General features: G+C 41.0%; 1 protein-coding gene and 2 pseudogenes across 2 annotated transcripts; 1 reads left to right on the top strand and 2 right to left on the bottom strand.

Annotated features, from left to right (window-relative positions):
* Positions 1 to 17,080: 17,080 nt before the first annotated feature.
* Positions 17,081 to 28,826, bottom strand: LOC124777634 (polyadenylate-binding protein 4-like). 2 transcript variants are annotated; one of them, XM_047253109.1, is made up of 10 exons: positions 28,315 to 28,826; positions 28,038 to 28,231; positions 27,073 to 27,351; positions 26,875 to 26,991; positions 20,324 to 20,518; positions 20,028 to 20,243; positions 18,926 to 19,172; positions 18,575 to 18,735; positions 18,162 to 18,374; positions 17,081 to 18,052 (listed from the first exon to the last, which is right to left on the bottom strand). In XM_047253109.1, the coding sequence occupies exons 1-10, from the start codon at positions 28,505 to 28,507 to the stop codon at positions 17,981 to 17,983; spliced, it is 1,887 nt and encodes a 628-aa protein (XP_047109065.1). In that variant the 5' UTR covers positions 28,508 to 28,826; the 3' UTR covers positions 17,081 to 17,980. The 2 variants fall into 2 exon arrangements, with proteins under 2 accessions (XP_047109065.1, XP_047109064.1); XM_047253108.1 differs by having other exon boundaries at positions 18,926 to 19,175; positions 28,315 to 28,825.
* A 3,963-nt stretch (positions 28,827 to 32,789) lies between these two features.
* Positions 32,790 to 32,961, top strand: LOC124778129 (annotated as a pseudogene).
* A 24,240-nt stretch (positions 32,962 to 57,201) lies between these two features.
* LOC124778771 lies at positions 57,202 to 57,319 on the bottom strand (annotated as a pseudogene).
* Positions 57,320 to 60,948: the final 3,629 nt, after the last annotated feature.

The raw sequence follows: 60,948 nt of genomic DNA, 5'->3' as shown, positions 1-60,948 counted from the left end.
TTGAAAATCATGAGCTCCCACTCCCCACTGCTGTCACACTCAGGCACCCTATTGCTGATGCGCAGATCTCTATTATCATTGATTCTAGTGACTCCCCTGTTAGTGCTGTGCTTCGGCAACATATAAGCAATATCTCACCACCTCTTTGAATCTTCTTTGAGAAATTGTTCTCCTGCCGGCTTAAATAGTCTGCTTTTGACAAGGAGTTACATGCTATTTGGGAGGCAGTGAAATAAAAATGGAACGAATGGCAAAATCATAACATGCCTTGCATCACACAAAAACCACCTGGTTTTGACCTACCACGCAAAACATGGTCCACTCTAAATAGGATTAGAACTCGTCATGGCAGATGTGCTTACTCCCTGTATAAACGGGGTAAAATACTATCCCCTCAGAGTGGCTGTGGAGAAAGTCAGACCATCAGCCACATTGTTGAAGAGTGTTCCAGAAGAGCCTATAATGGAAGCCCCGACGACTTCCTGCTCGCAACCCCAGAGTCAATAGATTATATTAATAGACTTGATGTTTGTATGTAATCCTTAAACTTTGTTATATTAGTAATGTTTGTTTGCAATTACTAATGTTTGTGATATTAGTGACTTGTCTGTTTCTTTCTTATGTGTCTGTATTGCCATACAATAAATAATAAATAAATAACTTCTGAGAAGACATTGAAGGCCATGAGGTTACCATTTTTACAGACCACGACTCCCTCACAGATGCCTTATGTAACACTGCTGCTGACTTTCCTCCTAATTGTTTTTGACATAAGGACCTCACTTTTCAGTACACTACAGATGTCCATAACATTAAAGGTACTGACATTATATTTGCAGACCACATGTCAAGAATTAACTGCATAGCATTGACACTTGATTTGGATGAGTTGGCTCACTTACAGTAACACAACCACAATGTACATAACTTGTTACAAGACTCATCTGCGTCCCTTATCATTGAATCCAGACTCCCGTCTGGACCAGCTATTCCAATGTTGTGCAACACGGCTACCAGCTCGCCACATCTCACAGTTCTTTTTGCCCCATGATACACAGTTTTCAGTGCCATTCACGACCTTGTCCAGCAGGTATCAAAGTCACCAGACATCTGCTTATGGAGCATTTTGTTTGGCTGAACATCGGAAAGTGACTGCGCACCTGGGCGTGCACATGCATTCTCTACCAATATAGCAAGGCTGGTCAACAAGTGGTACCTCGTCTTGGACACTTCAGCATCCCAAAAGAACAGTTTTGCCAGGTACATCTCGACCCGATTGGTCCCCTCTCTCCTTCAGAAAATTTCAAATAGATTCTTTCTATGATCAAGTAGACTAGTACGTGAGTGGAGGCAGTTCTCCTCATGACAATCAGCTGATTCTAGCCCATGCTTCCATTCACACCTGGCTAGCCTGCTTCAGCTGCCCATCATCTATCACTACAGATCAGGGTCAGCAATTTGAATTGGTCCTTTTTGATAAGCTCTGTAGTCTATGTGGCATTGCCAAGTTCCGTACCACCGCCTACCACCCACAAAGTAATGGACTCGTGGAGTGCTGGTATCACACCCTGAAAACGGTGCTCATGTGTCACACCAGTGACTGAGCATTGCTGTAGGTGCTCTTGGGCATACGTACCACCTTCAAAGAGGATCTTCAGCCATCTTTAGCTGAGGTACTATGTGGTAAACCTTTCATCCTCCCCACAGAGTATGTCAAGGACTCCAATCCTTGTTTCCCTTCATTCTACCTACATTAGTCAAGTGTGTACACACACACACACACACACATATATCATGTGTTCACGTGCCTCCTTCCCACACCCACACAACTCCATGCATTTTCATTCACAACGACCTCGCCATCTGCGATTATGTCATGCTTCATAATGACTTGGTTTGAGCGGCTTCACAGCCCCCTTATTCAGGCCCTCACAAGGTACACCTTTGTTATTCTCCTCAATGGTAAGCCATAAACTGTATCCTTATACAGTCTAAAACCGGCCTTGACAACTGAAGACATCACAATGCACCACCCTCCACCCAGTGAAGTGTAGCGACTCATCGTTCGATCAAAGCCTACCAGTTCCTGGATTCCCTTCTGACACCCTCCCTCCCAGTGCTATGGTGATTTCCCCAGTGCTGTGCTTGGAACAAGTGATTCTCGTGTGCTCATTCTGACAACTCATCACTCATGAGCACTATCAAGTTTCACAAGGAAGTCTCGTCATTCACCCCCACACATCTTTCAATCCAGTTCTGCAATGATACTCTCTTTCTTCTCCATACCCCACCCTACCCCTTTGACAGCCCCCACGTTATCATTCTGAAACATTACCCCTTACATACTTCTGCAGACAAGGCCAACATTACCGCTTCCAATGACTCAACCACCGGCTTCTCTCCCATCCCCCACCCCCACCCCTCACATTCCTTTATCCCGTGCAGGTCATCCCCTCCACACCCCTTTTTGGGCACCATGACTTTGTGCTTTCCTCACCTCCTCCTCTCTTGCAGAGCAATGGTCCAGCCTCACCTACCCTTCATGGCAGCTACAACAAGGCTGGTTACACTGCCTCTCAGCACATCAGAAGTTCCTCCACCCTACAACCTCCCTCATGCCATGCTCCACACTACTGTGGGCAGGCGGAGTGGGGGGTGAATTCTCTGTGGCGGCAGTTATCTCAGCATCAATAGGACAAACTTCTTTGATTTGTTTTGGGGAGTGTTTCGTATGTCGTCTTTATGTTTCTCTGTGAGCATTGTGTAAAGACTGTTAATAAAGTATATTTAAGTGAAAAAGTGTTTCTAGGACTTTCTACTATGATGTAGGAGTGGAATATCCACAGATATAATGTCATCACTGGCACAAATGTGAACATTATCTCAGACTCATGCATGTTGTCTTTCATCTTTGTCTTTGTTATGGTCTTTAGTGCTTGTAACCATGATGATTATTCATACAGCAAGTGTCTGTGCTTCAGTACAATAAATTCACATTTACTACCACTCACCATGTCGTATGTTAATATAGCAGAAGTAATAACAAGTCCTCCAACGGCCTTGCCAAAGTGGAAATACTGGTTATTGTCAGATCAATAAAGTTATGTGCTGTCAGGTTTCGCTAGCACTGGGATGGGTGACTATCAGGGTCTGCCAAGCACTGCTGGCAAGTGGGCTACGCTCAGCCCTTGTAAGGTCACTTGAGGAGCTACTTGACTGACAAGTAGTGGCTCCAATCATTAAAACTGACAACAGCTGCGAGAGTGGTGTGCTGACGACATGCATCCTCTGTATCTGCATCCAGTGATGCCTATTGGCTGAGGATGACATGGCAGTTGATTGGTACCATTGTGGCTACTGAGCCCTGTCCAGATGGAGTTTTTAGTTTTAATAACATATGCTCACAGTGGTGTACCCAAGTTGAATGGTTTCTATGATGCTGCATCCCATTTTCGAATGTGCATTACAGAACAATGGATGGGCCAGTGGACATGCACAGTACAAATGTAGTGGTGAAACAAGGTAAGCTTTCACCTCTGCTGCTGCTTGTGCCTTCAGCAACCACCAGTCATCTTATCTTTTCCGGAAAATGGAAATGCCATGTGGCAAGGGCCTCCCGTCGGGTAGACCATTTGCCTGGTGCAAGTCTTTCGAGTTGACGCCACTTCAGCGACTTGTGTGTCGATGGGGATGAAATGATGATAAGGACAACACAACACCCAGTCCCTGAGTGGGGAAAATCTCCGACCCAGCCGGGAATCGAACCCGGGCCGTTAGGTATGACATTCTGTCGCACTGACCATTCAGCTACCAGGGGCGGACATCTTTTCTGATAATGAATAACAATCAGCACTTAATAAGTTGCTCACTTGGATCAGTAACATAAAGCTCCCTGCATTCTGGCCCATCAAACCACTTCTGTGGCTCACACAGCAATCTTTTGGCAGTATGATATTAGTGATGATTTGGACAAGGTTACAGTGATAGTCTCACAGATGGATTTACTTCTGACTGAGCAAATTGACGAAGCACTACAAGATCAATAGTACATCATACTGAAAGAGGCATTGTTTGCCACTATGTTCTGCCACCAGTACCCTGCTTGCACAAAATTAAAGTGTACAAAACACCCCCTCAAAAAGTTTGCAATTGTTTCATGCCTTGGCTAGCATCAGACTATTGTCTGAACAGCCATTATGTATTTTGTGGCTATACGGATTGTTGACCAATGTCACAGCAATTATTTCTGCTTTTTCTGAACTGCCTCTGACTGAGTTAGCATGTAAATCAGATGCCATTACAGTTACATTAAGTAAGTCAAGTGTGTGTGCATCAGTTAAGGAGGTTTTGGTGGGAGGCCTGTGCATGCACATGTCCACACATGCTGAAGTCACCAGCCCTGGGACATGTATAGTCTCACCAAAGCAGCAGCTGGCAAATGCAGAGATCTCTGTTAGTCAACTCACAGCAAAGTTAGTGAGAGAATCAAGTGGAGCAGCAACGTCAAGAGAAGAGGCATGTTTTTAAAATCTGCCCAAGTAAAAGTGATACACTCAGCTGGTGCTGATAGCATAGGAGGTAAGCAACATAGCAAGACAGTGTACAAGGCCACGCAAGTACCCAAACTTTGATGACGAGTGCTAGAGGCCACACATGCTTGTCGGAAGAATCAGAAGTGCCACATAAATTGCACGAATGCTATGGTCTCATGTGTCAACCATTCATTTTGCCTTTCATACAAGATGTACAATCACATGAACAATTTCTCATCAACACCAGATCTTTTGGGGAAATAGTGAAGCTAGTCAGAAATCATTTAGATTGCAGAAAAAGATTATTAGATTAATGGAAGGGTTAGATCAAAAATCATCATGCAAGCCACTACTTAGGAAAAATAAAATACTGCCACTTCCATGTACTTATCTACTTCAAAATGTAATTATTATAAAAGAAAAACTAAACAGTGGCAGTCCGAGCATCAGAGAAGCAATACTATCTCCAAAATTAACTGTAGAGAAATGACTGATATGGAATCCAACTATGAGGGCAGTCAAATTAAAACCAAATACCTGCCACAATGGGACTATGGAATGGTTCCATTCAAAAGTAAACACCACATGCATTTAGACATTTATCCCACTGGAAATGAGATGATCAATTCCTGTATCATATAATTCAGACAGCCGCTGACAGAATCACAACTGCACCCACTCTTGCATTTCCTCATCTGACCGAAATTGACACCCAGCAGCATGTGAAAATCACACAGTGAAAGATCTGGGCTGTGCAGAGGACGTTGCAGTGTTTCCCAACAAAATCTGTGAAGCAGTTTGGAAACGGGCATTATCATGCAATAGGATGATTCTGTCCAACAGCATTCCATCAGCCCAACAGCAAATGGAAAAGCCAACTGTGGAAGCATCCCATACATCACCCACCAAGGAAATCCAAAGTAGTTCACACAATTTCCAGTGATACCATACTGACCTCCTTCAACTGCAGGGGCCCTCTGCTTATGGAGCCCCTCGAGTGTGAAACCACAATCGAAGTGCAGTGCTATGAAGACACTTTGCAGAAACTGTGGTGCACCATAAAGTCAAAAGTCCCAGGAATGCTGTCAGATGGAATCATCCTGTTGCAGGATAAAGCCTGCCCTCACACTGCCAATCGAATAATGTTTCAGCAATTTGTTTGGAAAAACAGAAACATCCTCCATACAGCCCATGTCTTTCACCATGTGATTTTCAAATTTTTGGTGACCTGAAGAAAGACACATGTGGACATTGGTTTCATTCAGATGAGAAAGTGCAAGAGTGGGTGTGGTTGTGGATCCATAAGCAGCTGACTGCACTCTATGAAACAGAACTGATAGTCTCATCTCCCTGTGGGTTAAATGTCTTAGCATGTGTGATGATTGCTTTTGAATGAAACCATTCCATGGTTTTGTTGTGATGGGTGTTTGGTTTTCATTTGACTGCCCCTTATATGTACATATCTTTTACAGACATAGTATCAAATCACCATAAACTGCTTTCATTCTATGATGAATCTCCTTTGGGGTGACACCTTCTGTTGTCAAGAATTCAATGACTGCATGTTGCTTAAATCACATTGACCAACTGTCTGCGCAGGATTCCATACTTTACACTGTAACAACACAACTGTTCAATGCTAAGGCTTGCCACCAACTGGAGCTGTAGAGAACAGTCTACGGAACAAGCCAGTACCTGCCGCATACCAATGCTGCCAGCTGTTGAAGAGTTATGAAGGTGGAGGCATTACTTTTCAGTCAACCCTTGTATATATGGAAGAGGTGCTGAAAAATGTCAGAGAAGACTAACAAACTGATACACCAAGATATGGCCAAAAAATAGATACATGAAAAACATAAATATATGAAGAATATAAATATATGAAGAAATATATAAATATATGCAGAAATATATAGATATATATATGAAGAGATTGTGAAAAGACCAGAAATATAAGGTGATGGGACCTGGATAAGTTGAAAGAAGCACATGTTGCTGAGAGTTTGAGAGGGAGCATTAGGCAGTGATTGACTCAAACAGGAAAAAGGAATGCAGTAGAAGTCGAATGGGTAGCTTTGTGAGATGAAGTAGTGAACACAGCAGGGGATGAAATACATAAAAAGACAAGGCTTGATAGAAATCCTTGGATATCATAAAAGATAATGAATTTCATTGATGTAAGGTGAATATATAAAGGTACATCACATGAATTAGGACAAACAGAACACAAATGTCAAAAAATGAGATGACAGAAAGTACAAAATGGCTCAGCAGGAATGGCTAGAGAACAAACATAAGTCTATAAAAGCATATATAATTAGGGGAGAGATAGATACCACCTACAGGAAAATTAATGAGACATCTGGAGAAAAGAAAAGCAGCTGTATGAATATCAAGGGTCTGGATGGAACACCAGCACTAAGCAAGGAAGTGAAAAGTGAAATATGGAGCTGTATTTAGAAGAGCTATACAATGGAAATGTATTTGAAGGCAGTATTGTAGAAAGAGGACATAGACGAAGATGAGGTATGAGATACGATACTGAGAGATAAATTTGACAGAGCATTGAAAGATCTTAGTTGAAACGAAGCTCCATCTTGAAGGGATAAATTTGATCATGTTGCCATTAAATGTTTTTCTAATAAAAGGTCAAACCTTCCACTAATCTGCACTACTGCACTAATCTGCCATATTAGAATCTAGAGTAGATGACAATCCCACAGAACCACTGATAGCCTTGGGAGAGTCAGCCACAACAAAACTTTAACACCTCTTATGCATGACGTGTGAGACAAACGACGTTTGCCAATTAGTGGCGACAACAGTAAGTAGCGGTCAAAATTAACAGATCGCACATGTTAGGCAATTAGCCTGGACCTCGGTCAACATAACCTCATTCAAACATTAGTTTATTTTTGACTGCATCATTAAGTTATTCTCGATTGAAAATGTCAGTTTACGAGTTTAATTCTCGTCATTTGCAGGAGGTGTTACTGTTTTGTTTCAATATGAAGAAAACAGCAGCTAGAGTCTCATTAAATGCTCTCAAGAGCGTATGGTAAGGACTCTATTAGTGAAAGAACATGTCATGAGTGGTTTCAATGCTTCAAGAATGGTGATTGTTACATCGTAGACCGGCATAGTGGTGGAAGAGAGAATGTTTTCAAAGATGCAGAACTGGAGACATTGCTAAGTGAAGACTCATGTTAAACTTACGAAGAACTGGCACAGTTAGTGGTAGTGACACGGCAAGCCATTTCAAAATGTCTCAAGGCTATGGGCAGGATTCAAAAACAAGGAACTTGGGTCCATGTGAGCTGAAACCAAGAGACGTTGAATGGCGTTTGTGTGTTTGTGAACAGTTGCTTCAGAGGCAAAAACTGAAGGGATTTCTGCATCGCATTGTGACCGGGGAAGAAAATTGGGTACATTATAACTCTAAATGCAAAATATCATAGGGATATCCCGGCCATGCTTCCACGTCAACGGCCAAACCAAATATTCATGGCTCCAAGATCATGCTCTGCATTTGGTGGAACTAGCTCGTTGTCATGTACTATGAGGTGTTAAAACCAAGTGAAACAATCACAGGTGCTCGTTATCGAACACAATTAATGCATTTGAGCAGAGCATTAAAAGACAAACGGCCACATAACAGCGAGAAGCACGATAAAGCGATCTTGCAGCACGACAACGCCCGACCCCACGTTGCAAAAGAGGTCAAAATGTACTTGGAAATGTTAAGATGGGAAGTCCTACCCCACCCACTGTATTCTCCAGACATTGCTGCCTCTGACTATCACCTGTTTAGATCACTGGTGCATGGCCTGGCTGACCAACATTTCCGATTTCATGAAGAAGTCACAAATTGGATCGATTTGTGGATCACTTCAAAAGATGAACAATTTTTTTGATGCGGATTTGTACACTGCCTGAAAGATGGGAGAAAGTAGTGGCCAGCGATGGAAAATACTTTGAATGATACATGTGTAACCATTTTGTTTCATTAAAGTCTCAAATGTCGGGGAAAAAACAGCAGAAGCGAAGTTGTACACCTTGTACTTATTAGAATTCCAAAGAAAGCTGGTGAGGACACGTGTGAAAATTACTGAACTGTCAGTTTAATAAGCCAGAGTTGCAAAATACTAACACAAATTCTTTACAGGATAACGGAAAACTGGTAGAAGCAAACCTCGGAGAAGATGAGTGTGAACCTGGAGAAATGTGCAAACACGTGAGGCAGTGCTGACCCTAAGACTTATTTTAGAAGAAAGTCAAACCTAATTTTATAGATTCTGTAAATTTGAAGAAAGTTTTTGGCAATATCGACTGAAATACTTTCTTTGAAATTCTGAAGGCAGCATAGTTAAAATATAGGGAGCAAAAGATTATATAGAACTTGTATAGAAACCAGATGGCAGTTATAGGAGTTGAGGGGCATGAAAGGGAATCAGTGGTTGAGAATAGAGTGAAAGAGGCTTGTAGCCTATCCCTGATGTTATTCAATCAGTACGCTGAACAAGCAGTAAAGTAAACCAAAGAAAAATTTAGAAAAGGAATTAAAGTTCTATGACACAAAATAAAAATTTTGAGGCCTGCCGATGACATGGCAATTCTGTCAGACAACAAAGGACTTGGAACAGTAGTTGAACAGAATGGACAATGTCTCGACAGGAGGATACGAGATGAACATCAACAAAAGCAAAACAAGGGTAATGGAATATACTCGAATTAAATCAGATGATGCTGAGGGAATTACATTATTAAATGAGACTAAAAGTAGTAGATGAGTTTAGTTATTTGGGAGGTAAAGTAATGGATGATGGCCCAAGTAAAGAGGATATGAAATGTAGACTGGAAACAGCAAGAAAAGCATTTATGAAGAAGCGAAATTTGTTACCATTGGATATAGACTCAAATGTTAGGAAGTCTTTTCTGAAGGTATATGTGTGAAGTGTAGTCTTGTATGAAAGTGAAATGTGGATGATAAACAGTTCAAACAAGAAGTGAATAGAAGCTTTTGAAATATGGTGCTACAGAAGAATAATGAAGGTTAGACGGATAGATCATGTAACCAATGAGGTGGTACTGAATTGAATTGGAGAGAAAGGAAATTTGTGCCATAACTTGATTAAAAAGCCAAACTGTGCAGTTTGAATGTCCTAACATAAACCACTCAGAAATTATAACGATTTTGTTTCACACAGTTCACCCTGAACACACACACACACACACACACACACACACACACACACACACACACAAATAATGTGTTTTATTCACCAAGCAGTGGCAGAACATGCACATAAAAGGAGGTTACTAAAAGACTGATTGTTGGGGACTGCACTGGACGAGATTTGAAAACTTGAGAGCTTAAAGGTGGAAGACAAGGTAATATGCACGACATAGATTACTGCTAAAACATCATGTATGATTAAAATTTTGTATTACAGTATACTGTCAGAAACTGATTGTTTTCACTATTACAAAATGTGTTTTATATGTCAGGGCACACCACGTAGATCTCAAACAAATGCTACTGACTTGCAGAACTACAATACCTGAAATAGCACAGCACTCTTTACTCAGTGATGAAAAGAACAAACATCCAAAGGAATGTGAATTATATTGGTACAAAACTTTACAACAGACTGCCAGTCATCATGAGAAGGTAGATGAAAAGAAGAGAAGAAGATGAAAACAAATTCAAAGCAGAATTCAAAATAATTCTACTTGACAATGTTTATACTTGGTAAATGACTATGTAGGACAATAAACATTTTCTGTTAATGTTTATATTAAGGCAAAACTAAAAATACCTTCTATCTCCCCTAAACTTTGCATACCAGATAGAGAGCTGTTGTGTGATGTAAAATTTGTACTTAATTATTTTACTGTATATAAGGACCTGCTGCCTAGGGAGGACAAAGTAAAGCCCTATGAAAAACAGACTATGTAATTACACTGAGGTGACAAAAGTCATGGGATAGTGATATGCACATATACAGATGGCAGTAGTATCATGTACCCAAGTATAAAAGGGCAGTTGATTGACAGAACTGTCATTTGTACTCAGGTGACTCATTTGAAAAGTTTTCCGAACTGATTATGACCACATCATAGGAATTAACAGGCTTTGAATGCGGAATGGTAATTGCAGCTAGATGCATGGGACATACAATTTCGGAAACTGTTAGGGAATTCAACATTCCGAGATGCACAATGTCATGAGTGTGCCGAAAATACAAAATTTCAGGCATTATTTCTCACCACAGACAACGCACTGGCCCACTGTCTTCACTTAACCAAGAGCAGCAGCATTTGCGCAGAGTTGTCAGTGCTAACAGACAAGCAACACTGCATGAAATAACCACCGAAATCAATGTGCTATGTACAACAAAGGTATCTGTTAGGACAGTGCAGCGAAATTTGGCGTTAATGGGCTATGGCAGCAGACGACGGACATGAGTGTCTTTGTTAACAGCACACAGCCTACATCACGTCTCCTGGGCTCACGACCATACCAGTTAGACTCTAGACGACTGGAAAACTGTGGCCTGGTCAGATGAGTCCCAATTTCAGTTGGTAAGAGTTGAGGGTAGGGTTCAAGTGTGGCGCAGACCCCACAAAGCCATGGGCCAAGTTGTCACCAAGGCACTGTGCAAACTTGTGGTGGCTCCATAATGGTGTGGTCTGTGTTTACATGGAATGGACTCGGTCCTCTGGTCCATCTGAACCAATCATTGACTTGAAATGGTTATGTTCAGCTACTTGGAGACCATTTGCAGCGACATTCCCAAACAATGATGCACCACGTCACAGCCACAGTTGGGCTGAAGAACATTCTGTATAATCAAGAGGTCAGTTCATGCACACAATCCTGCACTGGCAGCACTTTCACAAATATGGATGGCTATATAGGCAACAGTGCTCAATACCATGTCAAGTTGCTGCACGATGTCAGGAAGTATCCCATGACTTCTGTCACCTCAGTGTATACCACCATAAGCATACGTGTATCTAAATTGTAGTACTATGTACTGTATGTGAGCTAATATTATTTTGTATTTACTTTTTTATTTAAATTGCATGTTCCATTTCCTTGAAATGATTTCACAGTTAACATGTACCTTGGGACAACATCCATACAATATTTATTGACTATGTACAGACATAGTAGCTGAGTGGTCGGCGCGACGGTATGTCATACCTAACGGCCCAGGTTCAATTCCCGGTTGGGTCGAGGATTTTTTCCGCTCAGGGACTGGGTGTTGTGTTGTACTTACCATCATCATTTCATCGCCATCGACAGGAGCCCAAGCCACACGACATTTCCATTACAGATAAATAAAATAAAGAAATTTCAGTGTATCTTTATATACTGTAGTACCCATTATAATGACACTTTCTATCCCAGAGTTTACAAGCGCATTCAACTCCTGAGTGAGAAAAGGCAGAATACAAGGTGACAAGAAACTTATTTATGAAATGTGTCACACATTCTAGTGCATTTAAAATCATGCTCAGTTCCATACCATATGTTGCCAACACTGTAAGCTTTCTGGTACTCCATCAACATTAACTTGCTGTCAGGGATAATACTTGCTCCATCACTGACTCATTACTTTTAAACCAGGTCTGTTCAAAAATTCTGGAACTTTGTCCACAAAATTTTTCTATCCCTTCCTTTTGCTTACTGTGCACAGTCTCCTTGGAAAAACGTTCCTCCAAAATTGATACACTGCTCCCAATGCCGTTTCAGCTTCCAGAAGCAGTCTTGGTAAGCCTCTTGCCGGATTGCGCTTAGTGTCTGCAAATTTTCTTTTTAGCTCATCTTGTTGCAACAAATCTCTGTCCTTTCAGTGGAGTTTTCGACTTTGGAAATAAAAAAAACCATCCACAGGGGCCAGGTCTGGATACTATGGAGGGTGAGGCAGCACAGGATTTCATTTTTTGCACAAGTCTTGCATCAGCAGGGATGAAAGCGGTGTGTTATAACAATGCAAGAGCAATGAATTGTCTGGCCACATTTCAGGCCGTTTCCCTCTCACATGCATCATAATACATACTGACAGTAGCAGTTTTTCCCTGTGCCATACATTCATGACGAGACGATCCTTCAAAGAAACCATCAGCACAGCTTTGACATTTGATCTGACCTGACATTCTTTTTCTGGCCTTGGAGAACCTTTTCCGACCCATTGTGACGATTGGACCTTGTCTCAGCATCATAACCATAGACCCACGTCTCATCAGCTGTCACGATTCTCATAAGGAACGTTTCGTTCTCATTTGCGTGATCCAAAAGCTCTTCACAGACTACGAGATGAAGGTCTTTCTGGTACCGACTCGTGAGTCATGGGGCCAACTTGGCGGCAACACAATGCATTCCAAGATGCCTTGTCATGATTTCATGACATGATCCAAATGAAATGTTTTATTCTTCTGCAATCTCTTTGACTGTCAGCATTCAAACCGGCACGCGCAGTTTTGTTGACATTCCTGACGTGATGTCAGTAGCCAGTGAAGTTGTCCTAAATGAGGGTCATCCTTAACTTCTCATCTGGCCATTTTTAAACTGTGTGAACCATTCGTAACACCGATTAGGACTTAAGCACTCATCACCATAGGCTTCCTTCATTATTTGTGTGCCCTGTAAGGATTTTCAAGAGTTTCATGCAAAATTTTATGCAGATGAATTGCTCCCCTAACTCTACCATCTCGAAATTGGCATACTGTGCAACACAAAATTTTACTCATTACTGAACATTAAGAGATATACAACAATGAAACCTCCAGTAGTTACATATGAAAGACAGGCATGTGCAGGGATGTCAACCGCATTTCACTCCAGTGAAATGGCGCAAAATTACGAACGTTCCAGAATTTTTTGAACTGACCTCCTACTGCCTAGCCCACCTGCATGGGGAATTGTTTGTCACAGATAACTGATGACAACACTGTATGTGGTCTACTCAGAACCAACAATCAAAATATGGATGAGTGGAAATGACTGTGTCCTGTATAGTTCTTTCACTGTAGTAAGCTGCTCTACCACCAAATGAAGATCTGTATCTCCATCACCATTACTAATTACAAAGATGGTATTGTAAACACTCATCACCAACCTAATGCCCTTTGGTGTCCACAGAAAATATGTTCAACAATTTGCTGTAATCAATTCAGGTAGTAATGAACAGAGGATAAAACCCCAGAAGGTATGCCTTGTTAGCACCACAGTACACCTTCGAACAGCTCCCTCGACTTGATAAACCAACCAAGTTGAACATGTAACATCAGTTAATATTACACGAATTATTTTCTCACACAAAGATTAGACATCACACACAGCACAATACTGCAGAGTGGAAATTCATTCTGGCAAGATTTAGCAGTTTTGGAAGTCCCACTTATGATACTTCTGAAACACTGTAGCTCCAAATATTGCTGAGTTATCACAATATTGCTTTCCATGCCTAATTTTGTTGGAAGAATAATGCAATTACTTTTCTTCAAAGCTTGGTGGTTTAGCAAGATATGTATTTGGTTTGGTCCAGTCCCTGCCGATACAAGTAAGTTTTTGAACTGCCTGACTAATCACATTCCAATAAGCAGTAAAATTTTGATTTGCTGCATTAAGGCCATCTTACAGTCGTAAGCCTGGCCCCATTACCCCAATGACATTCCTTACTACAAGGAAAATGTCTCTGTGGCATGACCGCATCAACAAACATAATCAGCCCACTGTCTTTCAGCCACTATTGTTTTTCCATTGCAGATCTATTGCATGAATTAATTACTAACCAGATGTGTCACAACTCACAGAATATCTGTGATATCAGCAAAGTAACAGCCAATGCTCTTATGTTGCACTACAGTTTTGTTTTTTAACTTTACTTGTAACGAAGGTGTTTGTTAGTAATTACACAATTTCAATGTCATTCTGTATCAATCATAAAGTAAATGTAAATGTAATTTTTTTTATGAACAGTGAGACGAATAAATGTAGCTGTAATGTATCCCATACCTTCAACCAATGTGATGTTATAAAATTATGAACATTCAAAAGCGAAGGCTCAATTTTGATGATCCAGAATTTTTGTGTTTTCTAACAGAAGATGAGTGTGCGAATATTACTGATGGTGATTACTGTTGTTAACAAAAGTCCAACAGTCCTGTTGCAGAGGTTAATATAGTCACTGTGGAATTGTAAATCAGTGGTATCCACTCGAAAGGAATTGTACCAAGAAAAATAAGTTTTAATTCCTCACATTCACACATCAAGATTACAATTTTAGAACCGATTAGTTTGTGAATGATATCAACTGACATGCTGGATATTTGTTCGAGGTAAGTGTGCAAGTCAGACTGTGCTATAGAAGAATTGGAATGACTCAAATCTTGAAGAAATTAATAGATGTTAAATACTTACTTGTTAAAGTCAGCTGAAGACTCTAGAAGCCAACATCTTACCACCATCTCAAGGTCTTATTAGGAATTACAAAACGCAACAAATGTTACCTGAAGATTTCTGAATCTCATGGAAGGTCCAAAGCTTTGAAGAGAGTGAACAAGGAATTCACACTAACCTGCAACAAATGAGTGTTGCCCACATGCACTCACTACTCTGTACTACCCCCATAATTTCTTACTAATCTGTATACTATTCAATCATTTCATTTTCTTTTGTTTATAGTTCCCTTATAAATAGTTTCAGCAATTCTTGCTAAGAAATAATTAAGCTGGGATAGCCAGAGTTCTCAATGTGCACTAAGTTCACCTGCAGCTCCAGAAATACCATATTCCCTTTTGAAATATTGACCTAAAAGGACCATTTAATAAATATCAATGGAATTAAGTATTTTTGATAGGGCTGAAGTATGCCATATTGTGTACGTAGTCACATCAAGCTTCCTTGATAATCGACGTCTCACTTGTCACTACATTGTTGCCATACTCGTTGCTGACTACCACTCAGTTATAGGCAACATGCAAACTTCAGGTCACTTCACAAATGCTGCTAATGTGTCGTACAGAGCAATGTTTGAAGTGGCCACCATGACGTACGATGCATATGGGAGATGCTCTGTCGACGGCCAATTTTAAGTGAGCAGTCACTTAACTACATCGGACGATGGGTTTTATAGCCCAAAATTTAAACTCTTGTCTTAACACACCCATGACTTTGTAACATGCAATGTACCCGAGGAAACAGCAATCAGCAGTAGAACTAAAATCACAATCACTATGTTCACACCATTTAAGGGTAACCTCAATGAGCAAACTCGAAGACAGAAAAATTTCCTAATAAGTTTGTTTACATAGCCACATTCTGCAGAAAAAGTGCAGTTTTAGCAGTAAAAGCAAATTGGTTACATGAAACTATTCTCAACATGTCCAAGGCATGCTGTGTTACCAACTGCCGTCAGTCTTGGTTGCAAATTATAGGTGACAAGCAGATTCCAAATGAAAAAAGGATAGAAACAAAAATAAGAAATCAATATGATGAAAATTACATGGCAAAGTATCAGAAACAAAGTTACATTCAAACCAATTACTTGAATAAAAATGAGTTTTGATTAAATTTAGAAAATAAATGTCACTCTTTAACGAGACTCTAACCTTTGACCTTTTACAAGTCAGGTTTACATGCTAGCTACTACACTATACCATTACACTGCCAAAATCAGTTGTATTTACAGCTGCTACCCCAGTCACAATGATTGTCAGCCTTCCAAAATTCAGGTTGACACAATGTCAGGAGTGTCCAATTTAAGCTGATCTCTGATTACTTAACTGTATAAATGATGCTGAATCACTTCCTTTGCAGAAGTGATAAAGTGGTGTTTGGATAGGGCTGTGTATGAAATGAATTTGTGTTTGTGTGTGTGTGTGTGTGTGTGTGTGTGTGTGTGTGTGTGTGTGTGTGTGTGTGTGTGTGTGTGTGTGTGAGATAAAAGGGCCAGATCCATGTTTCAGGATAAAAATATTGAAAGAAAGGAAAAAAAGAAAGGTGGACAAAGCATTCTAAGTGAACTAACTGTTGTAGCAGTTTGGCAATGGCAAATGGTTCATGTGCGACATTGAGCATTGAGCACTCTGGAGGAAACCAGGTACAGCACATAAAATGTCTATTATCAAGTAATTTCAATCTAACTAAGTACAACATTTCACTGTGTTATTTTTGTCTCCAAACAGGAGATTTTGAAACAGAATTAACTTTACATATCGTAATTCACATGGTACCCACATTGCAGCACAAACTTCTGTGGTGCATACCTCACTAAACTGTGCAGATGAAGTAGCGTGGCACAGAAGGGTTTTCTGTACAGAAAAGGAACATCTCATCGAACTGATGTCAGATGTGTTTTGTTACTTGTTCTTCCTACACTATCACTTTGAAACGTCTCTTAAAATTACACAAAAGCAAGAACAATCTGATTTACAGTAGTTTTCACAACAGATTTAAATATGGACAGTGAGCAGGTAGATACCTTTAAGAGGAAATTGCTGCTGAATAGGAGCTGGTGGAAAGAAAAATCCAAATGTATTATTTATCCATTAACCCATTGTTTTTCAAATTACATAATCATTACATAAGAATTTTAAACATAATTTCAAACCCCAAGCACGAAATATATACATTCACTTAAAACTACGTACTTTCAAATGAAAACTTCCTAAATATCAGTACCTTCAAAAACTCTCCCACCCTCCCGTCTCACTGAACTCTCATCAATATTTGTAATTTAATGTTGATTTTCCTCTTTTTATGCTGATTTTTTAATGTAACTTGATTACAGATGTTATTTCCTTGTGGGCACTTTGATGTAAAGGAAGAAAATATTACAAGTTACCGTTTCAGGTATTACAATTTTTTTGCTGTTTAAAATTATTGACAAACAAGAAAGACTAACATTTGAGACATTTTAAATGAATACAAGCAAGAAGGGAAATGAAAAATACGCCCACATCTATTACAGAGGGTATATTGAAATAGTTTTAAAACTAACTCAATGTTCTTTGAATTTAAAAGCCAATCAGAACATTCATAAAACAAAATATTTGCAAATCAACGATGTACAACAAATACAATAAAGAAACTTCAATTATCAGCAACACTTAAAAGAAGATCATTTTAATAAGAAAGTGGGCTTACTCACTAGAACTCATTCATGAAGTTTTACTTTTAAAATATATTCTTAAATTTCTTTTCCTGTTTAAAGTCCTGTCTATTAGGTAACAGAAGACAAGCAACAAATTAAGGATATTATTTTAAAATTCCTACACGTTTTAATTCTCTCTTTCTGAAATTAGTGCTGGAAGCTACCAGAGAAGATCTGAATAAGGAGTATATAGTAGCCCCAAAATTTCTTCAAATTTTAAGCCACTTCAGGTTCCAAGTTAACCGGAAATGATCCAGTTGTGGCTATTATCATATTAAACCTTTATTCCTTCTTTCCTTGAGATGCAGCTTGTTTTGCCTGGTGGGCTTGAAGAACAGCAACAGCTTCTTCAACCTGTAAGCAGTGAGCCTCGATTTAGTGTTTCCTTAGGCATGTAACACAACATTTAAAATTTTGATTGTATCTCAATGGAAGAAACAAAAAAGGAAAACCAAGGGATTACCTTAGCTTTGAGAGACTCATGGTGTTCCAACATATGCAGAAGCTCTGAATTATCTATCTCGAGTAACATTCCAGTAATTTTCCCAGCTAATTCTGGATACATATGCTGAATTAAGGGGAACAGACGTTCTCCCAACATCTGTTTCTGGTCACGATGGGAAGCTTCAGCCAACATTGAGGCAGTCAGTGGTTCTTGGCCTTGAATGTGCACAGCCTGAAAGGGTGAACATTTTTTATAACACCACTCTTGGTATACATACTTTAAACCAAGGACCATTTTCCAGTTAAACACTCAAACAGAACTCCGTTGTCATAAAAGGAACAAAATTACTTCAAATACAACAGAACAAAGCCACAAAGAAAAATTAAACATCTTTATATGTATTCTAGATGCTATTTGCATCTCACACTTACCTGCTGTACAGGCGGTTGCTGTGCCACGGGCATTGGTTGTGGTGGGTTACGCATATTAGCTGTGTACTTGTATGTAGCAGGACGTCCCTGAGCAGAAACTGACACAGTTGGAGCACCCATTGGACGGCCCTGGATGCTACCCGCTCCAACGGACTGTTGACCTGCAACAAAAACAACATTAACAGAACAAAATTACCGGGATGGAAACCAGGTAATACCACCAAGACATTTCTTATATGAGCATTCTTCTGCATTTATAATCTGTCATTATCTGAACTACTGTACTTAATAAAGTATGAGACTGGAAATCTAATAATCTTCATTGCAATCCCACCCACAAAGACCACTAACCTGTAATTGGCCTTGCAGACAGTTGGTTTCGAATTGAAGTTGGCTGCGCTGCAGGTCTTGGAGCAGCACGGAAAGGCAAATTTCCAAATGTGGAAGCAGTGCCCTGAGCATTAGGACGCACTTGGGGTTGCGCAGTCCAGCGTGGTGTTGCTCTTATTGGTGTCATCTGTGCTGGAGTGTAATAACGTTGCGGCTGGGCGGCAAGTGTTGGAACGAAGTATCCACCGCCTGCATTTGGCTGGAAGATCTGCTGAAATAGTTTTAGGGACAATGAATAACAACCAAGTAATGGCCAATAAAGAAGTTAATCACAGAGTAGCTACAAAACATGGCATTTAAGACCCTACAATCTGCTCTCAAATTCACTGCCAAGACTTCTATGGAACCACAAACATTACCACATGGCCATTAACTACTATAAACAACCCAGAGTTAAAATGTATTTGTTGTTTCCACTTTGGAATTATTTCACATGCCACTGCAGTGGGCTACACAGGTTAAACCAGGAAAATCAATTGGGTATTAGACAAACGGGGAATATTAGGGCAAAACTACAGATAAATTTAACACTAAAATGCCAGCAACAAATAAGAACTGATGCCCTGCACGACTGTAGAACTGCACTTCACTATAATATCATAAGGGACTGAGTATTATCTTAAATAATTTTACCATCCATTTGGTAATTTAAGTCCTGTGACATTAGGAAGTTAGCAAACTAAGAAATATCATGAAAATTGGTATCAAGATTGCGAACATTAGTATTACTAGCACCTGGAATTGCATGAGCATTTAATGGAAATCGCTTACATTTTGGATGTTTTTTTAATGTTAGTGGCCAATATTCAGTCAGTCATTTGTCAATTTCAGAATTCTTACAAGTTTGTGTGTAGTCAGTAAGTCACTGCCTAGCTTTCTATGGACAAAGAAGGTAGAGTGATATCTGGCTTCGTGCCACCAGTCCTTGCAGAAACAATCATGTATGGCACATCCAGACAAGGTTCACTCTTGCTGTACACCAGTATGCATACTACAAAGTCTGAGCCTGTTTTGCTATTCTTCCACTGAAGTAAATTCTGTAACATCATAAATATCTACTGACCTGTCCCATTTGCTGCATTCTCATGTTGGCCATTCTCTGCATATATTGAGACGCCAAATGAGCTTTGCGGTCTTCCTTTCTTTGCGCTAGCGCAACATACAGAGGTTTAGTACCAACAATCCTACCATTCATCTCTGTTACAGCCTTAGTTGCTTCCTCAGGTGAAGAAAAGCAAACAAATCCAAATCCTTTACTACGTCCATCTTCCAGCATGACCTGAAAAAGGAAATGTCACACATTGCTAGTCTGCAACAATTTAAAATGTATGCACACCTATTTTCAGACAAAGATCTTACCTTAGCACTAGTAATAGTTCCAAAAGGTGCAAACTCTTTACGCAGTCGTTCGTCATCTATTGTGTCGTCAAGATTTTTCACATACAAATTCACACCTTGGTAGCGATTGAGACGTTCAATCTTGAGCTGCTCAAATTTTCGTTTCAGCTCTTGCTGCCTTTCAGCTTTCTTCTGTGCACGGCCCACGTACAGAATCTACATCAAGTGGAAAGTGAAGACGAACATTATTCATTCCATGTAAAATATATGAAATTTCTCTCTTCAGCACTGACTTCACAATCTCACTTCTATTTCTAATCAGCCTTTTCACCTAAAGCATTAACAATGAGTGTATGCAAACTGTGCTCAGCACAACATTTCAAGCGATAACTGCTTGACTTTAGTTTCGTACAAAAAATTTGAGTCATTTGTCGCAAAAAAGTTAACAACATAACGTGTTTGTTTCAAGTATTTTTAAGCTTCATGATGCAAGTCTGCAGAAGGGGAAAACATGCAAACAGGCGAGTGCCCCTGCATTTAACATAGACAATTGTTCCCAACAGCCTCTAAACGAAAGTACTACCAAGCTCTTGTGTAACTGACCTCTGTATAAAGACCTAAGATATCACTGAATATGTAGTCGGGTAGAGGTTGGTAATATGGGGTTTACATACATGTAATTGTGGCGTGCAAAAATGTAGTCAGCAAAGTATAAAATACGAGTGGTACAGTAACTTCTTTAATGGATCAATCTCAACAGACTTTTTAATCTCTTTCTGCTGGCTGCAGACTTTTGTTGGCAAGCATTTTCCACTTTTAGAACACTTAACTCTCCACACAATGTAAGTTTGGATTCAGGATGTCTGGATTTACCATGTCTATAATGTACCAATGTTTGTTGATATCCTTCATATTACTGGTTTGTACAAGAAGTGCATTAGACTGCTTTCTCTACACAATTACCATGTCCGATTCCAATGCACAAAACACCATTACACATCTCCGTGTTACAATTCTATGCCAGTAGGTCTCCAAAGAGAATATGGCAACATACACTTTCAACCTTCACTTGGGATGTTAAAATCTTTGCACCATACCAGAGCAGAAAGCACCCATAGTACAGTAGTCTACATAGAGCTGCAACAACGAGGTATCACCACAGTGACATACAAAATCACATTACACAATCACTTTTTAAAGCCAAATTCATGAACACACTACAGCGAAACAGATCGTTTAAACACACATCCAATTTTTGGTTAATGTAGCTTAACTGTTATTTGAATATGGCAAACAATTCTGAAGTTTATCAGACAATAACACTAAGCACTCAGCTGATACTTTAATCTAACAAGACAATTTCTAGATTATATTTCAGACACTACATAGCCTTTTACAAACTGCCTTATGACGCATTCCGAGTACCCCAATACCCCCATTTGTTAAGTTCTGCTATTTAACATTATTTCAATTTTTGACAAATACTGCATTCAACAGCATTGGCTCAATTTCCTCAACCTCATACCTCTTGCCAGTTTTCAGCAGTCGCAAACTTTTGAATAGCAAACAGTACAAACTGTGGATTAATTGGAAGCCATTCTTCAGTTGGAAGAATGTAGTCTTATGACAGACAATTTCAAACTGATACTGAAACATCTTCAAACATAGTAATTTAGCAATTAAAATTTTGCCAATTTTCTGTCAGTCTATCCATCAGTATTGGAATCAATTTTCAACTTTCTTGTTAAAGTGTGGTGCATGTGGCAAGTAAAGTGTGAACAGAACCTCTCATCAAATCCAATGACGTGTGCAAGAACAGATTTCGTAAATTTTCCACTTCAAAAAGTGGAGAAAGCAAAGGGGTCCCAAATAAAAAAAGAACCATGCACAAAGCATTTTTTTATGTTAGATCAAGCTGCTTCTGGCCATTACATGTTTTCTACATCTTTTCTGGTTCGTTTATATGCAAGATTTAAACAGCTGTACTTACACCCAATAAAAACTAGGTATCAACATTTTTCTCTCTCTAAACAGTTCTCTAACCACTGTCTTGTAAAACAGTTATACTGTATAATTTCAATAACTTCACTGTTCACCCCAGTGGGGAGGGAGGAGGGGTGACATTATGCCATTGCCCACGTAACACCAATAACTAGCCAGTTTCTTTTTCTATGCCTCCAATGAGGGGCAGTTACAGTGCAACCTGTTGCCATACTGTCAATAAACGTTAAGTTGTGTAGCATCAGTTGCTTACATGCTCCTCAGCTCTTGGAAAGTAGTGCTTCCAAGAGTGAGGTGTCATCAGCTGTTGTGAACTAGTGTTTCTTTGTATTAATGTCTTAGCAGAAGTCCACCATGCCCTGAAAGCAAATTTGCCGTTTAAAAGGTTGCTCACACATTTGTCAAATCCAAAGGTATTGAGGATTTGAAAGAATTCTGATTTGCAGACAACACCATGAAAAGGTATGTGGTGGTGGTGGTGGTGGTGGTGTGTTGGGGCTTATGGGCGCTCAATATCGAGGTCATCAGCGCCCTGACACACATTAAAAGGAACGAATGTGGACAGACCTAAGAAAACTAAAGCACACACTCAAAGAAAGCAGGAAAAGAAGGAAAATGCTACATAAGAAAGTAAAACCTAACGAAAGGGGAAACATAGCAACAAGAATGTCACAGGAAATAGTTATTGGCTGACCACATACATAAAATATGGGCGAGCTTGTCACAGAGTGAGCAAATTAAAATCCTCTCCCTAAAATGCTCCATGCACAAGTACTTTGGTGCAACAGGGCAATTTTTAATTCAACACATTTACAAAAGTGACAAAACAACTGTTGCACTGAATGTACATAGATTTCATACTAAAAATCTGAAAGGAGAAGGGCTGAAGGAGAGAACCATGAAGTATCACAAGGTCATTATCTCTTGGAAACCCAGGGCAAGAAAAGAAGTTACAACAGGTAATCAAGGTGGATATGTTCCAGTACGATGCAATATCCAGGTATGTGTCCAATTATTACAATACAAGGAATTTTTGCTAAGTAAACTTCAAGTTGCCAAGCAGCTGAGTTAGTGGGAAAACATCTCTCCAAAAAAGTTATGTTTCTGGAACAATTTTTTTCATCAAAGAATTTTACCCCTAGTAACAGTAGTCTTTATACAGGGTGAGTCACTATTGCCAACTAGGATAATTCCGAAAGTATGATAGGAGCTGAAAAGTTTGAGAGAAAAGTTGCATGGCACAACAGGGGCCATAATATGACTTGTTGCTAGGTGAGGTTGCTTCAGAGATACGATGGTCAACTTTTTTTTTTAAATGGTATGCTACAGTTTGGTACCAAGTTTCTGAAAGCGGCTATCGACACAAATCCAATTATGTGTAACAGTAATTTTTTTTAAGGTCAACAGTGGTCACCAAGGCGGCGTGAATGTCCATTTACAGAAGGTGTTCGAAGTGATGACTGTTGGTATCAATGCAGTGCTGCAATCTATCATGGATTGAGAATGTTGTGAGGTGCACCTCATTTTAAATGCGTTGCTTGATTGGACACAGGATAACTTGTCATTTTTAGAAATGGCTGGACAAACTGCGCAGTCGAATGAACACCCAATGGAATATAATGAAACTATCGATACCATTAGTTTGCGACACGTTCAAAATTGTGGGCATAAACCAATTGTCAAATCCAATGCTTATAAAATGCATCCGGTAACAAGAATTTTAATTATTACGTTTACATTACATTTGATTCACTGAGAAACTCTCAGCTGTCAGCTTCCAGACAGACATGGGCTACAGTAAGATGGGTGTGTGTCAACATTCATCCCAAAAACTGTACAAGCAAAGTAAATGTTCATCGAAGTTCTTTTGCTGTACACACACACACACACACACACACACACACACACACACACACACACACACACACACACTCTCTCTCTTAACATCCTACCACAAGGCAAAACAGATTTAGTATCAGTATATCAAGCCCACTGATCGGAAGCACAAATAGGCAAATGCGGCAGAATAATCAACTCCCCCCCCCCCCCCACACACTTTTCTCCTGGCTTCAGTCCAGAAAGCAATGGTAACAAATGAAGAAATGAATACTCCAGTTTTACAGAATGATAAATTTTCTTGTTTCATAATTTTCCCACAAATTAAATAGTAATTGGACAATGAGAAATACAATACTTCTGTGTTAGACAATCAACCATTTTTATACAAGGTCTGGTCTCAAAACTCAGCCATACGAAGAAGGTTGTTGAGGAAACATGAAGGACTGCTGTAAGAACAGACTGGAGACATGGTCATATTTGCCAACTCCAGAAACAGTACAGAAGAAGGCTGCTCTGATTCCTCCCTCAGTTTCACGGCCACACAGCCGAGTGTTTACATAGATTTAACTGATAAGTGCCCAGTACAAGTATTTGTGTTCTTGCAGTAATAATTTACTGACAACCAATTAACAACACCCCCCCTCCTCCTCCTCCTCCTCCTCCCCCCCCCCCCCCCCCTCACAGCACAGAACCACAAAAATACCTGTGATCATATCCGAGTTCTTATGTGGTTGTAACTTTGGTGACTAGCAAGTTGAAGTTATTTGAAACATACTGCAAATAACATTGTGCCCTCCTTCCAGAAGTGTGCATATGGAAAAGATACAACTTATGGAAGCTCACACAAAACCCAGTTTTCACCGAGTGGAGGTACATGTACATACATTTAACACACTTATGATTAAATTACATTTGATCAAAACTTTGCCACTTCCAGTGCATTTTCTGTTGCTTGTTGGATCTTAGTAATCTTACTGAAAATCTTACATGCACAGAGTCAACAAATCAGCATTCACAAACAGAATATCACATCCCAAAAACAATACGATCAATGTCTTAATTCTTTACACATGAAAATTAACAGACAGCAAATTATTCAGTACTGAACAGCAGCTCGTCTGGATAGATAAACACCGCTAAACAAAAATTCTGAAGAATCATTTAAAACTTCATTTCACACATGCTCTGGAAAAACATACCGTGTTACTGGCCATTCTTTTCGGATTTACAAAATGTCTGCATAGTATTAACTTCGCTAGTTTTTTCCAACTGCAGTCTACCACAATTCATGTTAATCTTTGTTAAATTATGAATTTTTAATACTCAATTATCCTCTTGCAAATTTAGTCTTTGACAAGATCAGCAATTCAAACTAGTTGATAGAAGATGCAGAAACTTTGATCCCTGATAGAAGAGTAGGGCTGTCAGCACATTTTCCAGTTTTACACCATATTTAAATATTTGCGAAGATGTTAAGCTCATTTTGCATGCCTTTTGTGGTGTCACTTTGGCTTCATTATATTACGACACGTTATGAAACAGAGCCTAAGATCATCACTGCTGACCGAAATAAGTATTCTCGGGACCAAAATTTTTGTGATCATTAAAGAAATAAGAAATTTATTCTACAACATGAACTTCAGGAGGCTACCACATTCTTTACACGTACAACATGAAGCAACACACAATGCAAAGCTCACACAGAAACACTGAGAGGAAGTAGGTTACATTTTTACGTTTGAGGTTTCCCTGAAAACTAGATGAAATCATTGTAATGAAATCCTTCAAGTTAACAATGGCTGGGAAGCATTTTAGCAATCTGCATCTACAGTCAATAGGCATGGTAACAAAGCGGAAAGAGTTCTGAAGGACATTGACACCTTAAAAGTAGTTTCAGTCCTGTTTGTGTGGCTGCAAACCACACAGAACAGCTATACGATGACATGAGTATTCCTTACATTACTTAAATCTGAACAGTGCTGTATTTAGAAACACTGCACCAACAAAATGTCTTTGGAATCCTTTAAACATTTTGTACTGTGTACGACATTTACACAAGCTTTTGGTATACTCAATGTTACGCTGGTTACTTGATCAAAGTAAAGACATTGACTATTATACCAGTACAGACTTTCCAGATGTATTAGCTTACACCTAAAACTGTTGAAAACGAGCATTTGGGGCAACATATACCCTCACAACAGTAGCAAGCAAAACAGCTTCTTTTCACAAAGTCAAAAGTGTACTGAAATGCACGTGAAGTATAATTCTAATTTATTTTTTTTTCCACACAAGGGGTCCAATATCTTAACTTTAGCCAATAAAAATAATGAAACTCAAAAATGCTAGGATAGGACATGGAATCTCTTTACTTCAAATCAAACTGAACAAATTACATTACAACATTTCAGTAAAAAGCTATAGGCATGCACCCCAACATTTCTACCCAGATAATCTTAACATATGTCCCACAACATTTAGGGATAGATGCCACACACACATGGTCTTCACAGACCAGTAACAAGCCCCCATCCCATCATCACCTTTCACAATACAATAAAGTGGCAAAACCTAAGCAAACATGGGCTTGAAGCAACCTGTATGTTGGCTGTTAAGTGTTTCGTTAATGTGTTAAAAAGTTCTTTTGAACTATCATGATGGCCACAATGCTGCCACACAATCATATTCTTAACTACGAATACCGAGTTCCTCATGACATCTAAAAATCTTACCTTCCCATCCGGTAGCTCTTTGCCATTAAGTTCTTCCACTGCTCTTTCGGCATCTTCCGGGTCTTCAAACGCAACAAAACCAAATCCACGCGACTTCCCATCTTCCCTTGTCATTACCTTTAAAAGATAAGGCGTGTTGTGTAACTATTCGAGGACTACAGAATTACAAATTTACAGAGGGAATACACATATGCTTACCTTGTGGCTGGTGATTTTTCCATACTTCTGGAACATCTCTTTCAGCATATCATCAGTGAAGTCTTCACCAAAGTTCTTTATATAAACATTTGTGAAAAGTTTTGCCTTTTCTCCAAGTTCCTTCTCACGCTCCTTTCGTGGTACGAACTTTCCAACAAATACTTTCTTGGCATTAAGTAACATACCATTTACTTTCTCAATTGATTTAGTAGCAGCTTCTTCAGTTTCAAAATGCACAAAGCCATATCCCTTTGATACACCATTTTCATCTTGAGCAACCTGTAACACAATGCAGCAGATTTAAAGTATTGGCATATGGCTACCAACCCATGTAGGCTAATGTTAATGCCATTGCAGCAAGTAATTAGACACCCATACTGAATGAAGTATTGTAAACCTACGATTGACACATTGTATAACTGACAGCTACTGCAACGCTTTCCATTACCCTTAAGTATAATTCCTCAGATCTAAGCAGGTTTTACCAATTTGATTCATGTCTACTGCATACTCCCAAGTAACATCTGAATTCGTGTTATACATTGAACAAAATACGTAAGAGCATTTCAAATTAATATTTTTGAGGTAGGTACTCCAAATAATTACCCTTGTAACTGTAGAGATACTGTGCCCTGAAGCATGAGACACACAGTCTACAAAATACAGAAATCTCGCTCAAGCTACTTTGGCCTGTCTCGAGTCATTAAGAAAGGTTTCTAGCGAAGTACCAGCGACCTTATGACAAAATGAACGCAATACTTCACACTTTAATTTTAAGTCTATATGGCGTCTTAAGACTAATACCAAGGAGAGTTCGTGTAATCAGATGAACAAACTTGCAGGCGCCCACAATGAACCACTGAAAATCATTTATACAAAGGCTTAATTAATACAACTAACACTAAAGTGATAGAGAGTTATTTTGGGTTTCTTCATTTTAAACTGATTCACCACGTGTTACTCACCTTACAGCTTAATATATTTCCAAACGCGGAAAACGTGTCATACATAGCTTTGTTATCAATGCTTTTGTCTAAATTCTTAATGAAAACATTGCCAACGCCAGACTTTCGAAGAGAGGGATCTCGCTGAGACCACATGATACGAATTGGACGCCCTTTAATTATATCAAAATTCATAGTGTCCAAAGCTCTCTCCGCTGCAACAGTTTAAACAGAAATTAGTGAAGTCGTAAGTGTTGCAGAAGTCAGGGTACGCTTTTAGAAAACAGCTTGCACTTACCATCAGCAGGTTGCTGGAAGTTGACATAAGCGTATCCCAGCGAACGACGGGTTATCATGTCCCTGCAGACACGAATAGACAGCACAGGTCCAGCAGTTGAAAACTTTTCAAACAGTACAGCTTCTGTAACATCTTGATGCAGGTCGCCCACATACAGCGAAGCCATAGGATAGTTTGGCCCTCCTGGATTCATCTTCGTAGCACTGTTTCTCTAGATCCGCAGTAGCAAATTCGGATGCAGACTGATCACAGAAGTCTTCTGTCGATGCGGTTGCACAAACGTCTTCAATACTCCTCAATATGCCCACGTTGTATGATCACAGAACCACGCGTTTCGGTTAAATTATTATAATTTTCTCGATTTTTTCTATTTTTTTGTGTTTTTTGACTTTTAAATTTTTTTTGGCTTTTTATAAATTATATCACGAAATTAAGGTGGGTTGTGTAACCTATATTGCAGGCGACACAACCTCACATTAACGAACCCTACTCCTGAAAGAGGCAGAAGCAGTGAAAGTAGGTCGGCTAACGCTTTTATACGCACGGCATTTGTATCCTTCCGCAATGGCTGAGACAGAAAAGTAGTACGTACTGAAACATCAAACTAAACCACCCTTGTAGAATACCTTTTGATTTGTTGCAGTTTATCTGAAGAAAATTGAAAAATATATATAGTTTGGGATATTTGGTAGTGCAACACCGAACATTTTAAGTAACTGTTAGGTCCCCATTTTCCGCCGTTAACAATCGACTGGCACGTTGTCGTTGGTGTACCACGTGATTCATGGCGTCACGTAGTTGCGTTTAGTCGTCCTGAAAGCAACGAGAAAGAACGGACTACTGCAGTATTTGACATTTTTATGTTAATAATAAAATTTATTTAATAACTGCTGCATCTACTTTTAATCATTGTATCCCGCTATTACACGAAATCAATTTAGGGCGTCTACAGCAATACCATGCTGCAGTGCCTGGACGGGAAGTATTGCAATGAAACCGCTCCAAACGAATTACTGAATTATTCAAAAATGTGTGAAATCTTATGGGACTTAACCTGAATTATTCAAATTGTTTTTATACACATTTCAAACAGGTGAATTTATATTTACCATATTATTATGTACGTATTTAATGACTAGACGAGCATCACAGGTAAAATGTTTCATACGAATTTCGATCGTGGTATTTTTTATCTTTTCGAAATGTATCAAAGATTATATAAAGTACTATTTAACGAAAGAAATGTGTGTTAGTGGTAAAAGTTAGTCTGATTGGCATGAAAGAAGTTCCTATTTCTTGTACGGAATTTTCAAAACCTAACGAAAAGTTTTAATTTATTTTTATTATGTATCAAAATAATTTTGCAACATTATTTCTTACACTTATCTTCTGCATAGAAATACCTGGGACACAAAGAGAAAATAACTACATAATTGTAGATAAAGCAGTGGAAAAGTAAACTGATATTTGTACCTACAGTGTGCTAACCTTCTGAAGCGCATGGCGGAGAGTGAGTCCCTCTGTACCAGCTACTAGTGTCTTCTCCCGCTCTCTTCACGCATAGATCGCAGGAAAAATGATTGCGTGAATGTCTTGTGGGAGCGATACACAGAGGGATGTCCATACATCCATCACTAAACGCTGGTCCTAGAAACTTTCTAAATAGATTTTCACGGGATAGCTCACGCTTATCTTCAGGCGTCCGTCAATTCAGTTCTTCCAGCATTTTCGCGACGCTCTCCTATGGGTCGAACAAACCTGTGACCATTCGTGGTGCCCTTCTTTGCATCTGCTCAGTAGCTCCTGTTAGCCTTGCATGGTACAGATCCCACAAACTTGAACAATATTCTAGGATGTTTCACACGAGTGTTTTGTATGTAGTCTACCAATGAACCGTAGCCTGCCATTTGCTTTAACTACAACTTATACTATGTGATCGTTCCATTTCATATCCTTGCGAATTGCTACACCCACGTATTTTTATGCATTGATCTGCTCCAACTGTGATTCACTGATATTATAGTCACAGGAAACTACGTTTTTTTTCGTTTTGTAAAGTGCACAGTAATATATCTCTGAAGTTTCCAGTATTTGCGCCACTTTGCAATCTTATCAAGATGTGAGTGATAATTATGCAGTTTCCTTTAGACAGTACATCATTAGCGGTAAGTCTGAAGTTACTATTAATAAATAACGTAAAGAGAAAGGGGCCCAACACACTTTCCTGAAGTGTCACGTAAATGGCGTCTCTTTTTTCTTCTTTTTTTTTTTTTTTTTTTTTTTGTCTTTGCTATCATATCACAGAGAAAAGTAGCTACATGACAGCTTTGAACCTCTGACCTTTAAACATTTGCCATTATGATTTTGGTTTCACGCGGTTAGCGAATTTAGGCAAATATGGAGAGTTTATGTACCAGACCAACCATTTCATTCTTCATTTTCTATTCAAAGCCACGATGTCGTTATAACTAAACTTTCGCTATTTGAGGCAGTGTAGACGGAAAACTATTTAACGTATAGGTACCCAACCAGGAATGAAGTTCAGACTGTGCGCTGTAGAATTTGCGTTGTGGCTAGTTTTAGTGCCATGACTTGCCGTTAGACGCCGTTGCCGGTACGGCGAAGTAAGGCTGGAACAATCATCATTCATCAGTGCGCATTATAGTTGCAGATGGCAACATGGATCTGGACAAGGTGAGCAGGGCTGTACTAAGCTCTAGTATCGAAACAAAAACAACAGTGCTGCTCTTCGCGAGTGTTGAAGCATTAAAGGATACGGAAGGTTCTCTTTCCGCATCGTTGTTGAAGTACATGATTCAGAAGTTCGAATTATTTGGGAATTGCTCTTGGGAGAGGCCGACGACCAACTGCGCCCTCAATTCACTGTTTCCACGGCTGAGAATGCTGGACACAATAGGCAAACTTGCACCCCAAGAACCTAGGCCATGCAGCGTGAACGATAACCGCTACTGTGATCTGTTTCACCAACATGTGATCCCTGCTCTACAGCAGGGAGGTGCTTTGGACTCAACTGTTTTGTTACTAAAATGGTTCAAATGGCTCTGAGCACTATGGGACTTAACTTCGAAGGTCATCAGTCCCCTAGAACTTAGAACTACTTAAACCTAACTAACCTAAGGACATCATACACATCCATGCCCGATGCAGGATTCGAACCTGCGACCGTAGCGGTTGCGCAGTTCCAGACTGAAGCGCCTAGAACCGCTCGGCCACTTCGGCCGGCGTTTTGTTACACGATGTACCTCTCTACCTCACACTGATCGTAAGGTGACTCGGTTACTCCGTAACAGGTTTCGAAAAAATCGAATCATTCGTCGATTGTTCCAAACTGCAATCCCACCAGTATCACTAGATTTGAACCCTTTTGATTTCTGGCTGTGGAGTTACCTGAAGGACAGCGCTTATCAACGAGACACTAACGCACGTTGGATGTTGAAAATGAGCGTAGCGAGAGAGGAAGCCAACATACCACCAGCGATGTTTCGGAGATTAGTACAGCAATATTTAGTGCGGTTCCAGGCTGTCGTGAATGCAGATGGTTGCCACTATGAGCAATGTCTGTAACCTGGAACGTCAACACGGTATGCAGTTAAGAAATGTTACCTTCTTATGTGGAAATTCAAATCTGTTTCTTTCAGTAGTTTTTCCTTTATTTCCCTTCCGCATGTGCTTTACAAATGTTTCCAAAAAGTTTCATTTTCTATGATCACTCGTTTTTCATGGAGGTCCTTTCAACTAGCGAAAGATCAATTATAATCACTCTGTACATAGATAAAAAATCAGATCCGACACAGAAAGAGAAAGATAGCACGTATAAATCTTTCAGATATACCAAGTGATCAAAAAGTCAGTATAAATTTGAAAATTGAATAAATCACGGAATAATGTAGTTAGAGAGGTACAAATTGACACACATGCTTGGAATGACAGGAGGTTTTATTAGAACCAAAAAAAAGAACGTTCAAAAAATGTCCGACAGATGGCGCTTCATCTGATCAGAATAGCAATAATTAGCTTAACAAAGTAAGACAAAGCAAAGATGATGTTTTTTACAGGAAATGCTCAACATGTCCACCATCATTTCTCAACAATAGCTGTAGTCGAGGAATAATGTTGTGAACAGCACTGTAAAGCATGTCCGGAGTTATGGTGAGGCATTGGCGTCGGATGTTGTCTTTCAGCATCCCTAGAGATGTCGGTCGATCACGATACACTTGCGATTTCGGGTAACCCCAAAGCCAATAATCGCACGGACTGAGGTCTGGGGACATGGGAGGCCAAGCATGACGAAAGTGGCGAGTGCTCTCGTGAATTGTCGTTCCTTCCGGCACTTGCTTTTGCGATGTTTTCGACGGTCGCCTGTTGCCATATCGGCCCGTACCACCGTGTGTCACTCCCACATGTGGAGCGCACACGCTGCAAGCATTTAGGCCCTGACACTGCGGTTTTTCCTTATCGCTTCTCGGCCTTTTGGCTAAGATCAAAGTGTAGTATCTGTTATATAATTAAAAAAAAAAAAGTGGCGGCTGAGCACACGATCATCACCAAATGACGCGCGCAAGAGATCTTTCACGCGTCTAGCATTATGGGTTTTTTTTTTGTTCTAGTAAAACCCCATGTTACCCCAAGCATGTGTGGTTCCTGAAGAGGGGCAGCAGCCTTTTCAGTAGTTGCAAGGGCAACAGTCTGGACGATTGACTGATCTGGCCTTGTAACAATAACCAAAACGGCCTTGCTGTGCTGGTACTGCGAACGGCTGAAAGCAAGGGGAAACTACAGCCGTAATTTTTCCCGAGGGCATGCAGCTTTACTGTATGATTAAATGATGATGGCGTCCTCTTGGGTAAAATGTTCCCGAGGTAAAATAGTCCCCCATTCGGATCTCCGGGCGGGGACTACTCAAGAGGATGTCGTTATCAGGAGAAAGAAAACTGGCGTTCTACGGATCGGAGCGTGGAATGTCAGATCCCTTAATCGGGCAGGTAGGTTAGAAAATTTAAAAAGGGAAATGGATTGGGTGAAGTTAGATATAGTGGGAATTAGTGAAGTTCGGTGGCAGGAGGAACAAGACTTCTGGTCAGGTGACTACAGGGTTATAAACACAAAATACAATAGGGGTAATGCAGGAGTAGGTTTAATAATGAATAGGAAAGTAGGAATGCAGGTAAGCTACTACAAACAGCATAGTGAACGCATTACTGTGGCCAAGATAGATACGAAGCCCACACCTACTACAGTAGTACAAGTTTATATGCCAACTAGCTCTGCAGATGACGAAGAAATTGAAGAAATGTATGATGAAATAAAAGAAATTATTCAGATTGTGAAGGGAGACGAAAATTTAATAGTCATGAGTGACTGGAATTCGAGTGTAGGAAAAGGGAGAGAAGGAAACATAGTAGGTGAATATGGATTGGGGCTAAGAAATGAAAGAGGAAGCCGCCTGGTAGAATTTTGCACAGAGCACAACATAATCATAGCTAACACTTGGTTTAAGAATCATGAAAGAAGGTTGTATACATGGAAGAACCCTGGAGATACTAAAAGGTATCAGATAGATTATATAATGGTACGACAGAGATTTAGGAACCAGGTTTTAAATTGTAAGACATTTCCAGGGGCAGATGTGGACTCTGACCACAATCTATTGGTTATGACCTGTAGATTAAAACTGAAGAAACTGCAAAAAGGTGGGAATTTAAGGAGATGGGACCTGGATAAACTGAAAGAACCAGAGGTTGTACAGAGTTTCAGGGAGAGCATAAGAGAACAATTGACAGGAATGGGGGAAAGAAATACAGTAGAAGAAGAATGGGTAGCTTTGAGGGATGAAGTAGCGAAGGCAGCAGAGGATCAAGTAGGTAAAAAGACGAGGGCTAATAGAAATCCTTGTGTAACAGAAGAAATATTGAATTTAATTGATGAAAGGAGAAAATATAAAAATGCAGTAAATGAAGCAGGCAAAAAGGAATACAAACGTCTCAAAAATGAATCCGACAGGAAGTGCAAAATGGCTAAGCAGGGATGGCTAGAGGACAAATGTAAGGATGTAGAGGCCTATCTCACTAGAGGTAAGATAGATACTGCCTACAGGAAAATTAAAGAGACCTTTGGAGATATGAGAACGACTTGTATGAATATCAAGAGCTCAGATGGAAACCCAGTTCTAAGCAAAGAAGGGAAAGCAGAAAGGTGGAAGGAGTATACAGAGGGTCTATACAAGGGCGATGTACTTGAGGACAATATTATGGAAATGGAAGAGGATGTAGATGAAGATGAAATGGGAGATATGATACTGCGTGAAGAGTTTGACAGAGCACTGAAAGACCTGAGTCGAAACAAGGCCCTTGGAGTAGACAACATTCCATTGGAACTACTGACGGCCTTGGGAGAGCCAGTTCTGACAAAACTCTACCATCTGGTGAGCAAGATGTATGAAACAGGCGAAATACCCTCAGACTTCAAGAAGAATATAATAATTCCAATCCCAAAGAAAGCAGATGTGAAAATTACCGAACTATCAGTTTAATAAGTCACAGCTGCAAAATACTAACGCGAATTCTTTACAGACGAATGGAAAAACTAGTAGAAGCCAACCTCGGGGAAGATCAGTTTGGATTCCGTAGAAACACTGGAACACGTGAGGCAGTACTGACCTTACGACTTATCTTAGAAGAAAGAGTAAGGAAAGGTAAACCTACGTTTCTAGCATTTGTAGACTTAGAGAAAGCTTTTGACAATGTTGACTGGAATACTCTCTTTCAAATTCTAAAGGTGGCAGGGGTAAAATACATGGAGCTTATGGCTATTTACAATTTGTACAGAAACCAGATGGCAGTTATAAGAGTCGAGTGACATGAAAGAGAAGCAGTGGTTGGGAAGGGAGTAAGACAGGGTTGTAGCCTCTCCCCGATGTTGTTCAATCTGTATATTGAGCAAGCAGTAAAGGAAACAAAAGAAAAATTCGGAGTAGGTATTAAAATTCATGGAGAAGAAATAAAAACTTCGAGGTTCGCCGATGGCATTGTAATTCTGTCAGAGACGGCAAAGGACTTGGAAGAGCAGTTGAACGGAATGGACAGAGTCTTGAAAGGAGGATATAAGATGAACATCAACAAAAGTAAAACAAGGATAATGGAATGTAGTCTAATTAAGTCAGGTGATGCTGAGGGAATTAGATTAGGAAATGAGACACTTAAAGTAGTAAAGGAGTTTTGCTATTTAGGGAGTAAAATAACTGATGATGGTCGAAGTAGAGAGGATATAAAATGTAGACTGGCAATGGCAAGGAAATCGTTTCTGAAGAAGAGAAATTTGTTAACATCGAGTATAGATTTAAGTGCCAGGAAGTCATTTCTGAAAGTATTTGCATGGAGTGTAGCCATGTATGGAAGTGAAACATGGACGATAAATAGTTTGCACAAGAAGAGAATAGAAGCTTTCGAAATGTGGTGCTACAGAAGAATGCTGAAGATTAGATGGGTAGATCACATAACTAATGAGGAAGTACTGAATAGGATTGGGGAGAAGAGAAGTTTGTGGCACAACTTGACCAGAAGAAGGGATCGGTTGGTAGGACATGTTCTGAGGCATCAAGGGATCACCAATTTAGTATTGGAGGGCAGCGTGGAGGGTAAAAATCGTAGAGGGAGACCAAGAGATGAAGGATGAAGGATGTAGGTTGCAGTAGGTACTGGGAGATGGGTTGCAGTAGGTACTGGGAGATGAAAAAGCTTGCACAGGATAGAGTAGCATGGAGAGCTGCATCAAACCAGTCTCAGGACTGAAGACCACAACAACAACAACATCTACATTATTCCGTAGTTTATTACGTTTTCAAAAATTATACTGACTTTCTGATCATCCGGTATATGTGTGACAGAAAAACTGGCCTTGTTCCAAGGAAATAAAATTGCGTGAAAATGTAATCACATGTCAATTCTAGTAAAATATATTTGTACAGTGAATACCCGTTTATCATCTGCATTTCTTCTTGGTGTAGCAATTTTAATGGCCCGTAGTGTAGTTTGTTGAACATTTAAATCCTTCTACTTCTTTTTGTTGGACTTTGTACTTTCCCAAACATTGTTCGTAATGCCAGATAATTTGTTTTCCAGATACACAGCAAATGACTATGACTTACAGCTGATTTTTTTTTTTTTTTTTTTTTTGCTTTATTCATAGCTGTGAAATGATACAAGTGATCATTACTAATTTTGGCTGTGACTGACCGTATCAACGTCAAAGTATGGTATATGGTAACGAATGTGACACGTTACACTATAACCAACCTGACCTCTAACAGCTAAAACCAGTCATGATTATCTGCATCACTTAGAAGCTGTGACTTAAATAAGTTATCGTTTTGGCCGAGAATTAGATACTTTTTCTTTTTAGCACATTACAATTTACGTTAAAAGTGGGCTTGTCAGACACACAACAAGGAGCACAGGCTGACCAAAGGCGAGCCATAATTTTGAATAACATGATAGGGAATTACGGAAAATCAATATTAAACTTACCATCAAGACAAACCTCATGGGTACTTTGATACAAACATACTTTCTTTGATATTTTTAAAGCCACAATTTTCCACTTATTTCTCTTCTTTCGTTACAGCATAATAATTATCACATATATCAAATGGTATTATTTGCTGTTTGTTTGTTGTTAAAGTTCATGCAGAATGCTCAACAACGATGTGGGTGGTAATGACAAAAAGTGTGTTACCACATCTCTCAGATATAACAGTAGTCATCAATGTGTCATGCATCCTATCAATGATGTACAGTGTCTCATTTCTACAACAGTTACACATATTACTTGGAAAATAATTCATATGCTACTCACTTACATTCACAGAGGTAACTACTAACTTATGTTTACAAGCTCATTAACGGTATAGTAGGGTCTCTGGAGAATGACGTATTCCTGCTATCTGTCAATTTTTCGTTAGCTTGTCAAAAGCTGACTTGTTGAAAAACGTGGCTGCAGTACATGTATATGGTTTATAATTTAAGCGGCAATCAGCTGCAAGAACATTGTAAAAAATTTTATTTAATTCCACCTATTACCGGTTTCGGATTTGCTATAAATCTACTTTCAGATGGCTTTTACAGCTTTTTTTGCTTTCCTGCTGGGGCCTTATTTTGTGTGAGTCGGCCATTATATTGTTGGCATCTGGGAGTGAAGGCGATTCGGTCGGCTTATGGTGAGACAGCGTGTTATCTATGTTAATAGTATATTCAAAACTGGCCTGAAAGCATTGACAGTACGATGCATTTTCGTACTTTTCCAGCACTTGTTTACTGTTAATGGCGTGTTCCCATTAACAGCCAAGTGCAATAATGTTGTGGTTGAGTAGTATTTGTTCCACATACTCTGCAAGCAACCGTGAGGTGCTTGGCAGAGAGTACGTCCCACTGTACCTGTTATTAGGGTGTTTTCCTGTTCCTTTCACGCACGGGGCGCGGGAATAATGACTGTGTGAATACCTCTGGGCATGCAGTAATTATTTTAATCTTATTCTCACGATCACTATGTGAGCGATACGCAGTGGGGTTGTAGTATTCCTAGAGTCATCATTTAAAGCCTGTTCTTGAAACTTCGTTAATAGACTTCCTTTGGATGTCTGTCTTCATGAGTTTCGAGTTCCGTTCCTTCAGTCTCTGTGATACTCTCCCACTAATCAAACAAACACGTGACCATTCGTGCTTCCCTTCTCTGTACACGTTCAATATCCACTGCGAGTCTTATGTGTTACAGGTTCCACACACTTGAACAATATTCCACGCCGTGCAGCAATACTCGAAAATAGGGCAGACAAGCGTGGTGTAAACGGTCTCTTTAGTAGACCTGTTGCACCTTCTAAGTGTTCTGCCAGTGAATCGCAGTCTTTGGTTGGCTCTACCCACAACATTAACTATATGATCGTTCAGATTTAGGGTATTTGTAATTGTAATCCCTAAGTATTTAGAATGCTGAAGATTATATGGGTAGATCACGTAACTAATGAGGAGGTATTGAATAGCATAGGGGAGAAGAGGAGCTTGTGGCACAACTTGACAAGAAGAAGGGACCGGTTGGTAGGACACGTTCTGAGGCATCAAGGGATCACAAATTTAGCACTGGAGGGCAGCGTGGAGGGTAAAAATCGTAGGGGGAGACCAAGAGATGAATACACTAAGCAGATTCAGAAGGATCTAGGTTGCAGTAAGTACTGGGAGATGAAGAAGCTTGCACAGGATAGAGTAGCATGGAGAGCTGCATCAAACCAGTCTCAGGACTGAAGACCACAACAACAACAAATATTTAGTTTAATTTACAGCCTTCAGATTTGTGTGACTCATCGCGTAATCAAAATTTAGCGGATTTCTTTTAGTACTCATGTGAATAACTTCACACCTTTCTTTATTCAGGGTCAATTGCCACTTTTCGCATCATACAGATATCTTATCTAAATCATTTTGCAATTCGTTTTGGTCATCTGATGACTTTACAAGACGGTAAATGACAGCACCATCTGCAAACAATCTAAGACGGCTATTGAGATTGTCTCCCATGTCTTTAATATAGACCAGGAACGATGGAGGGCCTACAACACTTCCTTGGGGAACGCCGGATATTATTTCTGCTTTACTCGATGACTTTCCGTCTATTATTACGAATTGTGACCTTTCAGACATGAAATCACGAATACAGTCGCACATCTGAGACGATACACCGTAGGCACGCAGTTTGGTTAGAAGACGCTTGTGAGGAACGGTGTCGAAAGCCATCTGGAAATCTAAAAATATGGAATCAATTTGACATCCCCTGTCGATAGGACTCATTACTTCAAGAGTAAAAGGGCTAGCTGTGTTTCGCAAGAACGATAGGACTCATTACTTCAAGAGTATAAAGGGCTAGCCGTGTTTCGCAAGAACGATATTTTCTGAATCTGTGCTGCCCACGTGTCAATAAATCGTTTTCTTCGAGGTACGATATGGGCCTGTAATTCAACGGATTACTCCTGCTTCCATTTTTGGGTTTTGGTGTGGCTTGAGCAATTTTCCAGTCTTTGGGTACGGATCTTTCTGTGAGCGAGCGGTTATACATAATTGCTAAATATGGAGCTATTGTATCGCCGGACTCTGAGAGGAATCTGACTGTTATACAATCTGAAGCAGAAGTCTTGCTTTTATTAAGTGATTTAAGCTGCTTTGCGACACCGAGGATATCTATTTCTATGTTTCTCATCTTGGCAGTTGTTCTTGATTTGAATTCAGGAATATTTACTTCGTCCTCTTTGGGGAAGGAGTTTCGAAAAATCGTGTTTAATAACTCTGCTGTAGTGGCACTGCCATCAGCGACTTCACCGTTGTTATCGTGCAGTGAAAGTATTGATTGCGTCTTGCCACTGGTCTGCTTTATGTATGACCAGAATCTCTTTGGGTTTTCTGCCAGATTTCGAGACAGAGTTTCGTTGTGAAAATTATAAGCATCTCGCATTGAAGTACGATTTAGCGTTTTTTTAAATTTGGCATGCTGTTTTCGCTGTTTCTACAACAGTGATCTGACCCGTTTTATGTACCATGTGTGATCATTACCATCACTTATTAACTTATGTGGTATGTATCTATCAAATTGCTGTCGATACTATCTCTTTGAAATCATTCCACAACTTTCTACGCTTACATGATCAGATCGGAAGGGGTGCAGACTGTCTCTTAAACGGTGTTAAGAGCATTATTATCAGCTTTTTAAAATAGATATACTTTGCGTTTCTTTTTGATGGTTGTAGGAGTTGAGGTATTCAGCCTAGCAGCTACTGCCTTGTGGTCGCTAATCCCTGTATTCGTCACGATACTTACTATGTGTCCAGGATTATTTGTTGCTAAGAGGTCAAGTGTGCTTTCGCAACCATTTACGTTTCGAGTGGGCTCATGAACTAATTCTTCAAAATAATTTTCTGAGAAAGCATTCAATACAATTTCAGATGACGTTTTATGTCCTCCGCCGGCTGTAAACGTATAATTTTTCCAGCATATCGATGGTAGATTAAAGTCACCACCGACTACAACTGTATGAGTGGGATACCTATTTGAAATGAGACTCAGGTTTTCTTTGAACTGCTCAGCAACTATAACTTCTGAGTCGGGAGGTCGGTAAAATGATCCAATTAATAGTTTAGTTCGATTGTCAAGTATAACCTCTACCCATACTACTTCGCAACAATTATCTACTTCAGTTTCACTACAAGGCAAACTACTTCTGACAGCAATAAATACTCCACCACCAATTTTATTAAATCTATCCTTTTTGAACACTGTTAGATCGTTTGAAAAAAATTCTGCTGAACTTATTTCCTGCTTTGGCCAGCTTTCTGTACCTATAACCATTTGAGCTTCAGTGCTTTCTATTAGGGCTTGGAGTTCTGGTTCTTTCCCAACACAGCTACGACAATTTACAACTAAAATACCAATGGTTTATACAACTAACGTACTGTAACTTACTGTGTTTTACCTGCCCCCTATTAGACCGACGCCCTTTCTGTGGTTTCCTGAAGCCCTCTAACCCAAAAAACCGCCCAGTCCCTCCTACACCGCCCCCGCTACCCATTTGTGGCTCTGGAGATGTCGAAGTTCACAAAACCTGTATCTGTTGGTATGTGTGTAGCGGCCCTATCCAAACTCTACATGTACTGATTTCATTATGAGTTTGTGAGAACTCATTCTGAAGACTCAGCGTTGCTATATATGGATGCAGACAGCTTCATTTGCTGATTGAAGGACTGTGATCCATGTGAAATGATGAAATGCCATACCAATACATTCAACATGCCTGGATACAAAACTGATAACTTGTTGCATATTAAGCCTCCAACAACGTTAATGGTTTGATGAAAGGTGATGTGAATGAGTTGCAATTTATGGTGTTTGTAGGTTCAAAATCCAAAACGTATGCATACTGTGTAGATTTAGATGTAACTTTAAGGTGGCCTAAGGACACGCTATGTGCTGCTACATGGGCCATTAAGGTTGATAATTACCTAGCATGCCCATATGGTGGTGCAGTTGATGATGCTCCACATCTGGTGTGTCAGGTTACTTTTCAGTCTAAGGGGACATGTTGTTCATAATGTAGCCCAAACTGAAATTCGATCTGTATCGTATCAAGCAAATAATTTGTGATGGCAGAACTGAAGCCCTGTCATCCACTGGAGAAAGAGTGTGTGTGTGTGTGTGTGTGTGTGTGTGTGTGTGTATGTGAGAGACAGAGAGGAAGAGGAAGGGAGGGAGAGAGAAAGAGAGACAGAGAGAGAAGTTGCATACAGTATGTTCAGCGTCAATGGGCAATAACCAGTCACAGAGGCAGGTGACAGCACTACCAGTGGAGGGTATATGAAGCATGTCACGGTAACATGGAAAACAGTGTAGTCATTGTCGTAACGTGGAAATGGAGCGATTTATCTGACGTCCAAAAGGGCATGATTATTGTATTTCGGGCCAAGGGGAAGCATTTCTTAAATGGCCAAGTTCGTAAACTGTTCACTTGCCACAGTGGTTACAGTATTCAGTGTGCTTGGCAAAACTGACGCCGAGGCAACTGTGTGTACCACAGGCCGTAGATAACATGAGCTATGCATGGGCATCTGTAGCAGGTGCCTGTTTCATGCACCTATGCTGACTGCTGTTCATCAACGATGAGAGCTGGAATTTGCTCATCAACACCATAATTGGACGTTCACTGAGAGGAGGCAGGTATCTTTTCAGAGGAATCACATTTTGTGCTCCATAAGACAAATGGCCATAGCATGTATGGTGGGACACATCTGAAAGCAAATACCCTGCAACAATTGTCAGAAGCATCCAGTGGGCATTCCCTGGGTGATCTCATGATTGTGGAAGGCACAATGGATCAACACATGTTTGCACGTATGATTGGGAACCATGTTCATTCCTACATGCAGTTTGTTTCTCCTCGGCACAATGGCATCTGCCAGCAGGATCCTGCAATGTGTCACACAACTTGCAGTGTACATGCATGCTTCAAGGAGCACCAAGATGAGTTTTTATTGTACTCCCCTGGCAACCAAACTCTGCATATTTAAACACAATCGAAAATCCATGGGTCCACCTTGACACCTCGATCGGGCTGTTCTCGCTGTGGATCCTGAATTAGGTGACCATGGCATTGGAGTCGCCATGGCTCCACATCCATGTTTTTACCTTCCAGAACCCCACTGATTCTCTTGTTATACGTCGTGCAGTGGTCTGTGCTGCAGAAGGTGGTTATTCAGGCTTTGAACAGGTGACCTAATTAATGTTATATATATATATATATATATATATATATATATATGTGTGTGTGTGTGTGTGTGTGTGTGTGTGTGTGTGTGTGTGTGTGTCTCTGTGTGTGTGTGTACCATGCCTCACACACACACGCACATGCACACAGAAAGAGAGAGAGAGAGAGAGGGAGGAGAGACACACACAGCACTTACTAAGGTTTATTTTTGCTGTTGACCTTGACAATAAGAGAGTTATGTCTTCCTTCACATGTGATTAACGGAGAGAGATTGAAATGCGTCTAGAAAGAACTTTTCTCTCCATACTCTCTATAACTATATAACATATCTGTTTATTAATGCAGAATTGTCCGCCTCGTTAGCTGATGGTCAGCGTGATGGAATGCCATTCTAAGAGGCCCAGGTTCGACTCCCGGCTGAGTTGGAGATTTTCTACGCTCAGGGAATGGGTGTTCTGTGGTCATCATCATCATCTCATCCCGTCGACAAGCAAGTCGCCGACGTGGCGTCAACGCAAAAGACTTGCACCAGGCGACCGGTCTACCTGACGGGAGGCCCTATCCACATGACATTTCAATGCAGAATGGGAATCTGTATCTGTCTGTGATTGTATTACATGAATATATTCTTATACACACTGTGCATAAAGCAACTTTAGCGTCTGTTATTAACTGAATAAACAAAATAATTTAATTACCCAGTATCCTTGTCATTTGTAAAGAAAAAAGTGCCTTCAATCCCAAGCCCTATCACAACAGCTTAAGGAATGGATTGACTTAAATAAATTGTAACAGTGTGGTTAAAAAATATTTCAGATGACTTCTAGCTCTGTCAGTAATGTGGTAGTGATAGAGGAAGACATATTATTATTAGCTGAAAGCTCATATGACCGTTTAACCACACATGTAGAATACATGTCTACAGATCTGTATGACGCAATCTGTAGAGGAGTGGTGGTGGTGGGGAGTTGGGATGGAGGGGAACAATTTGAAACTTGCAGGGAGCTTGTTAAAACCAGACTGTAAAGGAGTGGTAGTGGTATTGGTGGTGGTGGTAGGAGTGATGCATGACTCAGATAGAGCAACCAGCTCATTTAAGCCAGCCAGCCAGCACCCCAGCCAGCATCTCTGCTCATCTCAAGAGTGAGAGCAGTCGAAAGCCATCTATCTGTACTTATGCTTTGGGGGTGGATGCTGATGTCTTGGACAGGGACAGAGAGATTGAGAGAGCTCAGTGTTACATACCCCAACAGCAAGCACCTGGCACCCCACATACAGCATGATTTAGTCAGCTAGGCAACTCATGGTCACACCTGATTCATTATTGAGCACCCTATGTTGACACCTGCAACACATGTAGCCATCTTCCAATGTGGGTTCTTCTTTTCAGCTCAGGTGCTTGCGTGGGGAAAAAGGCATGTCATTCTGGGTATGATTCTTCTTTCTAGCTCTGGCAACTATGTGAGAAAAAAATGCAGGTGTATTTCGAGTGCAAGTCGTCTACATCTACATTCATACTCCGCAAGCCACCTGACGGTAGCTCTGATAGGTGTGCTTCACTCATGATCCAATTGCAAATATCTGAAATAGTTTAGGGCACACACAGACGCTGGAGGGGAAATGAAGGGGATGGGGGAAATGTGAGGAAAGAGGCGGAGGATATTATGGGGGAGGGGATGACCTTGAGGGGAGACAAAGTGTGTGCATACATTGTAACTCGCAGGGAGCTTTTCCAAACCAATTAGTAGAGGGGTGCTGGTTTTGGGAGGGTGCTGAAACATACATGGAGCTTGTTCAAAGTAGCTAGCCAGTGGTAACTCTGCTCACGGGAGTGCAGGTACAACTGACAGCCATCCCTTGCATTGTATGCTGAGTGGGCAGAGACTGCTCTCCGCGCCGCTCTTCGTTGGACCTTCTCTATCTCCTCAGTCCTACCTGATAAGATCCCAGATAGATGAACAATGCTCGAGAATCTGGCGAACAATTGCCTTATAAGCCACTTCTTTCGTGGATGAGTTACATGGCGCCACCACAAGCTTGCACAGTGCCTTGTTGACAACTTGAGTCTACAGCTTCGTGGGGTCAGCGCCACATTCAAACCCCACCGCCGGCCGGAGTGGTCGAGCGGTTCTAGGCGCTTCAGTCTGGAACTGCGCGACCGCTACGGTCGCAGGTTCGAATCCTGCTCGGGTATGGATGTGTGTTATGTCCTTAGGTTAGTTAGGTTTAAGTAGTTCTAAGTTCTAGGGGACTGATGACCTCAGAAGTTAAGTCCCATAGTGCTCAGAGCCATTTGAACCCCACCACCAGCTCTTACCAACTGATATCTGGACTCACCTGACCAGGCCACCGTTTTCCAGTCGTCTATGGTCCAATATACGGTCACGTGCCCAGGAGAGGCGCTGCAGGCACTGTCGTGCTGTTAGCAGAGGCACTCGTGTCTTCCGTCTGCATCTATAGCCCACTAAAGCCCTAACTTTAGTCGTTCCACTTCGATTTGCACGGTTATTTCGCGCAGTGTTGCTTGTCTGTAAGCACTAGCAACTCCACTCAAACGCCATTGCTCTCGGTTATTAAGCGAAGGCGATCGGACACTGCGTTGTCCGTTGTGAGAGGTAATGCGTGAAGTATGGTTTTCTCGGCACATTCTTGACAATGCGGTTACCAGAAAACTGAATTCCCTAACGATTTACGAAATGGAATGTCTCATGCATCTATCTCCAACAACCATTCTGCTTTCAAAATCTTTTATTCCCGTCGTGCGACCATAATCACGTCGGAAACCTTTTCACATGAATGATCTGAGCACAAATGACAGCTCCGTCAATGCACTATCCGTTTATACCTTGTGTACACGGTACTACCGCTATCTGTATTATACGCGCAAACAAACTTCACACTCGGCGCGGTGGCTGATGGGAACGCGCCGGCTGCTGTGGCCGAGAGGTTCTAAGCGCTTCAGTCCGGAACCACGCTGCTGCTAGTGTCGCAGGTTTGAATCCTATGTGATGCCCTTAGGTTAGTTAGGTTTAAGTAGTTCTACGTCTAGGGGACTGATGACCTCAGATGTTAAGTCCCATAGTGCTTAGAGCCATTTGAACCATTATATGGGAGCGACTGTAAAGGCATTTCCCATTTACAGTCGCTCCCATCAGCCAGCGCATCGAGTGTCAATTTTGTTCGCTCTAGTAATAAATGTGCGTATCGGTATCCCATGACTTGTCACCTTAGTATATAATGAACATTACAATTAAATTTGTAATGTTGGTAACAAATAAATACTTTCAAATAGAGGCCATTCGGATCTGCTATGTTATAATATAGCTCTTCGGTTTCAGATTATGATTTATTGACTTGATCTCAAAAAATTCTTTCTCAAAATTTTTGTATTTTTAAACAAGTCATACCTATGGAACGAAATATTACTTCCTTCCGCACATTATTTCGTTGAATCCAAACGCTGCACTAATCATTACCATTCGTTCTGCCAAGCATCGACGGAAAATTCAATTAATGTTAACAAAAACAGTACAGTAAAGAATAATTAGTGTTTATTCCATAAACTGCTTTCAGTAAACAGCTATCGGCTGGCGGTGACGCTGGTTTCAGTATTGTCTTGTCTACGGTCAATAACATCATCAGTGGTCTAAGGCAGCGAAAGCAGACAAGAAGCGAACGAGTGGCGCTACGGGCGACCGTGACGTCACAGTCCCCACCAGCTATATTTACCGCGCATTCCTCGTGCTCCTCACGTTGCGGTCCAGTAACAAGCCCATTAGCAAATTTGCAAGCTCGTGGAATTTCCGTGAAGTCCTATTCTTCATTAAAGGGGGCCTACAGGAGCATTCAGCTTTTCCTGAATAATAAATTATGTGCTGTATGCATTCGGAGCTTTGAATAGAGTACATACACCTCGTAATTTGGAAAATGTGAATGTCATCTCCGCGAGATATAAAACTGACTGAATAATACAATGTCGTTTTGCATACCAACGACAATGCCAGATAACCACGTTACACGAAGCGTTGTAGTGTGTACAGCACATACTGTGTGCCATGAACTGATTCATACGCATGTGTAAAAATCAAATAGGTACCCCACACATCCAGTTATAGTCGGTGGTGACTTCAGTTTACGCTCCATATGTTTGCGAAAATATATGTCCAAAGCCGCTGTATGAAACATCGTTAGAAATTGTGCTAAATGCTTTCTACGAAGATTATTTTTAGTTCAGAAGCCCACTCGAAGTGATAATGGTTGCGAAAACACACTTTGACCTCTTAACAACAAATAATCCTGAGCAAGTAGACAGCATCATGACGGATAAAGGTATTAATGACCTCAAGGTCGTTGTAGCGAGACTGGTCGCTGCAACATCCAAATCCACCAAAAGTAAAGGCAAAATACATGTATTTCAAAAAGCAGACAAAAATTCGTTTGACTCTTTGGGAATTACAGTATTATCAACTGTTGGAAAAGTAAAAATTGAAGTGTAGACTAGAAATGGTTTAAATTCACAGAAATAGCATTTGAGGGAATTGAGAAATTTATAATATTTGAGGGAATTGAGAAGTTTATAACCGATAAGTTAATAAAAGACGGTACTGATCCCCCGTGATACATAAAACAGATCAGAACACTGTTGCAGAAGCAACGAAAAAAGCATGCCAAATTTAAGAGAACACAGTATCTCCCAGATTGGTAATGTTTTACTGAAGCTTAGCGCAGACTTTAATGCGACATGCTTTTAACAGCCGAAAGAAAATCTAAAGAGATTCTTGTCCTTTGTAAAGAACACCAGTGGCAAGACACAATCAGTACCTTCGCTGTGGGGTACCAATAGTGATATTATCGATGATAGCACCATTAAAGCGGAGTTATGAAACACATTTCTCCAAAATTCCTTCACCAAGGAAGACGAAGTAAATACTTGAGAACTCGAATCAAGAACAGCTGTCAACATGTGTAACTTAGAATTAGGTATCCTCGGTGTGGCGAAGCAGTTCAAAGGCAAGTCTTCCGGTCCAGACGGCAAATCAAATAGGTTCCTTTCAGAGTCTGCTGATAAAATACCCCTATTCTTAGTAATCACACACAAACGCTAGTCCGATGAAAAATCCGTACCAAAAGACTGGAAAGTTGCACAGGTCACATAAATATTCAGTATCACTGAATCGATTTGCAATAGGATTTTGAAACACATACAGTACTCCCATTCCTCTTTTTTTTCTGAAGATTTTCCGGGGGTGGCTGCCGGTGTCGACTATATTGTTGCAGTGGATACTGTAGTCATTTGGTTTCTCTTAGTTCCCCCCCCCCCCCCCCCCCCCCCCCCATGAACCATGGACCTTGCCTCAGCGATTAAATGATGATGGCGTCCTCTTGGGTAAAATATTCCGGAGGAAAAATAGTCCCCCATTCGGATCTCCGGGCGGGGAGTACTCAGGAGGATGTCGTTATCAGGAGAAAGAAAACTGGCGTTCTACGGATCGGAGCGTGGAATGTCAGATCCTTTAATCGGGGAGGTAGGTTAGAAAATTTAAAAAGGGAAATGGATAGGTTAAAGTTAGATATAGTGGGAATTAGTGAAGTTCGGTGGCAGGAGGAACAAGACTTTTGGTCAGGTGATTACAGGGTTATAAATACAAAATAAAATAGGGGTAATGCAGGAGTAGGTTTAATAATGAATAAAAAAATAGGAGTGCGGGTTAGCTACTACAAACAGCATAGTGAACGCATTATTGTGGCCAAGATAGACACAAAGCCCATGCCTACTACAGTAGTACAAGTTTATATGCCAACTAGCTCTGCAGATGATGAAGAAATTGATGAAATGTATGACGAGATAAAAGAAATTATTCAGGAAGTGAAGGGAGACGAAAATTTAATAGTCATGGGTGACTGGAATTCGAGTGTAGGAAAAGGGAGAGAAGGAAACATAGTAGGTGAATATGGATTGGGGCTAAGAAATGAAAGAGGAAGCCACCTTGTAGAATTTTGCACAGAGCATAACCTAATCATAGCTAACACTTGGTTTAAGAATCATAAAAGAAGGTTGTATACATGGAAGAACCCTGGAGATACTAAAAGGTATCAGATAGATTATATAATGGTAAGACAGAGATTTAGGAACCAGGTTTTAAATTGTAAGACATTTCCAGGGGCAGACGTGGATTCTGACCACAATCTATTGGTTATGATCTGCAGATTGAAACTGAAGAAACTGCAAAAAGGTGGGAATTTAAGGAGGACCTGGATAAACTGAAAGAACGAGAGGTTGTAGAGTGTTTCAGCGAGAGCATAAGGGAACAATTGACAGGAATGGGGGAAAGAAATACAGTAGAAGAAGAATGGGTAGCTCTGAGGGATGAAGTAGTGAAGGCAGCAGAGGATCAAGTAGGTAAAAAGACGAGGGCTAATAGAAATCCTTGGGTAACAGAAGAAATATTGAATTTAATTGATGAAAGGAGAAAATATAAAAATGCAGTAAATGAAGCAGGCAAAAAGGAATACAAACGTCTCAAAAATGAATCCGACAGGAAGTGCAAAATGGCTAAGCAGGGATGGCTAGAGGACAAACGTAAGAATGTAGAGGCTTGTCTAACTAGGGGTAAGATAGATACTGCCCACAGGAAAATTAAAGAGACCTTTGGAGAGAAGAGAAACACTTGTATGAATATCAAGAGCTCAGATGGCAACCCAGTTCTAAGCAAAGAAGGGAAGGCAGAAAGGTGGAAGGAGTATATAGAGGGTTTATACAAGGGCGATGTACTTGAGGACAATATTATGGAAACGGAAGAGGATGTAGATGAAGACGAAATGGGAGATAAGATACTGCGTGAAGAGTTTGACAGAGCACTGAAAGACTTGAGTCGAAACAAGGTCCCGGGAGTAGACAACATTCCATTAGAACTACTGATGGCCTTGGGAGAGCCAGTCATGACAAAACTCTACCATCTGGTGAGCAAGATGTATGAGACAGGCGAAATACTCTCAGACTTCAAGAAGAATATAATAATTCCAGTCCCAAAGAAAGCAGGCGTTGACAGATGTGAAAATTACCGAACTATCAGTTTAATAAGTCACAGCTGCAAAATACTAACGCGAATTCTTTACAGACGAATGGAAAAACTAGTAGAAGCCAACCTCGGGGAAGATCAGTTTGGATTCCGTAGAAATGTTGGAACACATGAGGCAATACTAACCTTACGACTTATCTTAGAAGAAAGATTAAGAAAAGGCAAACCTACGTTTCTAGCATTTGTAGACTTAGAGAAAGCTTTTGACAACGTTAACTGGAATACTCTCTTTCAAATTCTGAAGGTCGCAGGGGTAAAATACAGGGAGCGAATGGCTATTTACAATTTATGCAGAAACCAGATGGCAGTTGTAAGAGTCGAGGGGCATGAAAGGGAAGCAGTGATTGGGAAAGGAGTGAGACAGGGTTGTAGCCTCTCCCCGATGTTATTCAATCTGTATATTGAGCAAGCAGTAAAGGAAACAAAAGAAAAATTCGGAGTAGGCACTAAAATTCATGGAGAAGAAATAAAAACTTTGAGGTTCGCCGATGACATTGTAATTCTGTCAGAGACAGCAAAAGACTTGAAAGATCAGTTGAACGGAGTGGACAGTGTCTTGAAAGGAGGATATAAGATGAACATCAACAAAAGCAAAACGAGGATAATGGAATGTAGTCAAATTAAATCGGGTGATGCTGAGGGAATCAGATTAGGAAATGAGACACTTAAAGTAGTAAAGGAGTTTTGCTATTTCGGAAGTAAAATAACTGATGATGGTCGAAGTAGAGAGGATATAAAATGTAGACTGGCAATGGCAAGGAAATCGTTTCTGAAGAAGAGAAATTTGTTAACATCGAGTATAGATTTAAGTGTCAGGAAATCGTTTCTGAAAGTATTTGTATGGAGTGTAGCCATGTATGGAAGTGAAACATGGACGATAACTAGTGTGGACAAGAAGAGAATAGAAGCTTTCGAAATGTGGTGCTACAGAAGAATGCTGAAGATAAGGTGGGTAGATCACGTAACTAATGAGGAGGTATTGAATAGGATTGGGGAGAAGAGAAGTTTGTGGCACAACTTGACTAGAAGAGGGGATCGGTTGGTAGGACATGTTTTGAGGCATCAAGGGATCACAAATGTAGCATTGGAGGGCAGCGTGGAGGGTAAAAATCCTAGAGGGAGACCAAGAGATGAATACACTAAGCAGATTCAGAAGGATGTAGGTTGCAGTAGGTACTGGGAGATGAAGAAGCTTGCACAAGATAGAGTAGCATGGAGAGCTGCATCAAACCAGTCTCAGGACTGAAGACCACAACAACAACAACAGTCCCGAACAAGGTCTGACAAGCGAAATCGTGTTGTGCTGAGGACACAGCAAAAATCGGAAATAATACACAAACTCGAAGATTACGCAGACGCGGTATCTGGCGCTGATTTACAATGTGGGTGAAACTGAGATCCGTTATATTCGGAAAAAGACGAAATAATTCAGCTTACTAACAGTTCTGGCTGATTTAGAGCTTCGTCAACTCGGACGGCTATGAAAATATTTACGTATGCAGAACTGGATTAAAGCCATGTTGGAATGGTTTCAACAGAAAAGAGCAGAGAGCATACAAGTTCAAATGGCTCTGAGCACTGTGGGACTTAACATCTGAGGTCATCAGTCCCCTAGAACTTAGAACTACTTAAACCTAACTAACCTAAGGACATCACACACATCCATGCCCGAGGCAGGATTCGAACCTGCGACCGTATCGGACGCGCGGTTCTAGACCGAAGCGCATAGAACCGCTCGGCCACACTGGCCGGCGAGAGCATACAAGTATCTGGCCCCAATAAGCGCCAAACAAGTCCAGATTTTCTTCAAAACTTGAAGGAGATTTTAGTGCATCTTCCGGCCAGCTAACAAAATTTAAACAGCGTCATGACGTCTGGGAGGTAATAAAGGTTGCTTCTGAATTTTGTAATGATTCCAGGAGTTTATTGCACGAGAAAATTTAGAGCTGGAGCAAATATACAACACAGACGAAGCCGGGATGTTTTGGAAGAGTCTAACAACAAAGACTTCAGGTTTCGAGACAGAGCGTAATACACCTGGTCACAAATCAAGGAAGGAAAGAATAAATGTGTCGTCTTGCGCTAATGGTACAGGATCACAAATAGTTAAGCTTGGTATAATAGGTAAAGCTATAAAACAGTGGTCTCAAAGGAAAGGACATGCTCAATTTACCTGTCCATTATTTTCGCCAGAAAGGGGCCTGGATGGACTGCATAGTATTTTAAACATGGTTCCATAATTGCTTTGTGCCACAGGTGGGAGAACATTTAACGTTGAAGGGTCTACCTGTAACAATCAACCACAGCCTAAAACTGATGAAATCAATGATTTTGATGACGAAGAAGACTGCTCATTAGAACTTTGGCTGCTGTTTTGTAAAGCGCTCAAGGTTTGAAACTGTTGACAAAAAATATTTCAGAATGGTTTGACGTGACCCGCGCGGAGACAGGTCATGAGATGTTGAGCGACAGTGTTATTATTGCTCAGCGAGTACAAGGGAAGTCCTAGGAGGTGAAAAACAGTGACAAAGGTGATAACATTCCTTTGATTCCAGAAATAGTAATCAGTCATGCATCAGCACATGAGTGGACCAAAGGGTTGCTGGACTGCCTGGAACAGCAAGAAGGTGCTCCCCTCTCTAACAAGTTGGTGTTGCATAAAATTCGTAGTGTGATGTGTAAAAGACAAGCTACCTCGCTGAGACAGAAATCAATTCAGGAGTATTTTGTTTCAAAGTAGTGTAGTGTAATGTGCAACTGGCTTGCACTCTATTTTTTGTAAGTACTGTATTCTCAAACATAATACGATGAATAAAGTGAAATTTATTATAAACAATGGTTAACTGATTTTAATTATGACATTGTAATTAGTTTTTGTTCTGAACAAATCAATTACATTTCCGTGTGCTTCAATTACGGGTTATCCGCGGAATATGATTATTCGCTGTTTTCAAGTCCCCAATTATCATGGATAATCGAGAGTACACAGTACTGTGTTCGAACTTTATGAATACCTCGATGATAAAATAGCACAGATTGAGCAAATACCGTTCCTGCGACACACTATTAGCTCTTTATTCACACGAAGTAATGAATGCTATCGACAGGGGATCTCAAATTGACCCAAAATTTCTAGAGTTACACAAGACTCTCGACACTGTTCCCCACAAGAGACTTCTAATCAAATTGCGTGCCTATGAAGTATCGCTTCCCTTGTATGACTGGATTCGTATTTCCTGTCAGGAAGGTCATAGTACGCAATAATCGATAAAAAATCATCGAGTAAAATGAAAGCACTATCGAGCTATCCCCAAGGAACTGTTATACGCCCTTTGCTGTTCGCAATACATAACGAGACAATCTGAGCAGCCCTCTTAGATTGTTTTCAGATGATTTTGTCATTTACCATCTGGCAAAGTCATCAGAAGATCAAAACCAATTGCATAATGACTTAGACACGATATATGTATGGTGGGAAAAGTGATAATTGTCTCTCAATGAAGAAGAGTGTGAGGCTGTAATGTTACATATATTTAGGCGAACTAATCGGCCGTCCAATACTGGTACGACGAACTTGTTGCACAGGTAAACGCTAGCGGGCCATAGGGCTCAAGCCGCGCCGAGACCAGCCCAGCTAGTTGACCGTTTCCAGCTAGCGACGTGCGGGGACAATGCACGCGTCGCCGAAACGATAAGTCTGAAAAGCTGGGAATTTGGACGGTTGATGCTGTATTGCCTTTTGCAAAATATGTTCCAGGAAATGGTAGAGTGGCAGACTCTCTCTAAGGGGCCAATTATAATTCTTTGAAATTCTCAAATAACTCACATCAAATATTAATACAAATCTGAACACATTTGCAATCTTTGAAAAAAAGAGGCGCATCCAGTGACACAACAATGTCTCAATCTCTACAGAAGGTAATCTCTATAGAAGGTGATCTCTGTGGTGTCACCGCCAGACACCACACTTGCTAGGTGGTAGCCTTTAAATCGGCCGCGGTTCGTTAGTATACATCGGACCCGTGTGTCGCTACTATCAGTGATTGCAGACCGAGCGCCGCCACACGGCAGGTCTAGTCTAGAGAGACTCCCTAGCACTCGCCCCAGTTGTACGGCCGACTTTGCTAGCGATGGTTCACTGTCTACATACGCTCTCATTTGCAGAGACGACAGTTTAGCATAGCCTTCAGCTACGCCATGTGCTACGACCTAGCAAGGCGCCCTATTCAGCTACTATAATTACTACCTTCAAGAATGTACTATGAACAGATAATATTGTGAATCATGTACCGTCAAGAGCGACGTTCATCATTAATGGATTAAAGTTAAGTATCAAACTAATTACGTCCGCTTTCTGAATTTTCATTCTTTGTCATGTTCCAGACCTCACCTCAGTATAGTTCTTCCCTCCTCACATCAGCCTGCGTGAGCTAAAACGCGTGCAATTCGGCCTCCGCTCGTAACACGGTGTTGGCTCTTCTGCCAACACAAAAATCTCTACAGAAGGTAATATCTCACAATGAGGTATTTTTGCTGGGGACAGCCTTCAGCCAGTGGAGAAGCAGACAGTAGTCGATAACTTATCGACGCTGGCAGAGAGGGATATGAAGCGGTTAGGAGCTTAACACTGTAGATTTGTACCGTAGATCGACTTCCACATTGTGTCAGAATGGCATGTGGAATACTTCACGGAGACGAGGATGACAATGTGGCACATTAGGTGATCCTGAGTAGACTTTGTATTGTCGGATACTGTCGATCAGCTTCCGAATTGTGTCAGAATGACATGAGGAACACTTCACGGACACGAGTATGATTCTGTGGCATATGGGATGATCTTGAACTGACCACAGCTCTGTTGAGGACACTTGCAACGCTGCCGAGACATTTGCTCATCTTGTATTATAAAAAGTGGTTGAGAGCTAATGGATCAGGATGGCCATGTGACTTGTGGGGTCCAAGACATGACAATCTGCCACTCTCATCAGAGTGAAGGGAAATGCTACATGTTCCTGGTAAGATGAGCATGCCTCAGTTGTTGTTAGGTGTGTAATTATGTATTATTTTATACTGTACTGCTCGTGTTGGTTTTTCAATATAAAATGAACTAAACTATCTACGCGCCAGTCCTCATTTAGCGAATTTTAACTAAGATCTATTAAAATCTATTTATTTCCGATTAATCGAATTTCTGTAGTTATGATAAAGTTATGGGTTTATTCCGGACCGCTTTATAATATCCCCCCACACACACCAGGACGCATCCACGTGCCCTCAAAACTTGGACAATTTTGCGGGAACTTGGATGTATGGCTGCCCTAGCCATCGATAAAGCGGAGTATTGTGCAGTAATTCATTTTCTACCCTTGAAGGGAAACAGCTCTGCAACAATATGTTGAGTCGGTCGCAGTGTACTGCAACAGTGCACCATCGTATCACATAGTGGTTAGGTGGTGCAGACGCTTCCAGTCTCAAGTCTGAATAACATGTAAAGAAGAGGCAGACCGTTACTCCGTGGAGGATTGGGAATCTTAAGAGAAGTGGAAGCCTAGGTGAGAAGTGGAAGCACAGGTATCGAAGACTGGTTTTCTCAATCAGTTTTCTGCATGTTGCAAGACAGTTTGAACGTGACAACGGTCCGCCGCGCGCTAGATTCAACAAGTGGTCATTAGCCTTCAGAAAAACCCTCTGAAGGAAGGTAGTAACGGCTTTGTTGTAGCTGTGTCAGGCCAATTCAGATGACTAATCATCATGGACGAGGTTTGGGTGCATTACTATGACTACAAAACTAAGGAGCAAAGCAAGTATGGGAAAAATGAGGATTCATCACCGCCAGAGTCCACTTCCGTGGCAACCATGTAAGTCCACTAGGTAGCAGAGTGGTCAGCACAGCTCAGTGCAATGTAGGTGGTCCAGGTTCGATTCCCAGTCCGACTGGAGATTTTATCTGCTCGGGGACTGGGTGTTGTGTTGTCCTCACCATCATCTCATTATCATCGACGCGCATGACGCCGAAGTCGCTTTAAATAGAAAGACTTGCACTAGGCGACCGAGCAAACCCACATGGGGTCTCCTGGCCAACAATGCCATACGATCATTTCATTTTCATTTACTACCGCAGAAATAGGCCAAAATTCAAGTATAATCGGGCAAGGTGATGCTGAGTGTTTTCTGGGATTGCCAAATGCTAATGCTAAAAGATTATGCTTGTAAGGTGCAAACCATCAGAGCTTACGGTAGGTTGCCGAGACGAAGCATCACAGGAAGCTGTCCAACAGGTGTTTTTTTCCACAACTCCACAACACATTCTGCACAGGACACAGTACACATGCTGCGTATCTGGGCTACCAAATTGTTCCTCCCCTCCCCCCTCCCCCCTCCCCCTCACTCATACTGCTGACATGGCACCCAGTGACGTCTTCCTCTTTCCTTGGATGAAGAAACCATCGCATAGAACAGACATTTACAGTATGATGACAATGTGGTTTCCGTGGTAAAACCTTTCCTGAAAAGCCAAACGCATACTTCACAACTAAGGTCGCCGCAAAGTCATCCATCCTCCTAGAGCTTTTGCTACACCACTGCAGTCGATGGTCTTCTTACGACTAAGCAGAGGAACGCTCGCCTAGTTCACAGTCAAACATCAAGGCGACAGCATCATCCTAGATAGGCCAGTAGTTTATTGAATGTCTTAGGAACAACTTTTTGCAAACATTATGTCAGTCATTCTTCAAGTGAAGAATCTTTTAAATTCGTCTTTATCAGGTGATACTTTAACATTCAGAGAAAGCTGTGAATACTCAGAACATTCCTGTGGAAATGGATTGTACAAAGATAAGTGCTCAGTGTCCTCCATGAGCAAATCAAAGAACCCGCTCTTGAGCCGGCGAATGTACGAGTATTTTCGTACGGTACAACAACAGGAATTATGGTAATCAGTAGTGCTGCTAGTGACAAAATTTCTGTAGATGCGTCGAGATTGTAAAACAAATTGTGTAAATATTTGATCTGCTAAGACTAATCAATGAAACAGAAACTGAGGATTAATAAACGAAAAACGAATTGCACTATCGCACTAGAAAGATGCACACAACCCACTTGACGTCAGTGGGAAATGTATACATTCAGCAACGTAACCTGCCGTTCCCAAAAACAGTGTTTAACAACAAGTTTAATAAATCAGAATTCCGATTTTTTAAATTTACTTTTTGCAACTATTCGTGGGGATCCTGCGATCCGTCGCATGTGTGTGGGTCTCTTGCGGTCGCACTCACTTCACATCTGTAAAACTCGATAAGCACTCCGTCTTCAGGCCACACTAGTGGCCTACCGGGACCATCCGACAGCTGTCATTTTCAGTAGAGGATGCGGATAGGAGGGGCGTGGGATCAGCACACCGCTCTCCCGGTCGTTATGATGGTATTCTTGAGCGAAACCGCTACTATTCGGTCGAGTAGCTCCTCAATTGGCATCACGAGGCTGAGTGCACCCTGAAAAATGGCAACAGCGCATGGCGGCCTGGATGGTCACCCATCCAAGTGCCGACCACGCCCGACAGCGCTTAACTTCGGTGATCTCACGGGAACCGGTGTATCCACTGCGGCAAGACCATTGCCTAATTCTATAAAACTCGATGCTATCACGAAACTTCATAGCAGTTAACAGATGTACTGGACAAGAAGGCGTCATTTTGACATCACTCCCCAGTAAGAGTCGGGTAAAACTAGGAATGTGTAGTTGATGAACTACTGTATTTCGGGAAAGGAACTGTTCGGTACCAGCGTCCGGCCATCATGATTTAGGTCTTCCGTGATTTCCCTAAATCGCTTCAGGCCAATTCTGGGATAGTTCCTTTGAAATGGCACGGACGACTTCCTTCCCCAGCCTACCCTAGCCCTTGGGACCGATGACCTCGTTTTTTGGCCACTCCCCCCAAATCAACTAATCAACAAACTGTTCGGTGCGATCTTTCCTTCAGTGAACTCTTGTTCTTTTACCCGTCGTTTTCCCTACCTACTGGAAATTAGAATGTGCATTCACGAACTTTCCCTCCCTTCATACAGAGTACGTACGCCCCACTCCAAGGACCTAAACGACCAAAGTTCTGAACCCGTAGTAATGAACTGTACGAAATGCGTCTGATCGGAAGACCGAAGCCGTTCCATTACCTCACTTAGTTCAGTCCAGTCTCCAATTCCGATCATCCCCTCCCTTGACAGTGATTACACCTCGCTGTTGTAACACGACTCCTGTTTGGTCGCACAGGTTGGTAGCAGCTGCATGCGGCACGAAGTCTTAGGGAAAAAAAAAATTGAAATATACACACTGGATTTGTTCCCAAAGGTTATTCAGTTTTCGCAGGCAATAAAAATTTGCCTTCTAACGTGTTAATTTAAAGTTCTTACAAGTGCTCATATTTATTGATACTTTAACATGGAAAATGTAGTTCATTTGAAGTAGTTCAGCAATAAGAACTATCTCAAAAGGAATGGTTTCGTAAAAAGAACGGCTTTGTCCATGTCTAGGTGAAAGTAGTCGCTATCCGGAGGGAACGAACTGTGCTATTTTCATACAGTTCTGGCACTACACAATGTCATATGCTTACTTGTTTGCACGGTACGGCAGGACGTTCGCATCGTTAAGGCTACGGTATACACACTGGTACTGTATTGCTAGACCGTTAAAAGTTGACAGCGGCCAGACACAAAACACCCGTGGGCCGAAGTCGACCGACTTTTACCGGCTCCAGTAGATCCAGAATTAGTCAGCTCGCATTCAGGACGTTCTGAACAAGCTATACACAGAAACTGACCCGTTTTCACTGAGTGGGAAGAGCAGGACAAGCTCTACAGACGGAACAATGCCACCGTGCCGCCGCTCGGGGCGGAAGGGTTTTAGGGGCTGCAAAATCTAAAATTTTAGTACGCTTCCTGAAGGATGGATTAAACGAGACAATGAAATGATAATACGTTGGAAATATAAATCATTCATAAAATCTAGAGTCTTACTGGAAATAAACTACCGTATTGTGAAACAGATGACAAGTGAAGCGCTGGGGCTGGTCACCTTAGGTCCGTCTTTCAAATAGGAAAATTTACTAATGGCAGTGTTGTCAACTCAGTTTCTACTGTGCGTCTACAAAACACCTCAAAGGTTCCTATGTCAGCCTGAAAGTCCCTACAGAAGCGAAGAACTTTATAACATGGAAATAAAGATGAATGCCAGCATGTGACGGTCTAACAGTACCTACACAGCAACCTTGAACACATATAGCAGTATCGCTGACCAAAACGATTTGTAATAAATAAATAAATAATGCGTAACACGTGCACTGCGCGTCACATGCCATGGTCTTTTGAATCCACACATTGTGATTAACAGCGTTTACACGTAGAAAGATGCATGTCACATTCAGGGCCGGTTTCAGGCACAATTGACATAAGCCGCCGCTTGGGGTGCCAAGTTGAGAAGGGCACCAGAAGCGCCACACTTGGCAATACTTCCATAGAGGACGTATCACAATCAGGAGCGACGGCTTGGAGGGCCACGAGAGGTTCGCCCAAGTGCAAGATTTGCATACAGCGTGTATCACAATTACTAGCGAAAACTAACACCAATGAAAGTGTACGAGGGAAAATCGAGGAAGAGGGAGGCGCCAACTGATATGCCGCTAGTGTGGAAATATGTTCTCGAACCGGCCCTGAACAGACTTCTCCCCCACTCTCTCCCGCTGGATCTGCTATTAATACCAACTACATTCCTCTTGTTCTTGTCACGCTTCTCTAAATTAATTTTTTCTGCTTTGTCTGCAACTTCCTTTAAGTATTCCCTTTTCTTTCTCGGTGTGAAGCCGTAATCAGTAGATATTGATATTAAAATCATATGGAAAAAAAACCTGTCAAATTTTATTTTGGAGCTGAAACAACTGAACTGCACAGCACGAACTGTTGCTCCAGTTTCCTCGTATTCCACACTCATTGCGTTTCAAGAAATTTATTTACAATTTAACTGGTAATTTTCGCTACGATAAATGAAAGTGCTTTCAGAACTGCTCGTTTCGAACCATAAATCGTGGCCATGGCATGTGGGAAAGCAAGCCTTTTCGATATTCGACCATAGCCGTTTTGCCTTTAAGAACTACGCATACACTGAATAGGCAACAGCGATACACTTGCTTTTTCAATAAATGAAACATTTGTATGTAAGTCATTCACTGTCCTATGACCTTTCACTGCTCAGGGAACGAGAAAAACTTGAACAGATTCTGATTACGTACTCTGTGGATGACATAGCTTGACACAATTAATACTGGCGTTATAACTGTGGTGTCACCGCCAGACACCACACTTGCTAGGTGATAGCCTTTAAATAGGCCGCGGTCCGTTAGTATACGTCGGACCCGCGTGTCGCCACTATCAGTGATTGCAGACCGAGCGCCGCCACACGGCAGGTCTAGAGAGACTTCCTAGCACTCGCCCTAAGTTGTACAGCCGACTTTGCTAGCGATGGTTCACTGACAAAAGACGTCCTCATTTGCCGAGACGATAGTTAGCATAGCCTTCAGCTACGTCATTTGCTACGACCTAGCAAGGCGCCATTATCAGTTGCTATTGATCTTGTTAATCATGTACCGTCAGACCGATGTTCACCATTAATGGATTAAAGGTAAGTATTCCACCAGCTACGTCCGTTTTTTCTAAAGTCTAATTTCCTTGTCCTGTTCCAGACCTCACGCCAGCCTGCGTGAGCTAAAACGCGTGCCTTTCGGCTTCCTCTATTAAGGTGTTGGCTCTCCTGCCAACCCACAACAATAACTCAGGAGATATTTCACAGTAAACGTTTCTCTTCTGTTTCACTAATTAGTGCCCCATACATATCTCTGGTCGTAAAGATGGGTTCGTGTCAAATAGAAGTATGACTAAATGTGGCGTGGTAAGTGAAAATAAGGCATCATGGATGAATTAAAAGTTCTCCAGATCTGAAAATGCAAGCTGGGAGGGGGGGGGGGGGCGGGGGCGGAGGGACGTTCAAATTTTGGCAAGGGGCGTCATATTCCCTGCAGCTGCCCTAGGGAAGAGTAAATAAAGTAAGCACTGTTACATAAAACCATCACTCGAATTAGCAGCAATCAGAACGCGCATTCTCTTACCGTTTGAACGCCGCTGACATGTACATATTTTCACGAAATTCACTATAGATTATAGATCACGTAAAAAAGTAAAATATGACACAATATAAATATATT

The sequence above is a fragment of the Schistocerca piceifrons genome, chromosome 2, assembly GCF_021461385.2.
Source record: "Schistocerca piceifrons isolate TAMUIC-IGC-003096 chromosome 2, iqSchPice1.1, whole genome shotgun sequence".
Classification (NCBI taxonomy): Eukaryota; Metazoa; Arthropoda; class Insecta; order Orthoptera; family Acrididae; genus Schistocerca; species Schistocerca piceifrons.
The sequence above is the reverse complement of the archived record's forward strand: the minus strand, read 5'-3'. Positions and strand labels throughout refer to the sequence as shown.

Coding starts and splice junctions, on each gene's coding strand:
- LOC124777634 (XM_047253108.1), bottom strand. CDS start 28,507: ATGAATCCAGGAGGGCCAAACTATCCTATGGCTTCGCTGTATGTGGGC. Junction 26,992..27,072: donor GAAAAATCACCAGCCACAAG/GTAAGCATATGT, acceptor TATCTTTTAAAG/GTAATGACAAGGGAAGATGG. Junction 20,244..20,323: donor GAACTATTACTAGTGCTAAG/GTAAGATCTTTG, acceptor TTCCTTTTTCAG/GTCATGCTGGAAGATGGACG.